Genomic DNA, 70,519 nt, shown 5'->3' on the forward strand with positions numbered 1-70,519 from the left:
ACTCAAAAGCTTAAGCTATTAGGTAAAATCCCAGGATATGATTTATATTATTCTCTAACACCTTACCTATATGTGATCTTTCCCCTGCTCTAAGTCAGTTCACTCATTATGTCAAAGAAAACCATGGCGAGTTGGCGACTGTTGAAGACCACGGACGTCGCTGATGTATGATATATGTTTCGATATTTCGCGGGCTGCTATTCTAGTGGATCGCAGTGTCCTTTCAAACGGAGAACGGAAATTTAACTCCTACGTAAGGCCGGAGTTCATTCAAAATAATTAATCTGAAATTGAGTTAATTTGAAACGAAACAAGTAGTACACTGAATTCGTTTCAAGTTACCTGCTATTCCATCAACGGTTCTTGCATTCACACATATTTTCGTTCAAATTGAAGTGCATGAACTTGGAACACACGCTGATCATTCGGGGCCGGGGGAGATCAACTTATCTGAAATTAAGTTTTCTTTTCAATGATCGAGATGCCCAGTGATAGTTACCGAAGCTGGAAGCTCTCCTCTTGTTCACACGATGCATCGAATCAACAAATTTAACTTGATCGAAGCTCAAAAGCCCATGCATTAAAGTTGCTTAAGATCAAAAGAATGGTGTTAGTGTATTGACTTGACTTCCTTCGGAGGCCTTCCATGGCTGTTCTTGTCATCCTGTCAAGGTTCACTGCTACTCTCACACTTCTTGCCTTGGGTCATGGTACTTAGACACCATCGTTTACGTCTCCAATCAAGAAGTAATATATTTTAATGTTTAAGTACCAACAAGAACCTTTCGTATAGTTTGTTCTTGAACTGTCATACACGTGGCAGATGTCAAGGTACCTTGCAACAATGACTTCCTCTGGGTCCTAGTACTTAGACACATTGATGAACTGAGAAACAACGGACCAATCAAGTCAAATAATTAACCAAGCCACGTACCTACGTGCTTAAAAACCAATGTGATATAAATTATGCATTTAGTATCCTGTCTCTTTGATAAACTATAAGGTTTGGTAATTAAATACTGCCTCACGCCGACAAATCAGAAACTGGCGGTTTAAGCAGATTCTCTTGTAAACCGACCTTCAAAACATATAATCTCGATTAGCTAATATTAATATAACTAGTGGCCGTAATTAAAATTGATTGCTAGCAAGACAGTTCAGGATTCGCTAACAGTTAAAGGATTCTAGGCCGGCCTTTCTCGGGATCAGAAGAATGACAGCCAACATACAGAGCGTAAATGCTAAACGCTGCTGTCATGATTTTGTCCTTCAATCTCTTATGAAATCTTTATTTACAGTACTTGCAAACTGACGGAGCAGTGTTCCAGGATTAATTAATAGTAATGGATCGATTTGGGCTATCTATTCTAGAGTTAATATAAAGGGCAGCGAAAACAAAAATGCCTAGTTGTTATTTACATAAATATTCCTCGAATTATCTGAAATAAGTCTCACCGATTATGCCGAGAAAGGAGAGATTTAGGAGAGTTATCCATGATAAAATAGTGTTATTGTATATGTTTTTACCACAAAAATGGATGTTTTCAATATGGTATATTGTGTAGTGTACTGCATTAGTAAACACATATTTAGAAGAAATGTTCATGGAAATAGAGGGCATAAAAATTATATTGAAACTCTTCAAGAAACTATTATAAAAAGTATAATGCAATAATAAGATTAATCAAATTACGAGTCCATCTAAGAGTTCTTTATTTTTCTTTTTTCTTTTTATACTGAATTATCTGCTTAAAATGAAGAGTCTATAATTCTTGTCGAGCGACATCAAAACACAAGTTCCAAAACTAACCAAGATCAAGAGGCGTTGGGAACTAGAATACATTATTTGTTTATAGTTAACAACTGAGGAGTGAAATGGGCAAGCAACACTCATCTTTGCGTGGTCTCCTAACATTGAAACACGATAGCCTTAAACGTAAGGAAAATCAAGAAGTGCTGTGAATTAGAAAATGTAACAGGCACACTTGTGTCAAAAAATCAAGGTTTTTGCTGCCCAGTGATTAGAGAGGCAAAAGTAGCTGATCAATCACTAATTATCCTTGACCTGGTCTTGCATGCCTGCCACGTCGGATTGCAAACATTTTCATGCATGCCACGCAGGAAACAATTTCGTTTCCATCATTTTTGTCCTGACATGTAACGCAGAACTCGCTTTAAAGAGTTTGCACAGCAGACAACAAATGCGTACGTGTGATTTAGCTTGCGTTAATTACCATTTAGATGCATGTGGGGCATGCATATCTTGTACGTGAGGGCATTGTGTGAATCAAGGTAGACTCGAGTTGATATACTGCTGAGATATGAAGGAAAATCTCACAGGATTCTGAATCATAACAGCACAATCTAAACATCAGATTTACTCCAAAAAGCATCGTAACCCAATCCCAGCTCTATAGAAAGAAGATCAATTTTTTAATTCAAATTTTGTATTCAACATCTAGTTTTTTAAATTATTAAACTCATCTCAATATATATGGATGATATTTTTTAAGATTATTCATAAAAGGAATTTAGTCTTGATTGATGTACATATTTTAAAATATTTTTTTTTCATTTAACAGAAAACTGATGCTTAAAATTAATTAATATGTATGGAAATGATGTTCAGTTGTAGACATAAAATTACTTTGGCAAGCTAGCTATTGAAAAACTAAGATGATTAGTGATGATATCAAATAAATTACTGAAGTGAAATATTTGTAATAATAAATATTGGTGGATTAATTATGATATCTCTATTAGTTTTGAACGCCACACCACTTGTGTGCGTGTGTATTTTTCTTTGTTTCATTTGAGAGTCTTGAATTTGAGATCCCTAATAATTTTCATGTTTTAAAAGAGTTTTTTAATATTAAAATTTTGAAAATATTTTTTGGTTATAAAGCAGATCGAAGTAATCAGATGGATATTAAAACGTGCAATTGAGACAATTAATAGTATAGGTAAGATTTTTTTGAAGGGTCAATAAAAGTGCGCATATCATTAAAAAATTACATTTAAAATACAATTAAAATATATAAGCAAAATAAGATATATAAATAATAATTACTTTGGTCATTAATTAAATTCGTTTGAGGCAAAAGAATAGAATTGATGATTTTGTTTGTTATTTGTATTTGATGAAAAGAAAAATCATCATATTTTTTGCTAATGATTTGGAAACATTTGATAGTTTTTCTTAGCGGAGACAAAATGTTTTAGGAAATATATTGAGTCAATAACTAGAAGTTAAATAGTTTATGAGGAAAGATAATTAAAATATACAAAGAATAAATGCTGTGATTATATATCTTTTGAAACAAAATTATGCAAATGACCCTTTCAATTCAAGTTTCTCATTATTTTCACGATATTCAAATTAGTAAAATCAATCCTAAGATCTTATAATAAAATCAAAATTAAGCTATTAATTATCTATTTATTTTTTTCCTAATTCAGCAGTATCAAATGATACCCCCAGATTAGCTATGACAAGTCGCCAATGAATTGAGCTGCAACTCGTTAATTATTATTTGCCCATATTTTTTATTTTTTTTTAAAAAAATTCAGCCCACGTTTAGATAAATAATTCAGGTAAAAACCCTTGATTAATATCCATTATACTCTACAATGGCGAGGCCACCTAAGCCAGGCAGGTTCATGAACCGAACACCCTAAGACTTTCCTATATAAACATCGCCCACTTCCCTCTCCAGTCCCCACTCCTCCCTGGCAAACAAACACAAGTAGAGTAGATCATACAAACAGCAATAGCTAGCTAGCAAGTAGCTCTCCTCCAAAACACCAAACAAAATGCCTTCTGCTACTTCTGTAACAATTGTCTCACAATGCAACGTCTTCCCAGACCAAAAATCCACTCTAGAAGATCTCAAGCTCTCAGTCTCTGACCTCCCTATGCTTTCTTGCCAATACATCCAGAAGGGTGGCCTTTTCACTCGCCCTCCAACACTCTCCGTCGATTCCTTAATCTCCCACCTCAAGCAATCTCTTTCTCAAACTCTCTCTTACTTCCCTCCACTTGCAGGTCGCTTCAACACTGACTCCAATGGCTACATCTACATCACCTGCAACGACGCAGGCGTAGATTTCATCCATGCCACTGCAACCAGTATTTCCATCCAAGATATTCTCTGTCCACTTCACGTACCTGATTGCGTCAGAGGCTTCTTTGCTTTTGAGAGCACTGTTAGCTACCAGGGCCATTATAAACCAATCCTGGCCGTTCAGGTCACAGAATTAGCTGATGGGGTTTTTATTGGTTGTTCAATGAACCATTCTGTTACTGACGGTACTTCGTTTTGGACCTTCTTCAATACCTTTTCTGAAGTTTCGAGAGGAATCAAGAAAATATCAAGACAGCCTGATTTCTCAAGAAACTCAATCTTGATTTCTGAAGCTGCACTTAAAGTTCCTCAAGGTGGCCCTCAAGTCACTTTTAATGAAAACGAGCCACTGTGTGAAAGAATTTTCAGTTTTAGCAGAGAAGCCATTTTGAAGCTGAAATCCAAAGTCAACAACAAGAAATGGACTCAAAAATCAGATAATACTAATGTTGACGCTGTTGAAATAATGGGAAAACAAAGCAATGATACACTGCTTCAGATTCACAACAAAGGCAAGATGACTGGAATCCTTGAAAGCTGGTTCAAGAACGCGGTTTCGAAACCGCAAGAAATGGAGTCAAACCTTTCAATGGTGGAGATTTCGTCGTTTCAATCATTGTGTGCTCTTCTGTGGCGTGCGGTGACACGTGCAAGGAAGTTGAACCCGTCAAAAACGACCACGTTTAGGATGGCGGTTAATTGCCGTCACCGTTTGAACCCGAAACTCGATCCGCTATATTTTGGGAACGCAATTCAAAGCGTCCCCACATACGCGTCAGCTGGGGACGTGCTGTCTAGGGATCTACGCTGGTGTGCGGAGCAGCTGAATAAAATTGTTGCTGCCCATAACGACGGAATGGTACGTCGTTTTGTCGAGGATTGGGAAAGTAATCCAAGGTGTTTCCCGTTAGGGAACTTGGATGGGGCGTCAATGACAATGGGTAGTTCACCAAGATTCCCAATGTACGATAATGATTTTGGGTGGGGTCGACCCTTGGCAGTTAGGAGTGGTAAGGCCAACAAGTTTGATGGTAAGATCTCTGCTTTTCCTGGCAGGGAAGGTAATGGTACTGTGGATCTTGAGGTTGTGTTGGCTCCTGAAGCAATGGCTGGGATTGAGTCTGATCACGAGTTCATGCAGTTTGTATCTCCCTAGCTGTTCTTCATCGGTGGTGATTATCTGATTGTCTTGTGTGGGCCATTGTAATGTCGGTGGGGACACGTGCTTTGAGAGGCTCCTGCCTCGTGGGACTGGGACTAGGAAGGATGTCTCTCTTTTGTAACTTCGTGACAGTTTCTTTTCTGGTTAAGAGCGTGTATGATATTTGAATGTTTTTTTAAGGTAATTTCTATTTTGAAATGTTTAAAAATAATGATTTTTATTTTAAATTTCAGTATATAAAAATAATTTAAAAATAGTAAAAATTAATTTTAAATAAAAAAAAATTCAAAATTTTACCCAACTATATTTAACAAAAACAAACACGTGCTTAATTATATGGTTTGTTTTGCTGAACTTTCAAGAGATGAGCAGCTTTGTTGATGCGCGCGCGCATATGCCTGGGTATGGTTTTGTCCTGACGATTATCCAGAACAGATAATTCTCATCGGCTTCTTATAAGTGTTATAGTAAATTAAAAGGTTATTATAAGGGTATTTATAAAAAAAAATATTTTTTAAATTAGTTTTTATTAATTTTATTAACAACTATATAGTTTTATTAAAATATTTTGAGTCTATATAAACTTGTTATTACATAAAAAAAAATATTAAGAAAAAATATGTTTTTTTCCCCTTATCCTTTTAGAGATTTCTAGGACTTTGTTATTATTCTAGAGATAATGTCTTTATATAAAATAAATAAAAACTTTCAAAACAATATTTTAATGACTCTAAACTAATTAATTTTACTGGTAAAAGTCGGCCATCCTTCGTGTAAACTTTTACTGGTGAGAAGAAGTTAATTATAAGATCATTGCATCCCACGTAAAGTCGCCATAGATGCTAAATTGTCGACATATTTCGCTGAAGCTAAAGTTTATCATATTGAGTATCACTTTCTCTTGAGCATCAAATTGGGTGAAAAAGAAATCCCGAGCTACAAAGTATAATTTGAAAGCAAATGTTAAGTATCTTCATTTTCCATGTGAAGGGAGCAAGCTACCATGCCAAGATCAATCTGGCGCCATGTCCCTGACATTTTGTGGCCAGCAGAACACCCGGGCTTTCAGGGCCAATAATGCTAGCATACTAGAATGCTCGCAAACCATCATTCCTACTCGTTTTGATGATTCTCGTTCCCACAAGATCCATTAACCACGAGTTCAAGCTCTCTTAAGTTTTTTGCACCAACGTATCCCCACAAACCGCGTTAGAGATAGATACAGGAATTTCCATGGCATTTTCTGTTTAAGCTAGCCCTTTACTAGCCTGTGTTATTGAAGGAGCAAAGTTCACCAGATGCTTTTGGGGGGCGAACTATGGCTATCACAAAGGTGCAACATCTGATAATCCGGAAAAAATCCTTAGGATCTCGTCTGGTCTAGTGATTTTGTTTGGACAATGTCACGTTCTTTTCCTATAAATTTCTTCTTGATAAAGCGGATGTGACATTCGATTATTATATTCCCATAATCGTGCACAAAAACGGTGCTATGCAAATAAAAGAAACTACTTTCATGGTTTCCGAAGCATCCTTTTAGAACAGGGTACAGAACTCGGATAATGCTTGGGGTTTCAATGGTTTTGGGAGCTTTTCCATGTTTTTCCCTCACTTGGATAGTAAACCTCCCTTGTCCTTCAAAATTGCTAGCTCAGTAACCACTAATTAAACATCACATGTTATGAATTTTAAAGTTGGCATTTGGATGGCATAATGCCGACCTCTCTTGCAACGTAAATCAGAGTACAAGATCACCTAGGACCATGGCTAAAGAATCCAATGCCAAAGAATGATCGGTTCATCATCAAGTTAGGATCTTGCAGATACTGTTGAGGACATCAAAATGAATTTTTATATTGTGTATTTCAATCACAAGAAACACGACTTTGAGCAATTTCTTCCGGTATAACCCCTATCAACTCCACCCTCTAGCATCAAAAAACACAAGATTATCCAAGGCCGAGAGAATCCAGAGAGAAATTCAGTAACTGCAATTTATCTCCAGGTAACTGGCAACTATCCAGGCCAATGAAATTCCCATGTCTAGCTTCCAGCAACAGGAGGTAAAGCAACAGGCTTCGAGTCTTCTGCTTTCTCATGTTCTTTGTTGAGCATCTGAACAAACCAGCACAGAGTAAGAAAAATACTATAGATGGCTGATTGAAAACATACAACACCCACGTCAATCAGTAACACATCAACAAGCTCAGTAAAACAGGCTGATGGAAATTGGTGGAGCTACGTATCAAGGGCAGAACTAAAGAAAATAAGTGCACAAAAAGGGCCAAACATCGAAGACTCTAAAAGGTAAAAAACATACATGAATAGACTGAAGTAAACTTGGTTTGGTTTACCTTAAATGAAAAGAGAAACAATGTTGGAATCAATTGGAAATAATGATTATGGTGTTTCTGTTCGAAAGGAAGCATTTCCAAAACTGAGAACAGATACCTTGAGACAGTGAAGGGATTCATGCCCCAAACATTAACTTCAAAAGTTTCACAGGTTCAAAATGAGATTTAAGTTGAAGGAGTGGAAGAGGTGAGAAATGCATGATTTTAGGATACTAAATAAGACTCTCCAGGATGTCCAAGTCATTAAGAACAAATTTTAGATGTCTTCATTGATCAATTGTACAGCTCCCAGGAATACTATCTGGATCTGCTAGCACTGATGTGGGAACATCTTGACAAGCATCATTTCCACAAAAAAAATCATCTGTGTTATCATAAATTACAAGTCCAGACAGCAATATTTGGCTCCCATCTGTCAATTGGACCAACATTTAGATGTTTTGCATGCTCAATGGCACTAAAATGATCAGCTTGTGTTAAGATTCAGAAAGGAAAAAACAACATGATCTAACCTTGTTGTTGATCAAGTTGTGGAGAGCAATTACACTTCGGATGAGGGAAGAAAGATAGATAACCAACATCATATCATTTGTTTTCACTGCACATAGTGGAAATTTGATAAAGCAGCAAACAAAAAACTATAAACAAGACAGAATTTTGCAATTTTTATTTCTTTACCTGCAAAAGCCTTGATCAAGTCTGCCACGTTCAGGTTTGGAAGCAGGTTGAACACGTCCTAGGCAATGTAAAAGGGGAATTGAAATAAATATGCATTGCAGGAAGATTGGCAAACTGAGACAATGCCCAGATATCAAAAAAACAGGGAGGGGGATGTGTGATAGATATACGTTAAACAGTCTAGAGCTTGTGAGGGTTTTGCTTTGAGCATATGGGAGGATCAGGGGATAATAGGTTCCATGGACAAACAATTTTGATGAAAAACCATTGACCATACCCCTTGTCCATAATTGTACTCAGTATAGCATTAAGCATAAACTGTGACCCATGCAGGTCCTTGAAAGACTATTAAGAGAAAACCACTCCATTCACAGCACCATTAGTATATTGGCAATGGTTTGAAATTCAAAGATAAGGAAAATAGGAAAATCAATTTAAACCTTTCTACAGTAGCATCACAGAATCAGGCAGTGGAAGCAGACGATCAACTTCATATTAAAAAGTTAACACCAAAGAATTCCTAAGAAGTTCACATTACTCTGCTTCTAATAGGCACATAGTTTTCTAAAAGAATGATACGTTCCTTTAGATGATTCCATTATGAACGGCTCAAGAGGAAAGAAATGTTTATCCAAATTCCACCAAAAACAAAGTGGATAGCTGAGGCAGACAGACAAAATAAACATAAGCACAGGTATCTTGGAAAACAAATGCACTATTGTGAAAAATTTCATTTCTATGATTTGCATCAGCCAAGGAAGAGATCCCATCCAGAATAATCAAAGTCAAAACCAGTGAAATTTCAAAGAGTTGATGATAGTTCATGTCAACTACAATTGAAATTAAGTTCAAGTTCTTCACAGAAATTAAAATAATGAATTTGGTTGCAGATTCAATTGTTATCTTCATGCAAACATGACTCAATTAACAGAAACACATAAGCAAGAGGAGCTTTTCTTCAATGGTACAGAATTTGGGAGATGCAAACTGAACCTGTAGATGGTACAGAATTTCATGGTTTAATGGGAGCTTTTCTTCAATGACAAGGTCAAGATAACCACGTATCTCTTTTAGCCGAGCATCCAACCCTTTCAGAGCTGCGAGTTTCCCAGTAACCTGCAAGGAAAACAAAAACACTTGAGTCTCTTCTAAAGAGAATCAAAGTTAGAAGATAACAGGATAAATCAAGCGCCCAAGACCTCTGTTGCAAGAGTACTAATCGTTGTGTCCTTCACATCCCTCAATAAATGTTCTACACCTGTTAAAGTGGACACAGAAGATTCAAAGTTCAAAACCAGATTCAAATGATAGTGTTATTCCACCAGAAGTGTCCACTTTTATGCATACAATCAAAGGCTAGACTCAACTTCATTCTTTTCAGATAAATATTAGATTATAACCATGTTGGGAGAGGAAACAAAGCAAAATCATAAAAGAGCAGCTCAACCCCGTTGAATGTCAGCTGAGGAAACTCCCCTAAAAGCACCCAATGCATGAATTGAATTTATTTTTAAAACAAAGAAAACTGGCTGTCAGCGGCGTACCAATTTCCTCAACTTCATGGGCAGCAATTTCTGATTGCACATGCACAAACACCTTCTGGCTCTTCTGGGTAGCATTCTGTAACAAACACACTGTCATTATATGCTCCTAACATATGTGAACACAGCATTACATGTATATAAACAACTTAATCAGAACATCTAACCGATTAAATCTTCAGGGTGTTATTTAAGTTGTGTACTTACCTCTTTTACCTCTTCAACAGCATAGTATGCTTTTGTGGGTATTCCCAGCTCTTCCGGTTGGACATCAATTATTACCAAGACAGGGTTTGGAACATAACTGCAATGCCAGATCAAACTTGATGAATAGAGGAGAAAAGAGAAAAATATTTCATGAGTACCAATTCAATTTTCCAGGAGGCAGATAATACAAGCCAGACCAGTCAATTTTGATCAGCAATCAGTACACAAACTTTAAAAGTTGGGCACAAGTTAATAATGATCGGTTCTCAGCACAACAGAACTTCAAAATCACAGTTGGTATTCTTACTCGTTAAATAACCCGTGAATCTCCAGGTCATTTTCCCTCAGTTTTGGCCCAGTGCTGTACCACCCCACAACATGCTCCTTGGCTGAAAAAGGTAATTTGTCAATTTCATAAAACCAAAAGCTCCATAGAGAGAAATGCAAACTAAGGAACCGTGTTCCCATGAATTACCATTTATTCTTTTGAACATGGAAAACATTGACTCGTGGTAATTGTGGTCAAGAAACCAGATTCTTGGGTCCTTGTCATCTTCTTCAAATGGCACTGAAAAATTACGATTCAAGCATCGCACAATTAACTTAGCCAAACATAGAATCCATTGTAGAACCTTAACAACCTTTAAAACAAGGGAGCCAAAAATAGCTACAAAAAATAAAAATGAGAAAATAGCTCTTGAAACTTGTGTTCAAATCCAATTTGGCACATGGCTAGTTCGACAAGAATGACGATCATAGCTAGAACTGGGACACTGCTGAAATCCACGTTTTAATACAATAAGTAAGAGAAAAATAAATCACACCACTCTCGATTCCAAATTCGTACCGAGACCCTCCACACTGACTAAACACTATGCAGAAATATCTACATTCTTAGCTAGTAAAAACCTATAAGTTATAAATAAGAGTCCTTTAAATAATAATAATAATAACCTGAATTATTATATGAATAAAAAAATGTTCACTGAAAAAGCAGAATCAACAAAACCCATTTCTATTTTTATACTCTGGCAGTAAATAGAGCTTCCTCTAACCCTAAATTCCTTACGTATAAGTAAAATTCAAAATAGCGCAACACTAGGAGAAAAAACAAACAGCAACTTCGAGACTGAATTTGAAACAGATCTAAACGAGAAGCAAAAAGTTAAAGATAAATTCAACCTGCATAGCTGTTAGTGGCATCAACGGTGCCCTTAAAACTGGAGCCAAGCAAGACCCCAACGACACGTTTGCGGGTATCCTTAGCTACTCTGTTGTAGTTATCGACGATGCTGAGTAGAACTAGAGGGTGCACTACCACTTTCTCGATTGGTCTCGCCGATATTTGTTGCGTTTTTATCACATCCATTCTTGCCTCCAAATCACACGACTCAACTCAGACTCAGACACCACTCTTCTATTCCCGAATTTCAATTTCGAAGTTCTTGCTTGTTGGCTAGGAAAGCTTTGTTTTATTTTTATTTTATATATATTGCAATTGAAGTTGATTTGTTTTATTATTATTATTCTCTTTTCTTTTTAATTCCGTGAGCTTCCTTTTCAGTTCAGCGGGTCGGGGTTACTTGGCGGAATAGGGACAGTCCAATTTAGCGAATTGTTAAGTAATTGGGTTGTATCAAAAAGGCCCCTATGAAAACTTGGGCCTACACTGGGCTTTACGCCTTCATGGATCTTGGACATTTGGTTCTCGGCTCTACTATATAGTACTTTCTAATTCCTATACCACTCTTTCATTGTACCGTAAGAAAAGGCCCAAGTCCTTTTGAGAAGAAATTGTTGGAATTTTTGTTTTTTTTACTCCAATACCAAAAAAACCCTGGTGAAGGCACACTCCACTTGGAATTGATAATGTTAGTTAATTTTTATTTTTCATCGATGGAGCTTCATAGGCCAAAATTTTATGAACTCCATAGCTTTTGTAGGAGTGGTATTTTTATAGTGACGGCTGCATGGTCTGACCTGTTTAGGGCTTAGGTTGCAAGTTTTCTTGGTCGATCCGTGAATAAACTTGAATTAATCTATATCCATCCTAAAATAATATATTTAAAAATAAAAAATCCTTGAAGTTTACTTAGCCCAGTCATCCAAATTTAATTGAATCAATATCTAAAACAGTTGAAAAACAACCACTAGGATCTGGATCAGCAATTCACCGGCCGAGTTTAATAACTAGTGGCGATTTCTATTTGTTGCCTTTTGGTGAATATAGAGCATTTCTCCGGCTTCCGTACGTGACCGGAAGGTTCCCAAGGACGAAACTATTGGGAAGTTTGGCGAGATGATGGTTGAAAGTTGCCAAAAGAACTTGCTTTTACAGTCCCTGTCCCGTCTGAGAAAGCTTTTGAGTGTAGTCTAATGCTACGGATGGATGATTTTTAAGCAGCGGAGAAGAGGAATGATACATTTGCAGCAGTGTCCCGCGTATAGACTGGACTTCTCAGCTGCTTCCCGAACTCTTATTTCAACTTCAGTGTCCTCTAATCACGACTTCTTCTATGATTCCTGATCTGGGTTTACATTGTACATTTCAAAAGATGTAGATTGAATACTGACAGCTAACGGAATCCGATCAGAATAGTTAGACCTCAGGAGAAGGGGAACTGGGGTACATACTATGGATGAGGCTATAATGGATGCGGAGTTTGAACAGGGAGTTCGGCCCGATTACTCTGAAGAAGATTGAGTAGAACCAAGGCACTGGATCTTTCAAAAGACTAGTCTTTCAACATGTTGATGCTTCTCGTCCCCCCGAGAGCCATTGACCACGAGTTCAAGCTCTCTTGAGGTTCTTGCAACAACATGTCCCACAAACCACGACAAAGAGGTATAGGAGTTTGAAGTTTCCATGGTATTCTCTGTTCAAGCTAGCTCATTATGCGCCTGCTTCACTTGCAGGAGCTAAGTTCACCAGATGCTTTTAGACGGCAAACCGGGGGTTATCACGAAGATGCAGCATCTGATGATCCGGAAATATCCTTAGGATCTTCACAGATTACTTTAGTAATTTTGTTTGGATATTGTCATGCTCCTAGAATTTTCTTGTTGATAAAGCAGATGCGTCATTAGATTATTATATTCTTCATAATCATGCACAAATTTGGTGTCGAATCATTCGCATATAAATGAAAAGACATTGCATAGTTTTTGGAGCATCCTTTTCAATTCATGTACCCTAAAAAGATAGGGTACCAAACTCAGTGCAGGTGTTTAATTGGTTCTGAGCGCATTTCCATATTGTTTTCCCATCACTTGGATGGTCAACCTCCATGGTCCTCCAAAATGAACACTAATTAAACATCACATATTGTCAATTTTAAAGTTGACATTTGGATGACATAATGCCACCCCCTTCTTGCAATGCAAATCAGATTACAAAACCATCTAGGAACATGGCTAAAGAATTTAATGCCAACGAATGAGCATCTGTAAATCATCAAGTTAGAATTTTGCAAATACTGTTGAGGACATCAAAATGAATTTTAATACTGTATTTCAATCACAAGAAAACAACTTCGAGCGATGTTTTCCAGTAGAGTAACTAGAGAGAAATACAAGAAAACAACCCCTAGCGACTCCCCCTTTCTTGCACCACAAAATACAAGATTATCTGAGGCTTAGAGCAACTAGAGAGAAATTAAGTAAATGCAATTAATCTCTAGAGAACAGGCAACTACAGAAAATCCAGGCTGTGGAAATTACCATATCTAGCTTCCAGCAACAGAAGGTACAACGATAGGCTTCGAGTCTTCTGCTTTCTCATGTTCTTTGTTGAGCATCTGCAATTTGACCAACAAGGAGAGCGAGATGAATACTATGGATGACTAATTGATCAGTAAAAAACATCACCAATTTAGGAAACAGGCTAAGTGAAATTGCTAAAGAGCTACATGTGTAGGGTAATAGCACAGGAAGGTAGTACCACAGGCTCTAAAAAACATACATGAATAGGCTGAAGTAAACTTGGATTGGTTTGCCTTAAATGAAAAGAAAATCAATGGAGGAAGCAAATGGTAATGATGATTATGGTGGTTTTGTTGCAAGGGATGCATTTTTAAAAATTGAGAACGGATACCATGAGAAAGTGAAGGGATTTATACCCCACACATTATAACATCAAAAGTTTCTAAGGTTAAAAATCAGATTTAAGTTGAAGGAGTGGAAGATGTGAGGTGTGCATGATATTCAGTCACTAAATAAAACTGCCCAAGATGTCCAAGTCATAAGAGAAAAGGTTGAAGATGTCTTCATTGAATGCTATCAGGATCTGCTAGCAAAGATGTGGGAACATCTTGACAAGCATCATTTCCACAAAAAACATCATTGTGTTATCATAAATTGCAAGTCCAGTCAGCTATATTTGGCTAAAATCTGGATTGGACCAACATTTAGATGTTTTACAAGCTTAATGGCACTAAAATGAGCAACCTGAGTGAAGAGTCAGAAAGGGTAAGAGAGAAAAACGTAATCTCACCTTGTTGCTGATTAAGTTGTGGAGAGCGATCACACTTCGGATGAGTGAAGAGAGATAGATAACCAACATCATATCATTTGTTTTCACTGTGCATAGTGGAAATATAATAAAGCAGTGAACAAAAAAATATAAAATAGACACAGAATTTTGCATTTTTTTATTCCTTACCTGCAAAAGCCTTGATCAAGTCTGCCACGTTAAGGTTTGGAAGCAGGTTGAACACATCCTAGAAAATGTAAAAGGGGAATTGAAATGAATACACATTTGAAGGAAGATTGGCAAACTGAAAAAGTGCCCAACAATCAGAAAAACAGGGAGAGGGGTATGTGTGATAGTTATTAGTTAAACACTCTAGAGCTTGTGAAGACTTTGCTTTGAACATATGGGAGGACCAGGGAATTTTAGGTTTAGCGGACAACTAATTTTGTTGAAAAACCATTGACCATACTCCACGTCCACAATTTTACTTGGTCTAGCAGTAAGCATGAAAGGTGACCCGTGCAGGTCTTTGCAAGACCATGCCAAAAAAAATCACTCAATTCACAGAACCATTCAGCACTTCAGCGATGGTTTTAAATTCAAATTTAAGTTAAGTTAAATTTGTCTACAGTAGCATCAACAATCAAGCTGTGAAAACAGAAGGCCAGAGTAGAATAAACAAGTTAATGCCACCGCCTGCTAAGTCAACATCAATCAGCTTTCTAAGAGGAACAAAGTTTCCTATCCGTGCAACATTTTCCTTCAGATGATTCCATTTTGAATGGTTCAAGGGGACAGTGATGGTGTCCACATTTGACTAAAAACAATAACAGAAACACTAAAGCAAGTGGCCAGAAAAAGAAAATCTGAGAGATGCATACTGAACCTGTAGATGGTACAGAATCTCATGGTTTAATGGGAGCTTTCCTTCGATGACAAGGTCAAGATAACCACGTATTTCTTTTAGTCGAGCATCCAACCCTTTCAAAGCTGCGAGTTTCCCAGTAACCTACAAAGACAGGGGAAAAAAGGGGAAAAAAAACTGAGTCCCTTCTACAGCAAAACAAAGAAAGTAACAGAATAAATCAAGCTTCGTCAAGAAACAAGACCTCAGTTGCAAGAGTACTGATAGTTGTGTCCTTCACATCCCTTAATAAGTGTTCTACACCTGTTAAAATTAAAAAAGAAAATTCAAAGTTCAAAACCAGATACAACTGTTTGCATTATACTGCCACAAGTGTACTTTTGTGCATACAATAGAAGGCAAGAATCAACTCATTCTTGTCAGATAAAAGTTAGATTATAATCATGTTGGGAGAAAGAAAAAAAGCAAAATCATAAAAAAGCAGCTCAATCCCATCGAATATCAGCTAAGGAAACTTGAAACTCCCCTAAAAGCATCCACAAGATGAATCAAATTTACTTTTAAAACAAAGAAATCTGACTGTCGGTGGCATACCAATTTCCTCAACATCATGGGCAGCAATTTCTGATGGCACATGAACAAACACCTTCTGACTTTTCTGGGTAGCATTCTGAAGGCAACAAACAACCATTATAAGTTCCTAACAGATGGGAATCCAGCATTACACATATATGATCGACTTAATCAAAACATCTAGCCAATTAATCATTACATTGTTATTTAAGTTATGTACTCACCTCTTTTACCTCTTCAACAGCATAGTATGCTTTTGTGGGTATTCCCAACTCTTCTGGTTGGACATCAATTATGACCAAGACAGGATTTGGAACATAACTGCAATGCCAGATTAAACTCAATGAATAGAGGAGAAAGGAGAAAATTGTTTCTCAAATACCGTATCAATTTGACAGGAGGAAGACACTAAGAGTCAGACCAAGCCATTTCCATCAGGGATGAGTGCACAGATTTTGAAACTCATGCGCAGCTAGTTAATCATGATTGATTCTCAGCACACAGGTTGAAAAGATAAATAACCTTCAAAGTCATGGTTGGTATTCTTACTCGTTAAATAATCCGTGAATCTTCAGGTCATTTTCCCTCAGTTTTGGCCCAGTGCTGTACCACCCCACGACATGCTCCTTGGCTGAAAAAGGTAATTTGTCGATTTCATAAAACCAAAAGCACCCCAGAGAGAAATGCAAAGCAAGGAACAATTTTCCCAGGCATTACCGTTTATTCTTTTGAACATGGAAAACATTGATTCGTGGTAATTGTGGTCAAGAAACCAGATGCTTGGGTCTTTGTCATCTTCTTCAAATGGCACTGAGAAAATACAATTCAAATACACTACCAGCTTAATCAAACACAGCTTGCAATCTAGAATCTTAACACCCATTAAAACAAGGGAGACAAAAATAGCTATCAAAAAGAAAAATGAGACTACAGCAATAGCTTGACAATAACTTCTCACAGGAAACTCTTGAAACTTGGTATTAAGAGTCTAATTGGCACATGCTAGTTCGACAAGCATGACAATCATTGTTAGAGTAGTGACACTACAGAAGTTCACAGGTCCATGCATTAAACAAGAAAGCATTACACCTCTTATAATTATCCTCCACGCAGACTAAACAGTGCGCTGAACATCTACATTCTTAGCTAGTAAAAAACTATATGTTATAACTAACTGAACTAAAAAAAAGAAATTTGAAAAACCGATTTCAACTTCAACAATTTGTCACACAGTATACACTAAATGAAAGCTATTATTATTATTATTATTATTATTATTATTATATAAAAGCAGAATCAACAATACCCATTTCTATTTTAATAATTTGGAATCAAATAAAGCTTCCTCTAACTCTAAATTCCTTTTACTCGCATACAAGTATAATCCAAAATAGCAAATAACAAAAGAAAACGAAAAAAAAAAACAAATTAAAACTAAAACTTACAGACTGAATTTAAAATAAAAACTAAAGAGGACAAAACAAAACAGATCTAAGGGAGAAGCGAAAATTGAAGAGAAATTGCACCTGCATAACTGTTAGTTACATCAACGGTGCCCTTGAAACTGGAGCCAAGCAAGACCCCAACGACACGTTTGCGGGTGTCCTTAGCTACTCTGTTGTAGTTATCAACGATGCTGAGCAGTACTAGAGGGTGCACTATCACTTTCTCGATTGGTTTGGCCGATATCTGTTGCGTTTTTATCACATCCATTCTTAGTTTCTTACCTAGAAACTGAACGACTCGACGCCGACTCGACGATGCTTGTTCGCTGGGAAATCGTTTATTTTCGCAAGTGATGTGAAGTTGATTTTGTTTTTTATTTTCTTCTCTTTGGTGCGGTGGGGAAGTGAGGTTATTTTTCAGTTCTAAGGTCGGGCTTAGGCGTTGGATGCGCTCTCTATATCAACGAAATATTAAACAGAGTCGGGTTAATAAAAAGGCCCATGTTCGTTCCTAAGACATGTTGGACCCCATGTTCGTTCCTAAGACATGTTGGACCTCAAATGGGCTTTCGGCCTTCTTGGATCTAGTCTGGATGCATAGATCTTGGACATTTTTGCTTCACGGCATCGACTTCATATACCCGCTCTTTCGTAGTACCAAGGGATTAGGGAAGGGAAGACGTTTAGAGGCTCATTCATAAAAATTACCTTCAAGTCTGAAGAAAAAATATATTATATAATAAAAAAAATGAAATTATGTTGAAAATAATTATTATTGATTGTGTATCCTTGTTGTATGAGGATTCAATATCTTTAAAGTATTATTTACTCCATTAAAAAGTATTTATCCTTAAATCTAAAGTAAATACACTTTTAGCACCAATACAAAGATACTGAAATTCAATTTAATAACAAGACAATAAAATATATTTATAGAAAATCTCAAATAACTTGGTTAAATTATTTTAAGAATAAAGTTGGGAGAAAACTTGAAATGCAAATTAATTAAACAAATAAAATAAACTAAATTGATATTAGTATTCTTCTACGTTTAACAGGTTTCGAACCTCTATATTTCGTGATCAGAAAAAACTGAAGGCATGACAAGGCAAATATATGTCAAATGTATTGAATTTTATTGCGACTTTGCCAAGACCAGAGACGGAAGGGGGGGAGGAAAAAAAATATTTACAACCTTCTCTCTTTGGCCAGAGGCCGAAGCATGTTTGTACGACTTTTTCATCCTTTTGGCCAAAGACATATGAAAGAAAAAAACTAACAGAACCAGACTTTTCAGACACTATTTTTGAATTAGCTGAGCAATGCTTCAAGAGTTCAAGGAATGCAACAACTTTCTTTGGAAAAGACAACGATATTATTAACAAAAACTCCTATTCCTCTTGTTAGGCATGTCATTATTTCTTCTCAATCTATTAATCAAACTGTCTTGTTTATGAGTTAAATAGTTTTCAACGTATCGCTTGCATGTAAGAAAGAAATTCTTAACTCACTGTGTGGCAAGAGTGGGGTGAAAAAACTTGATGAACAATATTGATCATATATAGGCACAATGATAACAAGAGAAAGAAATGAAATGGAACGAGACCTGTAGCTTGGTTCCACCATGCATATATATAAATATAAACAATTAATAATCATATTTGCGTTTTAAATGCTGCTCCATCCAGACCGTATCATGTTCTTTCTTGACCAAGGACTGTGAAGAGATCGGTTGCGTGAATTTCAAATTAAGTTAGCAAGCCCTAGGCATGAACCAATTATACCAGTCTTTTATGCACTTCGAGGAAGCATTTCTCGTGACGGGAAGCCTAATTCCGATTTCCAAGCATAAATAAAAGTAAATTACTCCAACAGAGTAAACACAGAGAAAGGGAAAAAAAAATTGTTACTAGGAGCATTCAGATGAGAATGTTGAAGCATTTATAATATTTAAAGAGCAACTATCAAAAAGACAGCATCAACTTCAAGTACTTGCTGCCCCATTTTCTTACCAACCATGCTGAACCTAATATACTTCGAATCATTAGTACAAAGACTAAATTCCTCGAGCTTTTTATGGATTCGAAGCTTGTTTTACAGAAAGCTTAACCGCAGATCTAGTTGTGGACGATCCATTTCTGTACCAAATTTATAAGAAAACGCAGCCGCAGCTTCATTGCATTCATTTGCCAGCAACCTGAACTTCTCTGACTCCACTTCATCAAAGGATTTTAAAGGGAAAAGTTGAAGAGTCTCAATCGCTTGTTCTCGTTCGTTCACCTGACTTATTTCAGTAAAATCTGCAAAAGAAAATTACAAGAAAAGATTTAATGCAACTTTCTTCATGTTTATTTTTAAGAAGAGTAGAGGTTTATGCAAAGCTAATTTACATCGCGCAGAAGAAAATTCGTCTTCTCGAAGAATCATGACATCCTTCTCATCGACAGAAACTCTGCGCCTCTTCTGTCTTTCCCTAGCTTTATGATTTTGAAACCAGTAGAAAACGTTCTTGCTCTCGATCTTGCCATAAAAACTAAGCCGAGTGGAGATGTTTTGGATCTCATCAGTACTTGGGGTTCGAACACCAGACCTGAACAAGTCAGTTAGAAGTTTAACTTGTTCGATAGTAGGATTCCAACGCCCGCATTTAGTTCCTGAGGCATAGTTATTGCCACTGCTCCCACCACGTCCTGCTTTTGTGGTACAAGAGCCTGACATTCTCTCTTCCATTGTCTCTGTTAGCTTCAGATGCGTACTTTCGACTTTGATACAAGTCTGAGAGAGAACTTTCTTTTTTAGCTTCTGAACTCAAAAGACAAGACCCCGTGTGCATCTATAATAGACTACACAATAACACACGCTTTAATTTTTTTATTTTCTTTTTGTATCTATCCTCTGTTTTATTGAATTGGTGATCAAAGGATAGCAGAATCAGAACTTTTATTTATTAATTTCAGTCTGCTTTGATTTTAGGGATTGTTTGAGACTGAATATCTGTAAGGATTTGATCGTGCCAGGATTTTTGTGCACATATATATAGAGAGAGAGGGTGAAAGAGAGAGACATGCGCAAAAGCTGCCACTGTTCAACGTATTGGTCGGCGAGCAGACAATAAGTAAGTTTGATCACTACTTGTCACTAAATTATAATAATATTGTAGTATTAATGACGGTGAATCTTAGTTCTATGCCTTTTTTTATTTGATGGGTTGATCTTCGTAGACAGACAAATAGACAGGGTATTGTTTGTGTTTTTCAGTAAAGGGTGCACCCGATGCTGTTGCATATGGCTGATAATGTAGCTAGGGTTTAGTTCTGTGTGACGTTGTGTTCTTCATGTTCCTAGTAAACAACCTAGCCCCGTACGTCAGGACATGAGAGCTATCCAATTAAACTTTATCTTAAAGTAATCCGTGTTTGTTAAACAACACTAATTGAATTTCTATTTCTTTGAGTTGATGTGCATTGGTAGATTATGCTGCTGATATTGTTATATATGGCTAAATAAATTTTTAATAAATAGCCTTCTGATCAAGCTTAATTAATTAGTAGGCTTGTTGATCTAGTCGGTCCAAATTATCAGCCAGGACAAGGGTATCCAAGTTTTGTTTTAAAACTATAAAATGTATGCTAAACAACACTAGGATTTTTCAAAAACCTCAGAATGACTTGGTAGAGAGAAGATTTATGTACAAGTGAAAGTCAAAGTATTCACATTGTCTGATTTTGGTTGGACTATTGTGATCGCGTCTACTGACATAGATACTTAGTTAGGTTGCAATAAACTATTAATTACAGCTAGAACAGTCAAGCAATGTCGGGTTAAACCTGCTTTTAAGGATGTGGGAATACTAACTAAAGGACAACAAAGCCTCCGAATTGAGATTTGGGAGAGACAACTCGTGAGCAACCAAAAGGAGGAAGCCACTTGTATTTTCTAATGTCAAGTGGCTTCTGTCTTAGGCAGCTACATGCCCTTTTTCTAGATGTTTGCTGTGCCCACAACTTCTTAATTAGTTCAAAATTAGGGAACTTAAAAGGGCAGTCACTAACTCTGTTAGAAGTAAAGTAAGTGAACCCTTTGTACTTAAGAGCTTGTCATTCAACTAATAATTCAAAATCTTAAGGTTAATAATAATATTGACTATCGGAAAGGATGAAATTAATCTCGAGGTTACTACCATTTCAACACCAATTTTATTTTTTTTATCCTTTGTGGTAGTTGAAGATAGAAATTTGAAATGACTACGGGGAGTTGAACTCACTTTGTCCGAGAATGTGTATACTCTTAATGATGGTGTGCTGCTTTTAAAAAGCAATTTCCCACTTGTGGCTAGGCATCAAGAATTTCAAACCTGCAGATTAAATAACTATTGCGAATTTAAGCGTAGAGCATAAAATCTGAATTATATGCTTTATTACATCATGTGTATTAACAGTCTAAGAAAATATAGTGCGGAAAATAGATGTGACGAATTTCACTAAATTTCCTCTCATACAACAAAATACAATCCGAACTTATATTTCTTGCAATTTGACTTGAGTTTCTCGCTGTTTGTTGGCCAGTCTTTCCACTTACTTGTTCTTTTCTGTAATCTGGTCTCCCAGTACTGGTCCAAAATTTAGGTTCACTTCCACTTTTGTTTCACACACTTCCTACAATTCCCAAGGAAGTTCTGTTCACGACAAGCATGAATCAATTTGTATCTTAGTAATTTGGCACTACAGGCTGCGGTGTTCTAGCTCCTATATATGTACTTACTTAATGACTTGAATAATCTGTACTGTCGTGTACACACTTGTTAATAATCATTCCCAAAATCTCATATAATCCCTGATTTTTCTTTTCTTTTCCTTTGCTTATTCACCAAGAGTCTTATCGAGCATTGTGGTTCTACAAAATGCAAATGCAATCTCATCAATACACCTTCACCCTCTACTGAGAGAAAAATAAACTTTTAAGTGCAATCACACAAAGATAGATCAAATAATCAAACAAGGTAGTACGAAATGCCCATGTAATTAAAAGTCTTAGTACCGGCTAGAACTGTTATTAAATCTTTTTCAACCCATGGTTAGTTAATACACAAACCTCGTTTACAAAACCCAAAAATGCATCTTTAGGAAGTGCCCATACACTCGTTAGCAATATGAAACTCATATCGGAATGATGCAAACATGCACAAACAGTTATAGGAAGGATTTAAGAGGGAAATCGGAAAAAGTGACTGTTTGATTTGGCTGTATTTTGTACGTGTTCGGTGTTTCCGTCGATAAGGTTAGAGAGAAGCACTTTATTTTGATGAGAGTGGGAGAGGTAGGGGATTTGCTCCGACAAATAACAGCAGAAATGATTAGTGCTAAACGAGGACTAGAGGCTATGAAGAAATATAGGGCATGCGTGAAATCCAGGCCAGCCCCAACATTTCCGTCTCTTTTCTCCTGCACTGCACACCACATTTATCATTATTGCAAATTACTCCATAGTGGAAGATAACCGAACATGGCCGCCGACAAAATGGGCGGGAAAAAAGAACTAGTCATAGGAAGACAGCATGATCAGTGCAAATCATGTGTGAGAGGTGCGACGTTCGAGGTCACTCTTCGGCATGAATTGGCCAGTGATAAGGCGGAATACATGCAAAGGGATATCCATCAATCCTTTAGATATATATATCAACACGAGAGAGAGAACGTGCTTAACGAGTTTTTTTTTTTTTTAAAAAAAAATTTTATTAAATTAATATTTTTTTAATAATTTTAATGTGGTAATATTAAAAATAAATAATTAATTAAAAAACATTTTTAAACCAAAAACTATTTTACAAACGATCATATATCCCGTGCCTATTCTTTACCTGACCCCATAGACGTCGAGAATTTTTAGATTCAACAAGAAAACATTGCAAGAGGAATATGAGAGATCCGAATATGAATTTAATTTCAACATGAGACCATCTTCGAAGAGGTTAACAATCATGAGTAAAATAATCACACCCCAAGCCAACATATGCTAACATATTCATCGAGAATTTTTGTACGCACGATCAAATGCAGTGCCACTATAACCTGTTTATCAAAAGGAAGTTGTTAACCCAGTTTCTATGGCTTCCAGCATCACCATATTGCAGATTTAGGATGCCGACACCACTGGTTCGAGAAACCCCACCGGGGAGTAAGGATAACGAAGAAAACAAAAGTGTAGCAGCATTTGGGAGGAAACCAGATTTTACCTCGAGCTTACAAAAGTGATTGACGCTTTCTGTAGAGTAATCGAACCATTATAAAAAGGCAATTTAATTCTTAGATCGAAATTGCGGACAGCCTACCCAACAAAAATCAAAGCACTCTTCTCAGATAAAATGGCTGATTAAACTCAAACTTGACAATACATTACTATAGGTTAACACCTATGAAAATTAAAATTGTTTTGGGCCTGAATTCACCCAGTGGACAGAAACCAGAGGATCTGAGCAGCTGTATTCAATTTCTCTGCTAAGCTGAGCTGAGTAAATGGTCCTGTAAGAACACAGAGAAAGCAACCAAATAAGAGTTAGATAAGTAGACACAAGTGAACAAAGCAGAAAACTACTCGCAATGCAGCAGTAACATGCCAACAAATTGTAAATGACAAAAATCAAATGATAAGAGAACTAAGTTTTGAAAACAATGAAAGAAAGCCTGAATTCTTATCATAAGGTATTTATGAATGGTGACATTGGTGCAATCATTTGGAAACTTTATTCCTAGCTACAATCATACGGAAATAACTCAGTCTTGCCTGCACATTGTCATTTACAAGCTTATCAAACACGGGTGGTGACAGTTTGGGAAGGGAGGTGAAAGTATCTGATATAAACCACCCGGTGTTATTATCCGCTGCAGCACGCCCCTCCTAAGAAGAGAATCAATTATTATCTTAAGCAACAGGGAGGTTAGAACAAATGAAGGAGTGCCATCTTACTCACCACCACATTATCAACATAATTGTACATGCCATCAATTAGAGCTAGTAGCCGTTGCATAGAGACATCCATTCCTTCCAAATCACTTGGAATTTTGTCAACCATTGCATTGGACCATTTAATAAAATACGTGAGGTTATCGCAGTTGCTGTATTTGTTTTTTTATCTTGGCTATATATATATATATATATATATATATGCACACAAAAGTAGTGTTGTTTGATGCAAAATTCCCAATGCTAAATTCTTAGCAATCATTTTCCTGTATATTATTTTGTTGATAAAGAAAGCAAAACAACAAAGTAAATGTCAGCGAGAGTATCAAGCTGTAGGGTCATGGGGGAAAAAAGAGCTGGAATTGATCTGAGTTTGTTTTATTAACAGTAGGATTCAAACCTCTTTTATTTTATTTTTTTAAAAAAAAGGTTCTTTTAATCTATAAATACCATCATAAAACAGATCATAATTAAAAAAGAATTAGGCCCAAATTATAATACATACGGTTATAAAAAGCTTGAACTTATTAGGCCCAAACTCTATAGTTGCCCCTACACCATGCAAGCCTGCAAGGGAGGGAAAAGGTTTCAAGTTCGAAGGCAACAATTTCAAGTTTCAACCATGTGAAAGAACAACGGGGTGAAATTACGTTTTTAAAATTTAAAAATATAAAAAATTTAAACAAAAAAAATATTTTTTTATAAAATGATAGTACCACATTTCCAAACAACAACTAAATAGAAGAAACCATGCAAAACAGATACCCTAAAAAACCATCCAGGTGAAGCAGCGAGTTCAATTTTCATGATGCTGGAGATGTAGATGCCAAGCGTGATTAATTGCAAACTATATTCAAAGTGGGATTAATTACTCTATATTAAAAGATATCACTATTTTACTGTGCAAATTCATTTTACTCTTCTTTGCTAATGATAATTAGAAGAATAAAAGTGCTCAACGTGTTATAAATTGTGAATGTTTTTACAGTGCATTACAATAGTTCAGTGACTCTTTTATTTATATCTAAGTTGACTCGAGCATTGCTCAAAAGGCAACGCCTAGTGGCAAGCTAATTGAAATCACGTCCAGATCCCACCCCCGCTCTTTTTTCTTCTGTGTTCTTGACAATTAATGTTTCGAGTTGAATTATTGGCTTTAACTAAAAAGCAAAAACCCTCTAGTTCCAAAAGGAATGTCAAACCCATTTGCGAAATTAATAAGTTTATTAATTTCCTGTTTAAATCACTTTTGAATATAACAAAACTTCCCCTGATTTCATTAGCATCGAAGTGGGCGAGAGCACCTTTTATATAAAGAAGATGGAGATGTTAAATGGAAGTTCACCGATGGTCACACATATCTCACTCGAATGAACCCGTAAATGCCATAGCCAACACAACTTGCTAGAGCCAGACAAGGATGATTCCGTGACCGACTGGACGTGATGGAAGTGGTCCCAAGAAGATGAGTGTGTGAGTGGCGTTAAGGTAGCTTTTTGAGTCAGGATTTTAGGTAGTGTTTATTTGTATGAAAATATGGTGTTTTTTTTTTAAATAATTTTTTTAATGTTTTTTAATTATTCAGATATCTATTAAAAATAAATTTAAAAAATAAAATATTATATTTATTTTAATTTATTTTAAATTTAAAAATACTTTGAAAAACAATAACTATTATAATGTCAAATATTATATTAAAAAATAGGTTTAAAAAAGTTATGTTTTTTTTATTTGTATAATGTGCAAAACAAATAGATTCAAAAAACTATAAATTATATGTTTTAACTAGTAAATCATATAATTTTTTTGAATTAAAACATATTTTTGATAACATTGATCTTCTTCATACATAATAAAATTTTTGCTATTCTTTGTCTAGTTATATGAGATGTTGGCTAATTTTTTTATTTAAAATTATTTTAATATATAAATATTTAAAATAAATTTTAAGAGATAAAAAATATTTTAACATATTTTTAAAAATAAAAAAAATATTTTAAAAAACAATTTTAAGTTCGGTCGGTAACATGAAAATGACATCCCACAATTCATATCCATACAAGTATTGAATATTACTGAACCCGCCCACCTCACTTAGGATGGGCCCCATCAGCAAAACCCCTCAAACTAAAAACAATAAAGGAGAGGAGCCCTTGAAGAAAAACATTACTATTATTACATCACATGCGCAATTGGGATGAAAAGGCCCTTGAAGAAATACACGTCACTGTTGTAGCACGCGCTTACTTAGAGGTACAAATGCACAAAAGGCCAACAGGGAGAAAATGGAACAAACTGGGCTTGATTTTCATCTTAATACATCATCCAATGGCCAAAAGTAAAGCATCACAATCATCACTTCTTGAAAGGAATGGCTCTGATCACAACCTGGTGGTAAAGAGCTGCAAGTGCTGCTCCAATGAAGGGGCCAACCCAGAAAATCCACTGCATCCAACCAAAGAATATGAGATGTATGTCAAAAATGGGTACAAATTAATTTCTTGACCACGCTAAAAACGGAAACCTAACTGGCTGGGTAAGTAATTAAAGACTTACGTGATCATCCCAGGCGCTGTCCTTGTTGAAGATGATTGCAGCACCTAGGCTCCGAGCTGGGTTGATCCCAGTTCCTGTAATTGGGATTGTGGCCAAGTGCACCAAGAACACAGCGAACCCAATTGGCAGAGGTGCCAAAATCTGACCATACATATTTCCACCATCAGTAAATTCCATGAAAATGAACAAATAATTGATGTAATTAATCAACTACTTGGGAGTTTTAAGTTTGCTGGGAAGAGAGATCTAGGGCTTACCGGGACATGGGAGTCTCTGGCACTACGCTTGGCATCAGTTGCAGAGAAGACAGTGTAGACAAGAATAAAAGTGCCAACAATCTCAGCACCAAGGCCATCACCTTTGGTGTAACCATGAGCGACCATATTGGCACCGCCGTTAAGCAACTCGTAGTTTGTTTTCCCGTAAAATCCTTTCACCACACCAGCACCGCATATGGCACCAAGGCACTGCATCACCATGTAGAACACGGCCCTCGTCAAGGACAGTTTCCTAGCCAGGAATAGCCCAAAAGTCACAGCAGGATTTATATGACCACCTGCAAGTACCAAAATCACACCACAAATTAATTATAAAAAGGGGTCTATTTTCTTTACTAGAACCATAAATATCCAAACTAAAAATTAATGTCATTGTTTTTTTTTTAATTTTTAAGACCTGAAATTCCAGCTGTACAGTAAACAAGAGCGAAAATCATTCCGCCGAAGGCCCAAGCGATCCCTTGAATCCCAACCGTTGTACACTTAGTCTTGTCCTTAACCACGCCCATCACAGTCAAAACGGTGATGTACAAAAACAAGAAAGTGGCCATGAACTCTGCAATCCCGGCCCTGTAAAACGACCATGAAGTCAGTTCGCCTGGCTCGAACAATGGTGCCGGGGGTGGCTCCTTGTAGTCCTTGTCATCTAGGCTCTGAGCTGCCGTGCCAATTGGCTGCCTCTCATTGAACCTGTTAGCTCCCAATCTAACGTCTTCTTCTTTGCCCTCCATCTCTCTGCTGTTTTTTGTAGCTCAAACAATGCAAACGCAGTATTAAGTATTAACAATTAAGGAACACTCTCTTCGGTTGCTATCTAGTGACCGTTGGATCTCTGTTGAGAGTGAAGAGTGATTCGGAGTGGGGGGTTTTATAGGAGAGAGAGAGGGGGAGAGAGAGAGATAGTAGTCAGTGTATTTAATTGAAATTTATTTTATTTTTTCTGGTAAGTAAATTTAATAATTTATCTCTTGACCGACCAATCATTTTCTGAAGCTATCATTGATTTCTTATTTTGTTTCGTTTTTAATGAATGAATTCTCTTTTATTTTTTTCATCGAAAACGACTTGTTAAGAACATGAAACGACAGTGCATAGTGAATTTCATGGTTGGCACAAGGGTGGCCGCACACTTGCACCATGATGATGTTGATGAAACCACCGTCCTTCTTTCAATAATGGAGAGTGTCAAGGTGAAGTTTGGCTTTGAAACGGAAACATGGATATCCCATGTGGTTGGTAACAAGCAGACTTCAAATTTGAATATAACTATCAAATTATTTGCATTATTGTTTTACTCTCGCTAGTTAGCATCTTAAGTGGTGTAGTAAATCCCTTATCATCTGTTAGTACTTAGTAATGATAATTGATAACTTTGTGAGATCCTAATGACCAGGTGCGCAAACGCTACAAATTTACAATGGCGTGGATTATATGTTCGTGAGTATAGTATTATTTATTTTTTAATGTGGTTTTTTAGAAATATATTAAAAAAATATTTTTATTATTTTTTAAAAAATATTTTTATCATTATCATATCAAAATAATTAATAATATAAAAAAAATATTTTTTTTATATATAAAACTCCATTTAAAATACAATTTCAAACAGCGTATAATTATTAATTAATCGCGTATGAAAATGATCGAGATTTGTTGATGTTCAGTTTCATTTCACTAGATAAATATTAAAAATGAATGGGTCGGCTCCTAATGATGGCAACATCAATACATACTCTATTCTTTATGTTCTTCATGACGTGAGAAAAATAGTTCGTATTTGCTTGCATCATGAATCAATATTTTATTAATGTACTTTTATAAAAAAAATTCAAATCAAGAAAAACTTAAACATGAATATAAAATTTTTCAAATACAAATACAATACATAAAAAAAGGTGTTGAGTCTCGCGATAGTTAAAATCAATCACAATTGAGCTTTGAGCCTTTGAGATAGCATCAAGCCTCATGTGATGAGTCTGATGATAATTAAACTCGTCCATGATTAGAATTCATTGTGCACCAAGTCCTTGGTGCTGGGTCTAGCACCCACCACGTCAAGGCTTGACAACACTTAAAGCCTTGATTGTTGAGTTATGCAATTCAAAATATCATCATTAGCTATTCAATATGGAATGAATTATTAATTTTGAGTGAATGATTATCTCTTTCGGAGAAACTAACAAGCTGGCAATGTGGTTTAATTGATAATGGCGGATTCGTGGAACATGATTGTCCTAATCCCGATAAATAATTACGAAGGTGGTTTGTAGCATTCAAGCTACATATTAGGATAATATTAAGAACTCTGCTTCTTCTTCTTCTTTTCGTGATCGAATTTTCGCCTCTAATTTTTTAGTACCTCTTTATGTCGTGTGCAAGTGTGCGAATCATTAATTTGTGAGACAGCCTCATCTGCTTGATCTGGCAAAGACGTTTAGGTAAGATGCAGCACACTGATTGATTAGATTAGACGGAGTGACACCTATCATAATAGAGCTGGAACAGAAAACTGAGCTCCTGCCTGGAATTTGCTATTGCGATAAGAAAACCCTTGAAGCTTATAACAGCATGGCGACTGCCGTCTCGTTTCTTGTCCTTTTCCCTCATGGTCTGATTTGCCAAAAAGATGAAGAAACATGGAGCCTGGAGAAAGCTTGGCCAGTTTTCATTCTGTAACTCTGTTTTTTGGTCAAATCAGGGGATTCTGGAGGTAACTCATCGCAATCGATGGAATTAATTGTTTATTAATGAATGTTGGACTAAGTTCTTTACTTTAGCTTAAGCTCACAAAAGACCAATCATTCATGTATATAAGCTGTAGCCATCATCCAAATTGAAAAACCGAAGAATTCACAAATTACGTCTGCATTTTAGCATTGCTGCCTTGTTTCTGTTCTTTAGGCAGACCGCCTGCTTTTGATAACAGTGCTTGTTTAAAAAACAACTGTTATCCAGGGGTTGGGTAGTAGCATGATAAGAACATTGAGATAGTGATTTTATGTGAAATTGTTAAAATATAGGATAATGATGTGTTTGACAACCGCCAATTTAATTAAGGCCATTTATATACCTTTTGTTTTTTTTATTTTAACAAGATTTTTATGGCCCAAGATCGTGGCCGACGACGTGAGCAAATTTTGTGCATGCTGGGAGGGTGGACGGACTGGATGTCTTGCTCATAATTCATAATTTAGATGTTTTCCACAGCATTACAGAATCGTAATATAAATGAGATTTTCAAGCAAAAATCACCATAGAAATCGTTATAAGACCCCATGTGTATTTATGAAATTACAAACGGAAATACGTACAAGTAGATTTCCCTTCCCGTGAACAGTGTAAAGCCATGGCGCATGTTTTGTTTAACAAATTCTTGTATTGAAGTCCGAGAGCAAGTGGGGGACATGATAACTTTCCTTGACTGTAATCAAGTCGTGGGTTAGAAGCAAAGCAAAGGGATGATGGCTTTCTCATGGAAAGGACAAAAATCAAGCATTCCTTCGTGTTCCATACCCAGGACCAAAATGTACTATAATCTACTAATCCTTTACAATCAATGGATTACGTTATCTTTTTTTTGGCACGACTCCGACACCTTCATTTTCCTCATTAGTTTCATTAGTTCCACGAGGAAAATGATAAATAATAAAGTTAAAAACAACAAGAAGAAAAAAACTTCAACAGCATTGTGAACTATATAGTAATTTTAATATGAACTATATGGTAATTTTAATAACTTTAGTATATTTTAATTTTTTTTAGTATCTAGCATTATGAACTATATTTCTTCTAGCCATATAGCTTATAAACTTATTTAAGAGTATGATAAATATTATTTTTTAAAGTGTTTTTTATTTAAAAAGTATATGAAAATAATTATTTATTTTATTTTTAATATTTATTTTTATATCAGTATATGACAATGATAAAAAAATAATTTAAAATAAAAAATTTATTTGCAGATTTTTTTCCTTTTTTTTTCTAGGATAATAGGGATTTTTAAGTTTCGCAGCCTACTTGGAAAATTCAGCCGAAAACGTAGACTTCCAAACCCAATCACTGAAAATACACGCCGGACCGACTTTCGCCGTCCCTGTTACACAATTCCTACCATGATGTTCATGATTTGATGTTTTGATGTCTCGGTGCAATGAATTTTAGGGGTGCAGCTAGCCTCGCTTTGGAATGTGCTGTTTGGCTACTAGCTATCCAGTAGATAGTCCATGTCTAGGACCCTTTCAGCCTCTGCTAAGATGCTACCAAGCACTTTGAATTGGGTTCTTACGTGATTCCTTTCAGTTGAATAAATGGAACGAACGACAACGAAAGCTGCCTTGATCGTGCAATGTGTAATTTCATAGATTAGATTTTGGACCTAGTCCACGTCCAAAAACAATATTCACAAACAAGAAAGTAAAATTAGGCTTCATCATGGTTGGGTAAAAGAATATGAAAGAAAATGATTACAAATAAGAGAATAAAAAAGAAAAAAGAAAAAAAACTAGAACCACAAACTTATTATTTAAAGCCTGGTTTTCTTCAAGAACTTCCCTCATACATGACAACCTTGTATTTCTGATGACGTGTACTGATCTGGGCTACACCAGGAGGAATGTCATCAGAAGGAAATAGGAGAAGGAATACCAATGCCTATTTTTCTGTTGAGCAATGAAGAAATATATGATCATATTAGTCTACCATTGCATGGAGAGACAAGTCGTTCATGATCCACAGGGGGGATCAGCCACAGCCCAATATTTCCATCTTGATGGATCTGTAATGAAATGGGAACAAAATAACAAGGTCCAAAATTAAACAAGGTACGGATTGAATGAGTGCTAGCCCACGGGCCACAGTAGCGGAACAGAATGAGGGAGGGGTGCAAACCGAGTCCTGAAATACAGAGTGAAAATACTGTGCAGCACGAAACTCACATTTCAGCAACTCAAGGAGCCCTCAACATACGCTGCAGCTTACATCAGGAAATTGTCTGCCTGATTCAAGTACCAATAGCTTCTACGTTCCTGGGACAAAAAAAGAATAGGTCATGGAAGTGTACAAAATTCAAAAAAATCTAAAAACCGCTCTCATCCAGAACATTTGAACAATGAGTGCAGAGGAAGAGAGGCATAAAAAAGAATAGGTAAGATTGGTGACATATCACTTCGTTGTTTAAGAACTATTTAAACCTACAAACTTAAACTATTAAATAAAACTTTAAAATATAATTTATATTATTCTCTTATAATCTTTAAAGTTAGGTAAGGGTAGATGATCTCGCTTTTTTATTTTAATACAAGATAAAATGTTCACTTTCTAGCATTCATATTTGATGATTAAATTTCAAGGTGTAGAAAATATATCAGGACAGTTAGGGTAGGGTTGAATTTTGGTTTGGGTGTGGTAGCATGAGGAGAAGTAACGAGCCCACTTGTTAACAATGTTACATGGGCTTGACAATGTTGATGACAATTAAAAAAAAGAAAAAAGAATAGGAATAACTTATAGTCACCACTCTTGACCTTCGAGCTCCATAATCTCCAATGGCTCATTATATATTACGGCATAGCTTAGAGAAGAGGAGAGATAGTCAAGCGACATTTATGTCTGACGACTGACATCAGTCATTGGGAATTGTATTTAATCATAAATGTTTTCTGCTCGCATATCCATTCCAGGGATTTAACATTATAGTATTTTAAAAAAGAGAGCCCCGGGCCGAGTGATTAGGAAAAAATCTAAACCCAGGGCCCACATATAGAAACAGAGCAACAAATCCATCTAGACAGCCATGAAATTCAAAGATGGCGACCAGACCCAGATCCCATCACACCTATCTCGTAATCTATTTTGTAAGGGAAAACCCCAAAGAGAAATTCTCTCTCAACCACTAGAAATCATGCGTTGCCATCCGAAACAAAAAAAAAAAAGAAAAAGAAAAAGAAAAAAGAATCTATTTTATACCGTAGAATCATAACATTCTCTTTTGAATATATTAAAAATAACATTTCTTTTCAGTTTTTTTCACTAAATATATATTTTTTTATCCCCACTCCCCTAGTATAAGATTTTTAAAATAAATACAATTTAAAGTGTTATTGTGACTACAATACATGGATTGCTTATATGTTAATCTATCCAATGATATGTAAAATAAATTTTAAACTTTTTAAATATTTTAAATGATATGTAAAAAAAAATCAAGAAACCTATCTGATATTATATTAATATATATCAAAATCTTTCAGGCTGTTCAAGAATTTATGGTAGTATAAGAGTTTATTTATGTATTATTTGATTTCTTATTGTTTTTTAATTAAGTCACATTTATTAATAAAATAAAATATATTATATTATATAATTTTAAGAAAAATCATTACCTTTTGATATTAGTTTTGGAATTTTTTTTTTAAAATTCAATTTTTATCAATAAAAAATAAAATTTGATATTAAAATAAAAATATATAGAAGTTATAAAAAATTTAGGTTACACACGCACACACAATATCTATAAATATTTTTATTTAAATACACATAATTATAAGAATTATAATAATATAATTAAATTATTAAATAACTGATTTACATAAATGATCCAATTAATAACCGCCACAACGAATTACTTTAGAAGATCGACGATAAATGTCCATCACCTCCCTCCCCTCCCTTAATTTTCACGCTTCACTCATTCAAATCCGCCGGCGTAGAAAGACGTTGCTTTAGCTGAGTCGACTTGCATTGGATTGTCGGTGAGTTATTCACCGAGTTATTTTTTTCAAAGTGGAGAAAACAAAGAAAAAAGAGGCGTTAACGCTGGCGGTAATGAGAGGAACCTTGTTGGCTAACCGTCGCGGAATACAGAGATTCCGGCAACTCGCGACCACAGCCGTTAAATCGTCGAAGATCAAGCTCCTTCTCTTTTGTTGCATCGCGTTTACGCTAGTCGTGGTTGCTACCCGCGCATCCGATTTTATGGGATGGACCAATCACAGCGATTCTCTTGACCAGTTCCTTCCTCCAGGGTGCGTACAACTTATTGCTAGTAGCAGTAACAGTTAAATACCCATGCTTTCTATTTTTAATAAGTTAATTAAATATTGTTTAACCTTGAATCTTAATTCAAGGTTTATTCAGATTTGGTAAAGAAATGATTTTAGTAATTTTCACTTATTGTTAATTAAGAATGTGTCAGAAAGATTGATTTGGTTACTCGGATTGACAAGAAAGTTTCTTGGTTTGGCTTAAACGAGGTAATATCAGCAATAAAGCTTTTAATTTTACTTGTATGTGTACTGAATTGGGAAAGCTCATCCCTTTGGAGTACAAGTAAAGAAATCAAAGAATTAAATTTATATTCTTTGCTATGAATCAGATTAAAGTGTTAAACAATGAGAAATGACAGTTTAGATGTAAGAAATCGGACCTGTTTTTGTTCCACATAAACAGCAGATTTGGGAAAGTGGCATCCTTGATGTTTCGATGCTTGGCTTTTGAAAAGTAAAGAGGAATTGTATGTGATGGAACTGAGTGGTTATGGAAAAATCAACTTTAGGGGTTCAAAGTTCGAACCTGGACCTGCTGAGTTTGATTTGGTCATTGCTTCAATAGAATACTGATTTCCCGTATCATTATAATATTTTTTCCATTTTTAAGCATGGTTGTTTGGTGTTTATGTTGAAGTTTAAGTAAGTTTGCATTCCCTGAGATGATTTATGCATTATTAGATATATCCCTTCATGAATTTAAGTATATTTTTTTTGTTGTGGAAATGCATAATAATGTCTCGAGTGAAAACATCTATCTGTAGATTTTTTTTCTTTATTTTCTAGTCAGAGGTTAGAATATGCTTGGAACTGCCTTATTGATATCTTTAATACTCCGTGATTAAAATGGAAGAAAGAAAGAAAAGATAATTTTGATACTCTGCATCATGGCAGAGCTTGTCAGCTCATCATTTTGTTTTTGATTATACATCTTGTATACAGGAAAGGATATGCTATTGTAATGAACACTTGGAAGAGATATGATCTGTTGAAGCAATCCATTTCTCATTATGCATCATGTTCAGGGCTCGAATCTATACATATTGTGTGGAGTGAGCCCAATCCTCCTTCAGATTCTCTTTCTACATTTTTAAACCATGTCATAGAGTCAAAAACTAGAGGGCTGAAGAAAGTTGAATTGAGTTTTGATATCAATAAGGAAGACAGTCTGAACAATAGATTCAAAGAAATACCAGGATTGAAGACAGATGCTGTTTTTTCAATCGATGATGATGTTGTATTTCCTTGCTCCTCAGTGGAGTTTGCTTTCAAGGTTTGGCAAAGTGCCCCAAATGCAATAGTGGGCTTTGTTCCTCGTGCCCATTGGGTTGATAAAACGGTATGCGTCTTCTTGAATATCTTGCCATTACATATTCTCTTTTTTCCATCACTTTAAACTTTGCTGTCAATTTATTATGACAACTATGTTTGGTATTGATATTTTCAAGCTTCATATATATCTTGGGCTCATCATTATAAGGGGGATTATGTCTGTGTCAGAACTACATGCTTTAACTCAAGTGTGATTTTTGTGTGTGTAATGCCTTAAATGGCTTATCTTCTGGCCAAATCCATTTTCTTATCGATGTTGTCAAGTCTGCACATAGACCTTTGTAAATTGATCTATTACAATGTTCTTTTATGGTCTTCTTCATAGACAGACATAATAGTATTAGGTGATGTGAGGTTCATATATCGATATGAAGGCTAGCTTGAGGAAGCATGACTGGTTCATAACTCAGTAGTCTTTGGTTTGTTGTGAAGGCTATATAACCAAAAATTACCAAAAAAAAGTAATTAATGGAGGGAAGCAAAGCTGGACAGAAAGGCTTATTTTTAACCAAAAAATAGTTCACGGTACTCAAATAAAAAAAAATAAAGTTCTGGGGCTACGTTCTGTTTGACCTAAAGTTCAGGGTAGTTTTGGGTCTTTTAATCTATTGGAAACTGTATGTTTTTGCTCAACATTATATCTCTAACCAATAGTTCAAGAGATTCATGAACTCTACCTACAAATAGTTGGTGCTTGAAGTGCCAATATGCAAATGGTAATTGGGCACAGTTTCTTCCATTTTTTAACTACATATATTCTCTTAGCATTTTTCTGTAACAATTAGGCATGATTGAGGATATAGGACTTTTCCTAAACCATTTCTTTTGCTCAATCTATGTGCAGCTAGGGAAAACGGATTACTATACATATGGTGGATGGTGGTCTGTTTGGTGGACAGGCACTTACAGTATGGTACTATCAAAGGCAGCCTTTTTCCACAAGAAGTACCTTAGGATGTACACCAATGAGATGCCAAAGTCAATCAAAGAATTTGTGACTAAGAATAGGTTCTTCCTCTGCTTAGTTTTTTACTCGGACACTATTTCTGTTATATTGTTCAATGCCTAACTTTTCTTCTTAATCTTGGAATGGATTGATCAGAAATTGTGAAGATATTGCGATGTCTTTTCTTGTTGCTAATGCAACTGGTGCTCCCCCTATATGGGTGAAAGGTAAAAGATCTATCTTATTGTAGCTTTCATCTGTTTATCCCCTCTAGCTCTTTGATTGCTAGTATTGCTAGTAATTTGTTATTTTAAGAGGGGTGTTATGTCTCTAGAATGCTAACATTATGTGGTTTGTTATAAAATTCTGTGCAATGATACTGAAACAGCCATATCTTGAACCACTTTTAGTGGTTAAATTTGAAAAATTCTACTTCACTGCCAGAAAAGTGATGATAGAAAATTGATTCTTTCGTGGCCATTTGAAACTTGTGTTTTGTTATTTAAGATCTTGCAAGGCTAAATTCACAGATATCCCTGGTCAGCTTGCCTTGCTCTCACATCTGGTAGTCCATTTTCTCATTTATTTGTCTTTGTATTATCTTGTCTGTAATTGTTGTTGTTCCATAGAAATATTAGATATCTCAAATTTTCTTTGCTGAGTCAAGGATGTGAAAGATGACTCGCCTACATATTAACTTGTCATTTATATATATATATATATATATATATATAAACAATAATCCTCGATCATTATTTGCTAAAACCATGTGCATCAGGCCAGGGTTGTGAATATATCTACACTCATGTTCGCAGTTCATAAACCACCTCTAAAATTAAGTAAAGATGATAAATTAAATACCGCTGCCCTGTCTCTCAGCACATTAGAGTGTCTTATGCTAGACTAGTGTGCCTGTGAGCAGACTGGAGATTTTGTACCATTGTGCACCAACTCAAGGAAGAACAGGGCCTGATCTCTTATCATACTGTGTCATGTACAGTGAATTTGATAACACACAGAGTTGTTATATAACTCTGTTTGCAAACATGTAGTACCTAGTCAGATTTTACTGTTCTAAAGGGCTGATCAAGGAGAATGATGCAAACTGTGCATGGCATTTCCAGTTTTGATCCCCAAAATAGACATTAATTGGTCTCTCTGTTGAGCCTTGGATTCCAGGCTGATGGATGCAAGTACGTGACTATTAGAAAATCATTATCTGCTGATCAGACATGATTTTTTAATATGTTACCACGTATGAGGCATGCCTGCTATGCTCATCATACTTCTGATGGATTTCAATTCTGAATTGCAACTTTTCGATGAAAATACTGAAATTTGTTGTCGTCTTGCATGGTCGAGTAATGTAGCTTTAGGTCTGGTGCCACTATCCAGTACTATCCTACTGGATTGGAACCATTTTTGCAGATCCAATGGAAACTTTAGGAGAAGCATGATTCTAGGGAAAGTTTATTTCCACTCTGAACACCGTTGTTTACTGCCCAAACCCTGCTTCTCTGTTTTGATAACTATTTGTTAACGGGCAGCTCATCTCGGTGAATGCTGGAACTTTGCACCAGTTATGATCTGGATGTTTGTTCACAACGAACATTCATAGAATTGTGATTTAAAATTGACCTCAATATTTACAAACCTTTTCTATTATTAGAATAGGCAAACGGGGAAAAGGAATTTCCCCTGCTTGTTATATCTTTAATAATGCTTCTGCCATAAATGAGAACTGTATGTTATTTTCTATCGTTTGTTTTGTGACTTTTAAATATTCTTCTTGGCTGTTGAAATTTTAGGTAAAATATTTGAGATTGGTTCGACTGGAATTAGTAGCTTGGGTGGACACGGTGAAAGAAGAACGAGATGCGTCAATAGATTTGCTGCTGAGTTTGGGCGAATGCCCCTGGTACCCACTACTGCTAAGGCTATTGACAGCCGTAATACCTGGTTTTGGTGAATGCTTGCGTTTCATTTCTAAACGTTTCTTTGGCATTCCTTCCAGTGATTCCAATTCTTTTTATCTCGACTTGTACAATATACTCTATATTCTACCTTAGCGGTCTCTCTCTCTCTCTCTCAGATAAAAGCCTAATCAGCGTGACGGCCACCATAACGTTTATTTGTATTCTTACCATGTAATGTAACCACTACGAACTTGCCATGCAGAAACTTACCCTTTTGTCTTCTGATGCTGTAATGATGGTTTCTGGAATTTGGTTTTGAATTGGCCGCCATTTCTGTAAGTTTGGCTTTTGTCGACTAAGTCGTACATAAGATTTTGACGGTGTTCTGTTACTCAAACCCGTCAATGAGAAACAGAATTAAATGATGGCATTTTTTTCACATTCTATCGAAAGACATGTTTAAACATCCTTTGACTTAAACAAGGCAGGGATGCTTTTTTGACATCCACAAAAATTGGAATAACCAAGTTGAAGAAACTAAGAATTCCGTATCAAGGTCGACAGAATTGTACTGCTTCATGAGCTGACATTTTCCAGGTATATTGGCTGTCTGCGATGCATGTGGAGAGACCCATTAACGGACGAAGGATTATGCATCCACGCAGTTTGAAACCGAATGGCCTCTCCAAACATGCCAGGACATAATGTCATTGTTAGTGGCTGCAGGGGACATGCCCTTACTATAAACTAAGGTAATCCATGTTTAGTTGCCGCGGGAAAATAATATGGATGCAGCGTAAAATGAATTACACTACATGCTTCCTAAGAATCTCGCCCCAATTTTGGACGAGGACTTCTCCTGACCCTAATTCTCTATCTGAATTTACACCAATCTATTAACAGTAACGCCTTCGTCGTACAGACATACACTGGAGAACATAACATAACGTTAAGCCTTTATCGGTATGGGTTGTTGCTTTATCGTTAAGCCTTTATCGTCCTCATTCAAAGCTAATGTTATTGTTCATCTTATTTATTTATTTATCTGTACCCTATGTTCTGCTTATTTAGTCTCTACTCGAATTCATATTACTCGTAGCAAGTTTGCACATCTTCCCTGGGTTCTGTTGCCGGAGACTTGTGAATCCGGTATGATGCCCCCTCCAGGTTTCATGCCACACACCAAGTGCGCCTATTTTACAACACCATCACCATTTTTTCTTAATTCAATTGGAGTGAACTCATGGTTCTTAGCACAACGAGCTTCGCAGGATTTCAGTGACTAGCTAGCTGTTTAGATTTAATTGACTAGCTAAACAGAGCGTGCGTGCTGGTATATATCTGACTTTGATGACCATGCAGCTCATCAGGGGGTGGCAATATTAAACTGGAAATGAAGTGCACCGTTTAGTAGTCAACTTGACATTTTTAATCGAGCCGGTCGCTTTCTTGCTTTCTCGTCATCCTATGAACTCAGGCAGATGCAGAGTTAATATCCTCTTAGGGGGTGTTTTTGCTGTCTATTCTCGCTCTCCCAACGAGCACTCTACTTGGTTGAATTCATATGGATATGTTGCTTTATCCATAGGCAGAGCGACTCTTAGTACCGCGTAACAAAAGTTCAACGATAATAGCTTCAATTCAACTTGGAGGATTCTGGGTTTAGATTCGGTCGAGAAGGGCAACTTTCAACATTTGCATTTTTTTATTGCAGATTGGTTAAAATAAGTACGTCGCCGGGATGAGGCCAGTCTAGTCTCGTTCTAAACCTATTACAGTAAACTGAGAATTGTTTACATATTTGGGATCGCCACGCAGCCAATCAAATGATGAGAGAACGGGATATCAATCTTTGCTAACCTAGAATACGGACTAAAAGGATTTATATTGTGGTGCAGAAACAAAACCTGCTTAGCTAGCTAATTATAACATTAAGATTCAAATCAAATGCCGGCGTTAACAACGACAACGAAAACAATAGACAATGAGACTAATAATATAATTAAATCACTGAAAAATTAATTATATAAATAACCAAACAATTATCTCTTCACGTGGGCATACGATTTGTTACTTTATATTTTTGGGTCTTAATAACGAGAGCATCCTCAATTTAGCTTTCCTCCTACACTTGGGTCTTAAAAACAAGTGCATCCTCAATTGGGTCTTGACGTGTCTTTTTGGTTGTGAGGTTTTGACGTGTATTATAAATTCTAATATAGACTTAAAAAACATTAAAAATTATAATTTTCTTAACTAAGATTTAAGGAGAGAATTTTTAGTAGAACCATTCAAAACTATATATATATATATATATTAATTAATTAAGATTCAATTCTCTAATTAGAAACCGCACACCACGTAAATAAATAACCTAAGAGAGAAAACTACAATGGGATCGCCGTAACATTTTCTCGTAGGTTGCATTTCAGTCTTCTGTAATTAAAATTTCATTTTAATCCTTATATTCCTACCTAATCAATCATGGCATGCCGTGTGTCCATCGTCTTCCCAAATACCAATACCATATCAAATTCAGCCAGCCCTGTTTGAGTTTATTTTTTTCTCCTTATGTGTAGTGTTGTGATACTTTTTTATTGCTCTATTGTGTTGTAAAACAAAATAATTAAATCATCTGATAATAAATTATGATGTTGTGTGTGAATTTGTTGTTGTTATTTGAATTAAAATGGCCATAAACTATATAAATTTATTACGAGATTTTTAGAAGCTATATTTATTAACACTGATATTTTATTTGATTTGTGATATTAAAATAATATAATTTTTATATTGTATTTATTATTTAAAAACGAACTTAATTATATATTTTATATCATGAACAGTACACTTAAGTACAAGAGCTGCCGAGATACATTCAATACCCTTCAACGTGCTGGAAGCATAAATTATCTATCTCGATTCTCGACAGTCAATTTACATCCATATCTGTAGTCAAGTCGGAGACAAGTTGGCATAGAAAAAGCATACGGGTGATAAGCAGAAAGGAATGGCCATTGCGAGCGAGTCCATGTGACATGTATACGTGTTTTCAATGAGAGCATGGGTTGTCTGCATCGCCTTTTCTTCATTCCAAATTCAAGGTTCGGAAACAAATTATCTTGTAATTGCTGTTAATACCTGTTCAACTTGGACTCGGTATAATAAAATATTTCCCACTCGGTGGATAACATGGATAGATTGACCGGATAGATAACAGCAAAATTTCCTCCGATTTTTCCAGGTTCGCGTGATTCAGTGAAGGATTTGGTCACGGCGAGGCGTTTAATTCCCGCGCTAGTCGTTGCCTCGGGAGCTTGAAAATTGAAATGGTCCAAATAAAAAGAACACGAGGCAGATTTTTCTTCCCTTCAAGTCATTGCTGTTAGATATGGACCTAATTTGACCAATGGCCAATGGGGTGTGAGGATGATAACATTACTTGTCACGAGGCTTGACGTGTCAGTCTAGATCATAGGAAATTAAAGTTTGTTATCTATATTATTATCTTGGATTTGAAATTGATGAAGATTGATTTGAAAAGGTTCATCATAAATGCATTAAATTGAGTGTAATGTTTGCCTAATTGTTTATCCAAAAAGATTTTGTTTTCACCAGCCGTTGTACTGGTACAATAGAGTTAGGATTTTTAAGTTGATTTTTAACTCAAGAAAAGAAGCACTTGGTGTTGTAAATGCCTTTTTAGGTATTGTATCTTTTTTTTATTTGAAAACTGAAAAAATAATGTTTGTGCTTAATAAAGCGGGGAACATCTTTGTTTGAATATCTTCTATTTATATTGATTGAGATTCTTTACAAAACATTGAAAACTATATTGGGAAAATAACATCAGAATGACTATGGATTCCTTATTAATTAATTTTTTTCTTTTTAATATAGAATACCTATTTCAATAACTTTTCAATTTTGTTTGATACTCCAATTTGTTTTTATTTTTCACTTTTGCATATTCAATATCTATGATATTATTAAGTTGAAAGTGATCAAAAAACATGCAGGATGATCATTTGTTATCAATAAAATGATCTTTTTAAAAAAAATAATTAAGTTATTAGATAAAATCTTAATATATAATTTATATTATTTTCTATATATTATTTTCAAATAAAAATCTTTTGAGTTTGAAATTTATATTTGAATTTAAATGATATCATACTTAAGGTTTGACATATTACCACGTCTAATTATATTTGAATCTAGTTAGTACAAAACCCAATATATCCAAGGCTTGGTACATTACTAGCCCCTGTGTAGCAGAGCTTGGTATATTAATAAACCCTCACTTGAAACATATTCATTTCTTTCAACATGTCCAGGATAATAAGAGTTTTTCGAGCCTTGTAAAATAGGTTTATCAAAAGTACATTAAAATTGCCTTGAATTCTTCCATTTTACTTGTTATTCGTTTTTACTGTTTTTTTTTAACCCTTTTAGATAATTATTCTGTTTTTTCCTTAACAGGAAACGTAACTTCAGCATCATGCTGTTTGAAAAATGGTTCGTGCTTTAGCATCGATCCAAACCTATTTTAAGATTGAGTTGACAGGCTCGTGAGCCAATTCAACTAACGGTAGACCAATACCCGTGGCGAAGCTAGAGTCCATCTCTAAAACGTGTGTTTCTCACGTCATCCTCCTTCACTATGCAAGCAAGAGATGATTTCGACCCCAAAATATATCTGTCATTGATTTAAAGCTAAGATAGTCAAGATTATTTAATTTAATTTTAAATAGATCACTCGCAATATAGAAAAGAGAATACAATAACAGAACTTGTAAGATATTAACAGGGGTAAATGCAAATTGCCGTGAATTCTTCCATTTTACTTGTTATTTGATACAAGATTAAACAACTGGCTTTCTCAAAATTATGACGGATTCAAGATGCGTTTTATAGGTTAACGAAAGACAGGATATAATTCATGATCATTTGTAGAAAACTAGCAAGATCCACAACTTTACTATGATGTTATGATGTTTTTAATCTGTGGAAATATAGATCAGTAGAAGGTATACAGTTTTACAAGAATAATAATATCAAAATGACAAAATCTTACGATATCCAATACATTGATGGTAGAAACAATTAAAAAAAACATATATCCAATGAATAACTGTATAATCTATGCGAAAAAAAAACCTATAGTTTAGATGCCACCGAGTCCCCCACCGATTTCCACCCCCCTGATTTCTTCACTGCTTCCTCCGACTCCGTCTCTCCACCCCATTAGGTTGTTCATGACTCCTAGACTCTCCCAGAAAAGTCTTAGCAGCATCCAAACTAGGAAAATAAGTAGGTTCAAGGAACAACTGAGTCAACGAGTCACAACTCTCTGAACTCGCCAAAACGCCATTCCCTTTGGCCTCCAAACTCCCTATAGCAACAACCAGCACCTGTTGATACGCATAAAAGAACCTCTTTAGAGCACCCTCAATTGCCTGCAAAGCCTGAAGCAAATAAACCTTCTGAAACTCCCTTTTTTCACTGTACAACCTCATGGCTGCTTCTTGTATCCTGGGCCCACCTTTTGGGTCTACTTCAACACCTAAAACTTCCGGCACCTTATGCTTCAGTTCCTTGCACGATCTCGTTATCTCCACCAACTCCCTCGATCTAAAACAATACGGAGACTTTTCGTCTAATGATCGCATCTGTAACTGATTTTTAAGTCTCAAAAAATCATCTGGATCCATTAGTAGATGCAAGTCTTCAATTTCTGCTAGAAGTTTCCAGATTCTCTCGATTAAATAGCAGTCATTTGATGCTTTTGAAAATTCTTTGCTTCCAATTCTTTCTGTTACGCGCTGGATAATTTGTTTTGCCACATGTATCCATGACTCTAGTATTTGATGCGTGGTGTACACCGATTGGTTTTCCTGATTCTTTATGTGGTCGTACGGACTCTTTTTGAGGGCGTGGATTTCGTTCGGCCGGCAAACAGTGTCGTATTCCAGGGTTGGTTTTCCGTTCAGGTTTGGCTCGCCGAGTCCTAGTGTGTACGGGCACCGTCTCATCTCGCACTCGATGGAGTACAGGATTTTCTGTGCTACGTCTTCAGATGTCTGCCACGTGGCGAGCCTAGGGAGCAGGCTTGCCTCGCTGGTTTTATTGACCACCGTGGTTTCGCCCGGAACCTTCCATACCTCCGCGTAACTCCCATCTCTAACCAGAACACCTTCCGTTGAGCTCAAGTCCGCGATTGGAGCCGTGCCACGCGTTGTGCTATCTTCTGCCTCATCTTCAATGATAGACGCGATTAACTCGATCTGAGAGGTGGTGAGTGACTCGATCCTCCGTGTCCATTCTCTCCGGTTAGCGTACGGTCTTTTGTCGGATAAAACCGTCGAAACGAACCGGAAAGTGATTTCTAGAGCTTGTAAAGCTGGTTTTAGTATAGACTCTGTTTTCCAATCCGAGAACTCTTTTCGGTTCCATAGCTTTCGTAGCTCTGGGAGGCGGAGATAGTATTCGTAAGCTGAACAAACCGAGTCGGAAGCGGGAATCGGGTAGGTATTTGAGATGCCACGAAACTGTATAGCCGGGATGGAGACATGTAGCTTGCTAGAGAGTCTGGGGGGTTTGTTCGGGGGATCGGAGGATACCATTTTTGCTTTCCAATCTAAATCTATCATTCTTTCTTGGGAGAAGGAAGTGGAAAATGGAAATCAAACGGAATACGTTGTGTTTTTATTTTTTTCTTTCGAGTTTTGTTTGAGGGGTGAGGGAGGGATTGATGAGGTTATATATAGGGAGGGGTGGGGATTTTGCCTGTTGAGGGGTAAAGGCGTGTGGGGGTGAGAGAGATGTCGGGAATTAGATTTCATTAAATAATTGATAGGGAGATGAAAAAAAGGGGAGTTGAAGAAATTTGAAAGACAAAGGACATGAAACTTATCCATTCGGACCTAGCATCAAAGGTGTATTCGGTGTGTTCTGGCATACAGAAGGAAACTGCGTGTCGTTGGATTATTCTAGAAGTAAAAGGGGTAGGAGGTGGGGGGTGGAACGGTTCCAATGTTGGACCTTCGTCTTTGCTCGTTCAATTAATGCGACTCTTATTTTTCTGCTGGCGTCGATTCCCAATGACGCGCTGTAGTTGATCGTAGGACTTGACTAATGGTGCTTTAAGGGCGACCGCTAAATGGATAAATGTTCGTTTAGCACAATTATCCGACACTCTTAAATGCATTCTCTTCACACATGTCTAAAGGGAAGGGTACGAGTTTTGAAGGATGCAGTAATTGTTTTTCTAGGGACGTGTTTGGTTTTAAATTAAAAGGGGATAGGGTGTTGATGCTAGTAGTGTTTTTAATATTATTACGTCGGGTGGATTTTTAATTTTTTTTGAAAAATGAAAAACAAATTCATCATTGGAAGACCCGGAGAGAAATCTAGAATTTACATTAGTTGTTTTACTTCGAATTTATCATCTAGTTGTTTTTAGTATTGAACGCATTTAACTATGGTCTAAAAAAATCTATAGCTATCACGTTTCATAATGAATGTCAATGAACTGTCAACTTAGTATTTTAGTATCATTTGTTTTCTCAAATAATTAAATCTCTATTTTATAATTCAATAAAAAATTTATATTGACTGAGATGATTTATGATAATTTCTTTCTAATTAATATATAAATTTCTACTTCTCATGCTACAGCTATTATTTTTATTGATTTTAATTTTCACATGTCGGGATTATTGTTCAACTTCAAATAATAATCATTTCTAGGATTTATACAAGTATTGTTTAATTATTAATTATTTTTTAGAGTGTGTTTGAGATTAATGTAAAAGTTATTTTTAAAATTATTTTTATTTAAAATATATCAAAATAAATTTTTATATGTTTTAAAATTTATTTTTACATCAATATATTAAAAATATAAAAAATCATAAAAAATAATAATTTAAAACTAAAAAAAAAAATTCAAAAAAAAAAAATGTAGATTTAAAAACACAAACAAACACTGCCTCGATCAATAATCACAGTAGTGTCATTGTCGGCTTCCTAGGAGTCAGTGGACTCTAATTTTCCCGTGTTTTCAGGGGAAATACCTGCACATCTGGCCCTTCAATTGATATCCTTCAGCCATAGTTTTGAAACCCGACCCGGTCATTGACCCGGTCGACCCTCTGGGTCACGGGTCAGGTGGGTTGACCCGGGTCAACTCAAAAAAACCTATATAAAAAAAAATACATAACTAATTACAATACAACACTTACTTAAATCAAATTTAAATTATAAACCAACAACATAAATTTAATTCAATATCCAAAATACAAACCAAATATAATTTTTTTTGCAACGAGTATAACATATCCATCATCAGTGGTCATGAGGATGGACATCAGGCAAAATGATAATGCCAATCTAGTTTATGTTGTTTTATGTAGCATATGGAGAATGAATCCCATCAGTACAAGACTGGCATTGCTAGTTTAGGTGCCAGGAACCAGGAAAAAACACAAAAGCTTTAGAGAAGTCTTAGTGTGGATCTCTTGCTGAATCTTTAAATTACCCCCACAGCAAACATAATGTGATGAATCAAGATACCAAAAAAATAACAAGACCTGACTCTCCTAAAAAAAACCTAGATATTACAGCTAAAATCCAGCACCTTAATTAGAAGAAAATTAGCTCGCCCACCACCAGGTCAATGAATTCTAAACATGTGTATGGGATACTCAGCTGATTGATGGCCCCAATTAACCATGCAATGCCAAAGAGGCAACCAGATTGCAAAAGATAGCATTACCAGTCTTCATCACAAAACCAAAATCCATTGAATAGTTAAACACTGCCTGACAGAGGTGCAGGAAGAATGGGAAGATCTTTGAAAAAATTCATTCTAGGAAATTTTGAAATTTTATTTGTCTTACGTAGTAAACTCGTTTACCTTAAAATCCTGAAAGTTTCTTCAGAAAATTAATTTTACCAAACAAAGTAACTGCTTCAGACATAATAAATAAGTAATTAGCATCTCTACGATAGAAATTTGTATTTTTTTGTCCCCAAATTCTTTAGACAGACCAAGCTGGAAAGAGAAAAAAATCTGAGGAAACCCGTCCTATTGGCACACTAGTCATGCAGCATAAACAGGCCTTGATGTTGCTGATCAACAAATCGTATTTGATTGACATGAAATAATAAATGGATTCTTAAAAACTCAAGCAATGGAGTAGAGTCAGTAATTAACAAAAACCAGAGTAATTAACAAAAACCAGAGTAATGAACTTGAAGTTAGAGCAAAAAAAGAGATGAAGAGTATGGTTCAGATAAAGGGTACCTTGTTTGCCGGTCATTGTCAGTGGTGTCTGCGCCTCGTTCACTGCCAGCAAGATCAATAAATGAAATTTCCCCAACTATTTTCCACTTTTAGACTCATTCACATCATTGTTCCTCCTGGAGTCCTTTACTTCGCTGTGCTTCTTAACAGCAAGTTGTAAAATAGCATGTGATCGACTACGTCCCCAGAATCAGTAACAGCATTCATCATGCAAACAACAAAGTTCTTATTTTTTTTGGCAGAAGTTGAAATCGGGCTAGAGAAACTGAGTTGATTGGCAAAAGAGAAGACAAAAATCAAGCTAGAGAAACATACCTGAGGTGACTGGGCTACGAATGAAGCAACGAACAATGAATTGATGGCAGCGATTGGGCTCGATGGCTCGACGTCCCCTGCCCCCTCAGCTCCTCAGCTGGGTTTCAAAGAGGAATTAGGTTACTGAATTAATGATTTTGGTGCATTCTTCATCAGTCTTTCTTTAGTCTTCAGCCGTTCTGCGTTTTGTGACTTTTGTCACTTTAGAAAGCTGAAAACAACGTCGTTTTCATTGACAGGAAAGAAAAAAAAAAGTGACCGGGTCTCACCCAGGTTTGGCCGGGTCGACCGGGTCCCGGGTCGACCCACCGGGTCAACCGGGTTTGGCCGGGCCAAATCCCAAGCGGGTTTTGGCCTTCACCCGGACCGGTTCCATGCCCGGGTCAGCCGGGTCCCGGGTCGACCCGCCGGGCCGGTCCGGGTTTTAAAACTATGCCTTCAGCCTCTCGTCACGGGGAAGGCATGGCAAATGGTCTAAAGATTACACCAAGACTAGGAAATTTCAAAGTTATTGCGGCTCCTCGATCGAAATAAAGCCAATTTGTCTTCCAGATCTTACGGCTCTAGACATAAACACGACAATCTTCTTTTTGGTCCTTTGTTATCATTTCAGACATTAATAATACTGAGCAATTTTTTTTGTTTTGGGAGAGACCTGTTTGTCAATTGATGTTAAATAAAGCCATGTATTAGAATTAAAAAAAAAATTTGGTGTTTAATGAGTAAATAATTTTATCTTATTAGTTACTTTTTAAAACCACTTAAAAAGAAGATAAACATGAAAAGAAATAAAAAATAAAACATATGATCCACTAAAAATATTTATACTTGTAATTTCTCTTTTCTAGTTGTATTTTTTTTTCTTTAAAACAAGTTCATAGAGTAGCTAATAAAATATAATTAGTTACTCAAGTAAAATTTAAAATGTCTTATTTTTCTCTTGTAATATTTATTATTTTATACTTATTTGATGCCTAAATATACTTATTATTTTAATATTTCAATTTAGAATATAAATAGAGGCGTTAAGAGTAAAACGAAGTTAATTAAGCTATTTTGAGTAGTTTTGACACATGACTTCATGATATGGACATAACTCTCTCATTTAAGCTCAAATTAAGATTATTTAAAATAACATGGAACCCTAGGAAATATCTCTACTGTAATAGTCTCAACTTGTAGACTCAATATATATATATATATATATATATATATACTGAGTATTCATAAAAAATTAAGACTGTTACATCTATAATTTTCATGTTTTGAGTTTTAAGATATAATGATTTTCATCGAAATTGAAATCTGGCATAAAGTTCTCATTGCATCTATATTGTCAACGTGCTAAAACATCCTTTAACATGTAAATATATTAGGATGTGATTTACTTTTGGAAGCTTTCAAATTTGGTGTATGAATTTTAGTTGAATATATCACTTTTCTTGTTATGCTGGGAATTTATTTTATTTTTTAATAATTTTATTAACTATTTAGATTTGATGGTTGTTATTAGATGTTAATATTAAAAGTATTTTTAAGAGACTGCATAGGCTTTCAAAAAAAAAAAAAGCAAACATATCAAAGAAGGGGTGAGATTATATCAAACTTCTTGCTTCTTTCTCCCCTCTTATTTATTCTATATTTTATTTCTCATATACAGTTTTCGTGATGGTACTATATATATAACTAAATTTTTATTTGGTTAAAGGAAATAGAAGCATCAAAATCAATAAAAAAAAGATGAGTTCTACTTTGTTTTCACTGTTCAATTTATATTTTACGTATTGAATATTAATCAATGTTTATTTTCTTAATTGTTTTGTTTAATTATTAGAAGGCCTACGAGTTTATTATTTGTTGCAATTTACTGCGGGGTTCTAACCCTTAATTGTTTTGATCTCTTTATTATATGAAGCAACGAAGATTAATCATTTGTTGTGTTGAAAATTATTAGATATTAGAAAGAATATTCAAAAACATTAAATGCAATTATTTGTGCTTGTGATGTTTAGGTTTATCAATCTCTTTGATTCTTAACATTGTTACTATATTAAATTTCTAGTGTTTGTCTCGAGTTGTCTAGTAGTTAGAGTTTATTACATTGATTGTTTTTTAATTAATTGCAATTAAGAAAAGATAGAAAAATAGTTCGAATAGTGAATATTAGAAGTGTGAATTGATATATATCTGCATTGATGATCATTTGTAAAAAATTTGATAATGAATATTAATTTAAATCAAGGTTTGTTTGTTTTTTTAATTGATTTTGATATTTTAATTTAAGTTGTTTTTTAATTGTGTAATATTTTTAAATATTTTTATATCTGCATCGTATCTATATATTTTTGATTGTGATGAGAATGATACCTACTAGTACATCTATATATATTTTAAAAAATCTAGATTTTATTTTTGATTACCTGCATCACCATATCATTCTCTATATTATCATCTAGCTTAGAATTCAATCTTTACCATCCATGTATCCTTATCCAAATCATGACGCAATCATGCGAGACCCATGTTGCCCAAGCGGAAGATAAAGTAAATATGCCGTCCTCAGGCGTTGTCTATGCATTTCTGTATAAAAGGGCAATCAAAGGAATCCCATTCAGCTAAATCTCGATATCCAGCGAAGGAAAAATAGAAAAAGAAAGAAAGCTTAAAAGTAAAATTAGGATTTTAAAAAATATCAATAAATATAAATATTCACACACATGTACTTATAGTGAAATATTTTAGGGAGAATTGAGAAAAATATCATATTGATCCCATAAAAATTGATAAGAATTATCTCTTTCATTAACAAAATATCAACTCTTAAGATTTTATCTCTCCTTTCTATTTCTTTCTATCTTTGTTGTATATTGTAAATGTTTAATAGTTACAGTATTAGCGCTGTGAAATTTTTATAATATAAAATATACTGGGATGTTACTGAAAATAAGATTAAATTGTATGGATAATTGATAGTACATGCAGTTGCTTTTGTCAACTATTTTTGGGATATGTATGGACATTTTAAAGATATTTTGTAGAACCTTCAAAATCTATCAAAGATGGGGAAATCCGCTATCCATGGTTTATTGTTTGTTCAGATGATACGCACTAATTTGATTAGTGTTTGACAGGTATCTTGTTTTAGGTCGCCGTGCACTTCTGGCCTTGGAAAGTCTAAAGAAATAGCGCCCTTTTTTATTTAATTTTAATTGGTTTTTGATCTCTCCTCGGAACATGAATAATTAGATCCGGTCACCGTGTTTACCGCCTTCAAAAAAAGCTGCCGCATGGAGCCAGATCAGTACACATGTCGAACGCTCATTGCTAGTCTAAAACAGACTCGGCGTGGTGGCTTCCAACTCGGCACCGCTTTTTGATTGCCACCTAGCCACGCGGGGGAGCACAAGAATGTGATGGCATGGCAATCACGTGCGCCACCCACCGTTATCTACTGCCCACCTGTCGGATTTATGTGGACAAATCAGGTCACATTAGCGGTGCCGAAAAGGCAGTTGGATTGCCGACACGTGGCTTTTGCAGTTGGAGCTGTGAAGGATTTGATTGGCTTCCACGTCTAGCAAGAGAAGTATGATGTTTATGGGCTTCGGAATCTGCAATTTCGGAGAGAAGGAAATTTGGTGAACAAAGAGAGAATATTTATTTAATAATTTTTGAAAAAATGGGTGCACTTGTTTATTCATTGTTTATCTGATTAAGAGCATGGTGTCTTTGACTCTGATGGGAGTCAATGGCGAGCTAGCACCCAGGTTTCCTAGCAAGGAAGCATGTTTTGGGCCCTATAATGGGGCATTAGCGTCGTAGCTCGATTTATCATTTATCTAGTTGCTTCTCCACTCCACTTTTATTTTTTATTTTTTATTTTTTACTCAACTTTTCACCGTTCCTTTTTCTCTTATCCAAATGCTGCTTAGAGGATGTTGCAGGTGCGGCAGAAGATGAGTGACCAGTTTCGTCCACAATACGGAGATTTCGAGCATCAAAGAATAATTTCATATCACTTACAAAGCAGCCGCACGTTCAGATGCAAGTGAGATATTTATTAGATATTGGGGTGGTTATTTATTAAAATATTTTTTATTTTAAAATATTATTATTTTTTATTTTTTAAAATTTATTTTTGATAATAATATATCATAATGATTTATATATATATATATATATAATTAGAAGTAAATAAAAAATAAAAGAAATTATTTTTTTAATAATACTTTTAAAATGCAAAATTGAACGGAATCTGAATCTACATGGTTAATTTGGTTTTTAGCCCTTTTGCTTGGATCAAGCAGTTACTCCAATCCATCAAAAACGAAAAAGAAGAAGAATACTTGAATACGCTAGTCGCAATTAAGTGAATGAAAAATGGAAAAACAGTGTGTGTGTGGCTAGGCAATCCCACCACAGTTCAGCTCACAATTATCTAAACTTATTTAACAGTTATCCCTCGAGCACCCTAATCTGGTTTCATAATTAATTGATTTGCATTTGATGTGGCGATCTCAATTTTGTCCAGTCCCCGGCATATATAAAAAAGGAATGAAACATCAAACATTTTATTTTTATTTTTTGTCATGATCGATTCGAGTCACTTGACTGTTTTGATTAGCTCGAAGATGTGGTGATCTGAATCGAGCCTCGTTTGGATTAAATACAGAATAAATGAAAAACATCTAACATTCATGCCAGGAGGAAACACTATCTCTGTTATATATTCCAGGCCTCCACCCACGTGATGAGTTGTAAAACTGTTGAGAATTGCTGGAATAAATACTAAATAAAAGAAGAATCTCAGGTATGCTTTCCCCTGCTTCTCAAGCTCTTCTTGTGTGGATTCTATACTTGTCTGACCATAATTTGAAATTATCCACAGTATTTTCGATGACCTTTCCAGCTTCATGACTCCTCGAACCATCCTGATCTAATCAATCCATCTTATAAGATTCCTCACAGCCAAATTAAAGAGAAAGATTTCTAAAACAAGACAGGAGAGATAGCATTGTCGGTCTTTGCAAATTAATTACTTTTTATTATTATTATTATTATTACTAAATTAATCATCGTACACAGCCAAAGTGTCTTGGAAAAACAAATAAAATAAAAAAGGAAACCCTGCCTCCCTGTTGATCTTACATGATCTGGTGGCCGTGCTGTGGATAGACACTACATTCGATTTGATGCGACCATTTGCCTCCTTGCTGCAATTCGAAAGTCATAAATTACTTTCAAGAGCATATAAGCTCCCATGGGAAACAAGATCTCGATATAGGATGGAGTCATGTCGAGACTGCCACGCGTATCACCGTGATTACAGGATCATGGATATCGATTGTGAACTTTATTTTCTTAATTAATTTGCAAGGTCACTTATATAAAATTATTTGTTATCATTTTTCTCTCCTTCAATACTTGAAGCCTTAATTCCTATCTGTAAGGATTTTTTTGCACTGATAATATGTTGTTTCATATTTTGAACTTAAAATTTTCATCATATGAACGATGAGATTAATTGAAATGATAGCGATATCGAATATCATGCTATTCAAGCTATTCATTGAGTGCCTGTTTCATATATGATATAAAAAGCTTTTAAAAATATTTTTAAATTGAAAATACATCAAAAAAATATTTTTTTTATTTTTAAAATAAACATATCAAAACCATTAAAAAAATACTATAAAATATCAATTTAATATTTTTTAAATAAAAAATAATTTGAAAAACAACACCAACACTGAACCAAATGGGAACTAAGATGAATATTGCACTGATAAGGTTGACGAAAAACCCCATTGAGATCAAGGTGTTTTTTCTAAGGGTAATGGATAAATTAGAAGGTTGAGAAGATTGAACCTAGTTACCATGAAAACAAGTCTCTCGTTAAGATCAGACGCCCCTCCAATGTTTAAAGTTAGCTCAAGCATGAGAGGAATGAAGCTTTAGAGGTTGTATTCCGTGTGTTTGCATGATTAAGTTTAAAGACGAGGATGACGCGTCTCTCTCTCATAGAAGATCCCTTATTACGGGGTTCGATGATATTTATATAGCCATGTAAATGTGTTAATGTAAGGGTATAGTGATTAATGTACTCGTCATATACAGTTTTGAAATACTTAATTAGAGACAAGGACTAAGAGTGACAACAGGTCGGTGCAAAAGCTGTCTTAGTTGTCTTAGTTTTGAGTTTTAATTATGAGTTGCGTATTATTGATGACAGTAATAAGACCAATCCTTGGGAGGACACATTGCCAAGATATTGTGATTTTATTTACTGCATATGCTATTTGTCTCCGTAGTTGGTGGCAATAGACAATGTTTGATGATCAAAGGATAGTGTGCGCGGGATAGTAGCTGGATTAGGCTGTAGCAATTGAATATAGGTGCATTCGGGTGTAAGAGTTGGATTCAAAAGGTATAAGCCATGTCCCGAGAGGGGAAAGAAAGCAAGGTTAGTCTTGGGGGACGCACAACAAGTTTACCGAGGAAGGACTGTTCAAGAAAATAAATGAACGGTTTATTAAGAATGAATACTAGGTTAGTTCAGGAGTATGCATGTCTAATCCACTAAGAAGAGAATTAAGATTAGTTCGAGAGGACACATGACAGGTTCGAGAGTATCGATGATTTATGAATTTATTGAATCCTGTAAACATCCCGGGTCTAATTTAATTTAATAGATTATATAAAGACACTCGAATTTCATTTCTCTTGAACAGTTGATGACCCCTACATATGGAATGCAAGCATGGATTGAGTTGCCGGTGGGGATCCACTATTAAGCATTAAACATTTTTTTAACGAACACCGCGTTGACAAATAACCGAGGTATGCCTTGCTGTAGATACTTTTTGGTGCAGTCAACCAAAGTCTGCAATCTCCATCAGTCAAGAAAAAAGACTTGTTGTCCGAATCAATCGTAGCAGCCCAATAGGCCAAGATACTGATCTCGAAGTTAGGTAAGAATGCAGCCCGAATCCACTCCAAATGTTGAAGTTTTGACATCAAAATTTGAAAGAGATGGAGAATCCCCTCAGAGTCAGAGCAGGAAGGCCCCTCCTCTGACCACTAAAATTTATTGGTAAACCCCCTAGAAAATAGAGGATGTAGGTTACAAAATTTCAATAATCTTTTTCAAAGTTTTTGTTTTAGAAATGTATTAAGTTAATATATTTTTAAAATTTTATTTTTTATTCAGTACTTTAAAATAATCTAAAATTACATACAAAAAAATTTAAGCAAAAAAATTTAATTATTTTTAAAAGTATAACTATTTCACAAAAACAAAAACAAACAATCTTGAACCCTGATGGAACCCATGTGAAATGATGTAGACCAACAAGATACAATCATTTACACCATAGCTATACTCCTTTAAACAATGAAATCCATGGAAATCGATTTGGTTAGGTTTGCAATTTGGTTTTTAGCCGTTAGAATTGCCATGGTCCAACTCCAACATGACGATAAATGGACTGATTGACAGACACTGACATTTCTTAAACAACCATTAGAGAAATAATATAGAAATCCTTTCCAGGTCAATTTAAAGGTCTGGGATCGTCACTATCTCTGAAGCATTTTCGCTAGCTTTCCTTGTAGACAGAAAAAAGGTAGGAGCACCGCTACTTATTATGGAATAAATCAATAAGCTGTCAATTGCTTCTTCGTCGGTAGGTCTAAAAATATAGCCAGGAAGGAAAGAAACACAGCAATTGAGGATTTGATCTGATGGGATTGATAATCGCAAGTAGTTGTTGAACATGCTCCTGCGTGAAAAATTATGCTTGTAAACATGAAATAATACTGTAATAGTCGTGGTATTGGTAAGAATGTCCTTGTCTTTGGACGCCGTGATTAAACTAAAAGTTAGGCTTGCGAAGAAGCTTCCATGCCTCCAATAACCCTCCCTTTAAGGGCACTAATTATAACCAAGTGATCGTTTTGCCATCATCAATATCTTGAATGAGATTTTTTGTCGAGCAATACCAAACAAGATATTAGTAACAGGTCTGCTATGAAACATGGCCTAAAAAAACAAAACTGTAAGAAATTAAGCAAGTCAGGTGTTGAAAATGAAAACTAGTGGAGGCATTGCCGGGTCATGAAATAGGCTGAAGGCCCAATAATAATGTGGAAGCATGGCTGGAGAACACCGCACCTTAAAATCAATAATAGTTTGATTGGGAAGTACTAGATATTAGATAACAATGATGATGAAGCGCGTCGGTAGGTAAAACTCATTTTAATACCATCTTAAATTTCGTGTGAGGAAAAGTGAACAGATAATAAGAAAAGGTAAAGAATGAGACTGTTTATTTTTAAAAAATAATTTTTTTTTTCAGAAAAAAACTTTTTTTTTATTCATCATTCTTAAATAAACACTAAATATTGACTAATTAACTCTTGAATTGAATTAATTTGAAAAAAAAACTAGTTTAATTTGACATGGAGTGAAAAAACTACACTATTAAGTTATTATAACACTAATACCATCGGATATTATTGTTATCTCATAACTACTATTTTCATCTCATTATTATTGTTGTCATTTTCACTTCAACTTAATCAGCCACTATCTTATTAGTAATATTATTATCTCTTAGTAAAAAATTTTTCTACCACACAATCATGGTTCATGGTTATGATCACTATATTATACATTGACCATAATCTTATTATTAGTATAATCTTTATTATATTACCATCTTATTATAAATTTATAGCATTGCTGCTATTGTTATTATGATAATCATTATCACATCATCATCATCAACTATACTGCTTTATTATTAAAGTGATTATTATTTCATTATTGATATCGTCATTATTATTATCACAATAATTAATATCTTATCACAAATACTAAAACCATAATTATCATTAAAAATATGATTTTTATTATCATAAATATTGCAAATTTTACTCATTTTATTACTATCATACAAGAATCATAAATAAAAAGTTATTTATTTTACAGATGATAATGTTTTTTGCAAAGATTATAATGTTTTTTTTGTAAAATAAATATAGTTTTTAAATTGAGATCCTTTTCATGTTTTTCTATCGGACAAGTTTATTACATCTAAATTATTAAATTTAAATTTAATAGAATTTATCTAGTGCATAATACAAATATAATGTTTAAAATCCTTGTTAATTATCATGTTATTTCTTTCGAATCCACCTAGATCATTGAATTCAAAATAAATTAGGTGGAGAATATGACCCCACCTACTTTCTAGACACAAAAAGCACAATATCTAAAATTGAATTGTTATTATTTAGAGACTAGAAAATTCCCATGAGAACAGGGAAATAGATCAATTATATTTATTACAAATTGATTGATCGATACCTTGAATTTCTCCAACAAATCCCAAGAGTTTATCTTCCTGAATTTCTGATTGATACACGTGACTACAATTGTTACGAAGAAAATGACAAATGAAATATTTACCCAACCATTTATTTTCAATAATAATTTATAAGAGGTTAAAACTTTTTTCACGGGTCATATTTCCAAGAATTTTCTTCGCTTCTAACCAAACCATGATTACGGAAGCAGCTTCCATTGCAGCAAATTAAAAAATCTCTCATTTTTGTTCAAAAAATATTGGAACATTGCAATTTGCAGGTGAAGCGGCGGTTAAAGGAGGAGCACCAAGTCTCAATCAAGTACGGAAGCTACAGCACCTGATACCTGACGAGGAGTGGTTTTTCGGGTTTGCGTTTCTGTAAAAAACAATGGAACAGTATCTTTGCGTTTTTACCTAATTACCACCTTCAAAAACCGGTCTCGAACTCGAAACTTAGTGAATGGCACTTGGATGGTGAAAAAAGTCCACACTTGACTCGAGAAAATGGGAACCAGATGATGGTTCAGTTGATCCGGCTAAAGCTTTGTTGTCTTCGATTTGATTTTTATTTTTTGAAAGAGAAGATCTCATTAACACGAACATATTACAAAGCCATAAGAGGAAGCACAAGACTGCCTCCGTACAAATGAAAGCACAATGGCTCAAACTCAAGATGAAATAGAAATAACTCGTGGAAACGTGCACTTAAATCTCTTTCTACTTCTGCTCTCGAAGAAGATAAAGAAACTTGCTCTTCAGGTAACAATCAAAGACAGGATTCACACCTCTCATGGGGGAACAATCAAGGGCAAAGGCTCCGGACTTATTCATGGCGGAGCATACCTAAAGATGGCCACTATCATAAAGAAGTTTAAGAAACTTGATCGGAGAAAGAGCTAACACGGTTTACAGATCATCTATGGTAAAGCAAACCTGATGATAGCCTTAGACAATACTTGTCCAGGCTTGAACAAGAAGAACATGGCCACACGAGAAGGACCTTTACCGAGGGGATCTGCAAAGCCCGTGAATCTGATAAAAATAATCAGTGAAGACGAAAACATTTATTTCGATTTGTCCCCTTTTTTCATGGCAAGAGATTCCAGTCGAGAACAATTTTGGCCTTCATTAACGTTTTCATTAAATCTTTTTCCGCCAGTCCAATCTCAACACAGGATCGAAGAATTCATGGAAATCTTTAAGCGCAAAACATTTGCTGTGAAGCATAGCAATAATTTAAAAGATCGAATTTATTAGAAAACAGGTTTATTTTAAGGCAAGTGAAGAAATTCTATTACACCTTGCCATGTTTCTATCCACGAGTAGGGAACATGTTTTCCTTACGTCGACCAGCTAAGCATGAGGGTAGCTTTCACTTATTTGCAAATCAACTGCTTCAAAGTGCAGTCAGGGTAAAAATACACAATTCAAAAGATTTAAATAAGAATCACAGGAAAACAACATCCTACCATGCTTTCATGACTTGCTCAGTAATTTAATAACAAATTGTCAGAAAAAAACTAGGAAGACAGAACAGGAAAAAATAAACAAAATTCAAAAGATTTAAATAAGAATAGCAGGAAAACAACAACCTACCATGCTTTCATGACTTGCTAAATGGCTCAAAAACAAATTGTCAGAAAAAAACTAGTAAGACAGAAAAGGAATATAGGAAAAACTAAGTGATTAGCCACAGCATGGTAAATTCCTAGATAAAAACCAAAATAAAACTTAGTCAAAAAGGCTGAAACCCATGTCATCATCGGACTCTTCTGCTGGCTCTTCCTTCTTCTCCTCTTCCTTGGCAGCAGCTGGGGCACCACCAGAAGCGGCGGCGGCAGCGACAGGAACTGCTGCAACAGCAAACTTGCTAGGATCCTGCAATCAAACAAGAACGTTAGAACAGTCTACAGCAACAGGTAGCATAACTACAATTTAAGTCTGAACATGGAATATAGTCCAGTTAATGAATAAACAAATAACAAACCTTCAGGAACTCTTTCACTTCCTCTGCTTGAGGATAAGAATATTCAGTTGCAACTGCAACAGAGAGAATATTCTTGTAGGCATTGATGAACATGTGTGGTGCAGCAGCAAGGGTTGGGTAGGAGATGGACAGTGACAAGGAGGTGATCATAGTGATACCAGTAGCAAACTTCTCAACAAGGTCATCCTCTGTCAGGTCAAGCACCGAGGGGCTGAAGACAGAGCCATTGTCATAAACAGACAAGACAATCAGACCATAAGAAAATGGCCTAATGCCAAGCTTTGCCAGTAGAGCAGCCTCAGAAGAGCCAACCTTGTCACCCTTCTTGATCAGCTCGACTGGGGTGATAATTTCAACTGTACCCTTGTTAATCTTGGTTGGAATATTGAGCACCTGTAGAAAAGAGTAAAGCAGCTATAAGAGTTAAGAGAAAAACAACAAGCACCAGAAAGCTACAGAACTGCGTTACAAAAAAAATCCCAAAATCTATAAGCACAAACATTATCATCATGAGATATAGGTGACAGACCTGGAAGAAAGAGGTCTGGGATGGATCAAGCCCTGTGTTGCCAGGAGGTACAACAACATCAATTGGGGCAACCAGACCAACACGAGCAGGAGCTCCAACCTGTTTTAACAAATCAAAGAAATGCATTTGAAAAATTAGTGACAAACAATTTATAAAAAATATCTTCAATCACCAGACAAAAAAAAATGACTCTGTTTTCTAGTAGTATAAATAGAATTCATGAGCAAATTTTGTTTGGCGTCTCTATTAGCAACAAGCATGCATTCGTTATAATTTCAATCAAAGCTAGGAAATCCCAATTATAAATTTGCTCACCACCATTTAATAATATCACTTGGGATAATTCAACATACATGATATTAAAGTTTTTTTGTTTCCAGAGACATTGCCAAAATTCTTTAAATTGCCATTAATCTTCATTTTGTGTAAATCTCACAAACCAGAAATGGCAACTGGTAATGTGTTGGTATTCACAGACATGTAACGACAAAGTACAGATGATTAATAGTTCTAAACAACAAAAACCAGCATAACTATGCATTTTTTTTGTTACGGAGACTAGTGAGATTAAAAAACGGAGGGAATTCAAGCATACAGTATAACACCACAATGTAGATTAACAATAATGTGAAACAATAAAAAGGAATTGGAATTAGCTTACAGCACCTTATACTTCGCAACCTCCTCGCTCACTTCCTTGAGATCACCTTTAGTGAAAATCAACCCGACATTACCCTATTCAAACAAAACAGTAAATTTAGCATTAGTCAAAACAAAAATGAGCAACTTAAGCACAATAAAAAAATAAATAAAAGGAACCAGATAATCTATATTGTTGTATACCTGAAGGAGAGGGATAAGGTTAAGGAAAGTTTTGTTTCCAGTTTTTTCAGAATGGATCCGAACAGACCTCTTCATCATGGTATTCTTTCCCATGAGCACCACAGAGTCACCTCTAAGACCCCTCCTGATATTTTGCAGCTGGTTAGACCCAACATTATCAGCTGCTGCAATCAAGATCTGGCTGTACTCGTCCAGCAATTGGCACAGCTTAGCGTCATAAGCGATTTTCTTATCAGCCTTTGATAGTTTGTTCACCATTTTTTACTAGTTTAGTTTCTAAAACTAAAAGGAAGGTAAGGATTAAAGCAAAACTGAGGGCCAAGACACAAAGATAGTGTTCTGTCAAGGCGGACAGCAAAAGTGCGGCTGTCTCTTTAACCTCGGAGGTAGACGGTTGGGAGTGTAGAGAGAGAGAAGGAAAAACCCTAACACAGTTGTGAGGTTTGTGCGAGATGGTATTTTGTTTTTATGCTGGGTTTCATAGGGAGACCTAGATCGGACGGTTGGTGTATGCTTTCTAGATTGGAATCTAATGGCTGTGACTTTTTCTCACTCTTTGGGCTTGCTTGGTTCCGTGGGCTCTGTATTCTAGTTACAGCCCGTTTGCTATTGCGATCCAACCTGCTTTGTAAAAAAAAAATTATTTTTTTTTGTTAAAATTAAGTGCGGTTTATACTTTCTGAATTGTTTTGATGTGCTGATATCAAAAATAATTTTTAAAAAATGAAAAAAAATTATTAGCATGCTTTTCGGCATGAAAAGTTATTTGAAAAACAACCGCTTACTGGACAAGCCTTCTAGTGAGAGTTATTGGCATTACCGGCTTTTCCAATTTTTTTTTTTGTTAAATTGAGTGCTCGTTTTGATGTGCTGATGTTATTGTCATGCTTTTCGGCACGGAAAGTGAAAAGCAAACGCACCCTTTTAGATCGGACGGTTGATAGCTGGTGTTTTTTCGCATTTGTTGGGCTTTCTTGGTGCCTCGATATTTGTTATTTTGAGTTCTTTTTATTTTATGATTTTGTACGCCGTGTTTAGCAGAGTTGTCTTTATTGTTTCGGAAGTTATTGCTAATTGATGTTACGTTTCATTTCAGAATTGTTATTATGATATGTAAAATAAATTTTATATTGTTTAAAGATATTTGATTTTGACAAATTCATTATTCTAAGCTGGCTCTGTTTTAGGTTGGGATTTTTATTGAAAAATTATTCATTTGTAGGGATAACGACTCCTTTAATGTTTAAGTTAATAAATATAGACTAAATGTGTATTTATACAGTCAATTCATGAGGTTTAAACTTTATCTGGGGAGATAAAAACACGTGTCAGTGATAGAGAAATTGGTGTGGAATATTAATTGTTGAGTTGGTATCAATCAGCAGCTAGTACAATGGTGATCTGGCTAGCTGTTACAAGCCCGTGCTGTCAAAATGTACAAACGTGTGCGAGCTGTGTGCACGTGTGGTAAGCGGGGGTAATTGTTTAAATAAACTTATATCTTGTAAAAAAAAAAAATAATAATAGGCTAGAGAAAAACCTGAATTTTATATCTCTGTTTTTTTACAAGCACTCTTGTATTGACTGTACTTTTAAAAATTAAGGATTGATTATGATTTTTTAGTGTCAAATCCCAATTCTCTTAACAAATAGTTAGGGTTATTTTATTTTTTTCTTTTTAGTTTCAAGAAAGTTTAAGAATTTTCCTAAGTTTTAACGGGTAGCTAATAAAAAAAAGGGTTTATATTTTTTAGTTAAGAACTAAGTAGTGCCAATTAAAATTATATAGATGATTTGTATTTTTGAGACGTAAATATATAGTGTTTAATATGAGCTTGAAATAAGTAATTTTCACTTGGATCTTAAAAAAAAAAATTAATCTTTAGCAGGCTATCGAATTTGAAAATATAATTAACCTCAAAAACACAATTTGATGATTTAAAATATATATATATGTGAGAGAGAGAGAGAGAGAGAGAGGAATGGTTATTACCTTTATAATTAAATGTAATCGAGATTGGTTTGATAGTTAAATCAAATACTCTCTAATCAATTATTTTTATTTAACAATAAATTATTATATAACTGTGTTAATTGTTTAAAAATATTATTTACAAGGAACTTAATAAGATGATGAGGTGAGTACTGGAAATATTTAAATCCAAATTATTTTTTCTAAGGCCTTACTCATTTTAAAACAGGCCGTGTGCTGCATCAAGAATTTGTCATTTAAGAATTTCCATGAAGAATTTTCTTCTCTCTGCACTTTCGTGAGATAGAAAAGAAATACAATGATTTCATTCCAAATTCTTGGATTTGCCATTTATATTTTGGCTGTAGGCTGGGCTTGAAGCTATATTTCCCGAAGCCACACGTCTACAAGAGCACACACATGATCAGTTATAAGCCTTTAAGCATTCAGTACTTGACTTTGTGATCTGGCTGCATTGCGAAACAACACTGAATTCTCTAATATGTTGTTAAATGAGAGATGATTTTCTTCTCTGTGCGCTTTCAACGAGAATAATGAGATTACAAATATAGAAACGTTGACTGGCCTTGTTAAGCACAGAAAACCTCCTTTTCTTGATTGCAAGCTAAAAGGGAAATTAATGTTGATTTTTCTATCCTCCGCTTCCTGCTTTGATTTTTCTTGATGGCTCGGCAATGGTCAGGCTTAACTGAAAGGGAAAATATTGATCACGCACCGACGAACTATAAAAACTATAAGTTGATATAAAAAGACCACATGTAGCTGAATATTTCACATGTGAAGAGAGGAAAAGATTTTCCTCTTCTGCAATCTCAACTTTCATCGTTATTAATGACAAGATATATATGACCTCCCGGGCTGTAAAGAATGTTGCCTCACGTAATTTCTGATTTTTTAAAATGGTATTTAGTCCATGATCTTGTCGTCTCAAAACATGTCTCTGACAACCAAAATTCTCAACCTCACACAACCCTTGGCTTTTCTCGGTTATTAAACACCTCCCTCGTCTTGCAGGCTCTATTCTGGGTTCTCTCATGACTCCTAACGTCAGGCAACAAAACCTGCTGAGTCATTTACTATCACGAGGTATGACAGAGACATACATATATGTGAAAAAACAGAGGGCATCAGAGAGACAACTAAAACCATGCTAACCCAGTGCATGCACACAAGATAATTAAACAGAACAGACTCTCTTTTTCAGGCATAATAAACTGTGATTTATCTTGTCTTTGTAAATAGTTGCCACTTTATACAATGCTTTGCTCTGTTCTGATAGGCATGGGTTTCATTGTTCGTCTGATGGAAGAACAGATACAAGCCGGTGAGTCGGTGACGGCATGGTTTTCATGAGGTTGGTTTCATTACCGAACATAAATGTTCTTTAACAAAGTATCGGCCTCTCTTTCTACCAAACAATGAAGGGTTAGGCCGAGAGGATTTTATGGGTCTGACTAGTAGAGAACCCACGGCCCATTTACTCGTGGTTGGATTTAGAGCACAAACAAAATTTATAGAGTCAATTTAATGTTTTTTTTTTAAAAAATAAATCTCATTTAATTTATCGAATTGACGCAAACCCAGTTCTAGTAATAAATTGGGTGTTTTTCATTACAATATAATTCAACTCCTTACCAAAATAACCATACTTTAATTCATATGGATTTTTATGCAAAGGTGTTTCCAGAATATGGCTATCGAATGGCATTAGAACTCCTTGAAGTGCAATGCTTTTTGGATTGTGCAATTAGTCACTTTGATGAGTTTTTTTATATATTTTCTTCTATCAGTTTCAAGTGAATGATGACACCCCTAGCTAGTTGCTGCCAGGGAACTGAATCCTTGTTTCGACCTATCTAATTATATATGCAACTGATGTTTTCATTTCAATTTAAGTTTTGGATGTCTAACTAGTTGCTGCCAGGGAACTGAATCCTTGTTTCGACCAATCTAATTATATATGCAACTGATATTTTCATTTCAATTTAAGTTTTGGATGTCTAATCTTATAATATTCATGAAGAAGCAACCAAACGAGTACTGTAGTGGTATTAATTGATTGATTAGTAAGATGAGAATAATGTCTAAGAGATGCTGGGAGAATCGTTCTGCCACCAAGTTAAATTTGCTGCATAATCTCCTTTCTCACCTCCTTAATTCGTAGTGGATGGCTCAATATCTAATAAAGAATAGAAGTGGAAATCAAGAGAACAAAAGGATTGTCATATTGACAAGCAATAAACAAAGAACGTTGACCAACTTTGTATGTGGGGAGTAGTAGCTAGAGGAAATCTCTTTTTTCACTTGATTCCATTTGCTAACATTCTTCACTTTTAGCTCCGTTTTTCTTTGTCTACTGGCAGATGGCAATCATGACCTGCTGACAAGCGGCGACTAAAAGGGAAATATAACACTGATCATGGGCTACAAGACAGGAAATCAAAGAACTATAGCTTGATATTAAAAGGTGATTGCTGATCTCGCATGCAAAGAGAGGAAAAGAATTTCTTCTTTTGCAATCTCAACTTGCACTATTTCTGCTAACACGATAAGGCCTCCCACTATGGCAGGAATCTTCTCTCCACACGTAATTCTATTTGGCTTAAAGTGGCTTTAGGCTTCGATCTTGTCTCGTAAAGCATTTCCTCTGTATCGAAATTCCCACCCACTTAACTCCTTATTGGCTTTTATACTTGTCAAGTAACTGATCTCTTATCTTGTTGATCTACTCTCGGGTTATCTAGCAGCCATAATTGGCATTGCAAGATTGAGAAAATCAAGTTACAATTCCATGCTTCATTTATTTTACAGGAAGTGTAAGAGAATATGGAGAGAGGCTGATCATAATGAGCTGACCTTTTGTCTTCTGCAACTTAATTAATGGTGACTTCTGTCAGAGTGGGAGCTAAAATGGCCAGCCATCGTCAATATGGTGAAAGAAATATTAAATGCTTAACCATAAGAGGTGATGGGAACTTATACAGGTTACGAAAATTAATAAACTCGGTTGTAAATACAGCAACTCACTAATGGCAGACACAAGGCTAATAATTCCAGCTCTTCATTAATCTTGCGTGATAGAATTGATCATAGATGAACCATTAAGAAGACTGATCGGTGAGTAATAAATTAAAGGGTATGCTTAAGCCTCGTCATCAAGCATCAATGGTCAATTACTTGCATTCCTTGACTTCTATCCTTATGAAGACATGTATATGAGAGACCAAGTGCAGACAAGAGATTACAAGGCAGCGTCAGAATTTTTTTGGTTCCTGCATGCAAATCGAATTTTATGAAACCTTTGACTAATCCCTTGATTGCAAAAAGATTTCATTTGACTGGCTAGTACAAAATTAAAAACACACGAATGCTAACAATAGCTTTAATTTTTGTGGACTAGTGACGTGGCATTTGCTAAACATATTCATTGTAACACTGAAGTTCTATATAATACATGTAGGTGTGCAGGCTGAAAACATCTCAAAGAGATCGAACCAAAAAACGTAAAGGCTCTGATAATCTGATCGAACGTAAGGAATACATACAAAATAAAATCGGCTTTGTTTGCTCAGCCTGGTAATGATGAAATAAATGTAGTAATTAACTACAAAGGTAACCATCGTAATGTCGCTGGCTAACTCAAATATTTTTAAATTAAAAATTATCAAACAATAATAAAATCAACAGATTAACTTCATCAACATATTACTTAAGATATGAGAGTAAATTAACCCTGCTAAAAAAACAAAAAAAATCATAAAATTCAAGGTTAAATAATCTAATATTAAATAAAACGTAAAAGAAAAAAACTCAAGTAAATTCGGGTGATAAACTCGATGTGAGATCCAGATTAAAAAATTAAATTTAGAAAAAGGATCTAGAAAAAAAGACCAAAGCTAAATCAATATAAAAATTATGAGAATCTGAGCTAACACATATTAACTTGACTAACATGCACCCAGGATAATCCCGCGTAAAAAAATTAAAAAAATCATAAAATTCAAGGGTTAATAATTTAATATCAAAGGATAAAATTAAAAAAAAATTCAATTTTATGAAAAAAAATGCATAAAAAACTCTAATCAACTAAGATTAACTTGACTGACTCGTGTCTTAGGATATGAGATAAGAATAATCCTGCAAAAAAAAGGCACAAATCACAATGCTTGAAGCCCAATAACTCAATATCAAATGATGAAACTAAAAAAAAAATTAATTTTTAAAAATAACTTAAAAAAAGATATTGAATTTAAACCAGGTTAATCTTCAAAACTAGTGGTTCGAATCATGAGACTATAAATTAAACCTGTCAAATGAAAATAGTCATGAAAAACTAATAAAGAAAATTATCAATCATAAGAAAAAAAAATCACAACAAAGAACAATCAAAACAATGATGATCAAATGTTGTACAAAAAAAAACAAGAAAATAATTAGGGATTAAATTGAAAAAAAAAATAAGGAAAGGATAAAAAAATAGCAATAAAATAAGAAGACCAAAACTGAAAATAAATTAAATGAAATGAAATATTTAAGAAAAAAATTGAGAAAAAAAATCAAGTAAAAAATAAAAAAATAGCAATTAAAAGAATGAAAATCAAATTTCATATAAAAATTAAATGAAATAAAATACTTTTGGATAAAATTAAAAAAATAATAAACTTTAAATGACATTAAAATCAAATCAAATAAAAAAAAGAAAAAGAAAAAGAAAAAAAAGAACAAATTTAAAATAAATACAAAGTGGATGTAAGATTCACCTCTGGGTTTTATTATCACTAATTGAGACTGAATATACAAATCTAGATGATATCGAGGTGCACTGTATTATGAAATTAATTAATCACGTAAATCGGTTTCGTGCATGCAGAAGAATCTCCACCGTAGACAGAAAAATACAAGCTTGACAAGCATCAACCTGCTCCATGAGCATGGAACCGCGTATGACTATGATCACTTGGCGTACATACAAGCATATACATACGCTATTAATTTGTTTGGCCCATGAATCAGTATATACACATGTTAATAAAAAAGGCATACGTATACAAATACATTTCCCTCGATTTGTACCACATTGCTACTGGTACACAGAAACAAGTAGTGATTAACGTTAGCTTTGGTCGAAAATAAAATTATGTTAACAGGACCCATACAAATCATGTATTTCTAGGGCAGTGATTGCAAGAGAGTCATGCTAGTACGTAGGAATCAATGAATGTTTGACTCCATACAAGATTTATCAAAATTCCTCAACGAATCATGTAACAGGAAGGAAAATCTTCTCCTTTTCTGTTTGCTGATATGATCAAGCATGGTCTCATGGAAACTTGAAACTGGTAAACGTATAATATATTGGCGGGGCATATTTAAATTAACTGGGAAAGACGTAGCTAGTTCAAGCTTCCATGTCCTCCACCAACAATTCTCTCCCTTGCAATTCTGGTTCAGAATAAAGTATGGGCATTTGATCTTTAGTAGACGTACCAATAAAACTGATATGTCAAATAATGATTTATGCCCCCACTAAATATTGAAACACGTACCTTTGAAAGCAATTTGCTTTGTGGTGGTTTTGTTGGAGGCAAAAAGCATGTCCTCCTGTTCAAACCTTATATTCTAGATTCTGATGGTGTAGAGATAGTGATTACTTTTAGAAATATTGTTTTTTTAAAGTATTTTTTATTTAGAAATATATTAAAATAATATTTTATATATATTTTTAAAAATTATTTTTATATCAGCACATCAAAAAATTTTAAAACACTAAAACAATTAATTTATAATTTTTTTTCTTCAAATTTTGACGTAAAGCAAGTTTAAACTCAATTCAAAACAGGGTTTTATAATGACAGAAAATACCAAGGATAAGCTACACAAAGAAAGAGCTTGTAGCTCATATTACTTATTCTGATGTACCCAGACCAAATTAAGAGAAGCTTTTAAAGATTAGGAAGGAACCAAATAAATATCCATTTCAATCAAATATTCTTAATTTATGGGTTATCAAGTTTCTTCCGGTTAATCATATAATGATGTTTTAAAAAATCCAAGTAAAGCTTTTAAATTAATTAATTAGTTAATCAATTGATCATAACATTTTTATATGTTTTCTTTAACCAAAGTGATTGATAGCTTATATTTAGTATTTGGTAAGCTAAGAGTTTGTGGTTGGTAACAATAAAAGATCTTCTTTGATGGAGATAGAAACTATTCAATACTTAAATAAATATATTTTTTAGAGAGAGAAAATATAATATTTTAAAAAAAAAACTTTTAAAATGTATATGCAGTAGAGAATGAAATGTGTTTTGAAGGTCTCATTGTGTGTTTATAGTCCATTAATTTTGTCATTATGTGAAGTGAAGGGTCTATAGTGTAATTTTACCCTTACAATATTTTAATTTATATTCTACTTAAAATAATACATATTGGATCAATATAAAATATCAAGGGATCTGTATATATCCTAGAAAAATTTTCTAATAAGTGTTGGGTTTAGTTAATGTGCTTAAGTCCATTAAAGATGAAAGTAGATCCGAGAGCACCACATAAACCCAAACATATTGGGTTTGGGTGTGACAGTTCGAGCCCATGAGGGTGCTAGATGTGCACCCTACATAGGCTCCAATTTCTTGCACAGGCCCATGCCTTCTAAAAAGTTAGGCTCGGGCTGTCACATCCGAGCTCATTTTCCTTGACCTTCTATTGCACTCCAGGCTTGGAATGCTAAACTTGAGCACATGAGGTGTTCTTATTGGTCTTTTTAATTTATTTTTAGAAGGTTTTAAATCCATTTTATTTAGTTCCATCATCATTCATTGTAAAGACCTTTTAGTCACTCACTCACCAAGCAAGACATATTCCTTTAATATCTACTCATTTTTATATAGAACAATCTCGTAATGCCCTTCAATTATTACATCTGTATTAATTTTGTTTAGAAACAAAATTTGTATCAGTTTTTCTTTGAATCATTTTTTTTTTAAATTCAAACCTTTCATCAGAATTCATTAGCCAAAAAATGAGAAGTTGCTTATGAAATAATATTGTTTTTTTATATAATTTTTTCAAAAGAACCCAAGATAAATATGGATGAAAAGACTTAATTAATAATTTTTAAAATTTTTAAAGATCAAAATTGATATAAAAAGTTACTTGGGATTCAAATCAAGTCTACCTCTATAGTTACGCGTCATTTTTTTAAGTTAGTTCCTTTTCTTTCAAGTCCTAGCTAATTGATAGTTTTCTCGATTTTCTTATTAATATTTTTACCAGCATGCCATGAGTTCTTCTTCGTAATTTCTTCTTCTTTTTTTTTCTTCGAAGAGGTTATGAATTCCTTCCATATACTAATTGTCCACGACGACCAGTGTTTAGTGTATAGCAAGATTAATGATTGATCTTTACCTAAAATCCTGCGTATAGCAGAAGGAGGTCATATTTAATTATAAAATCCCGGCAGCTCTAATCACACCATACATACCACCAAAAACACAATTATAATTACCAAGAAACTTTTCCTTTTGCCGCAGGCCATATTATAAACTCACCATTATTTAGAACTTTTGTAGGCACTGTAGGGACCTTAGCAACTTAATTACTAAAAAGATAACTTATTTTTAACTTATCTCTCTAATCATTAACTATCCCACCGTTTTCGCTTCTTTTATTTAAATTTCCCTTTTCATAGTGAATGGAACACTTTTTATTTATTTAT

At 34.9% G+C, this 70,519-nt stretch overlaps 8 protein-coding genes and 1 long non-coding RNA gene across 12 annotated transcripts; 2 read left to right on the forward strand and 7 right to left on the reverse strand.

Moving 5' to 3' along the window:
* Positions 1-3,710: 3,710 nt before the first annotated feature.
* On the forward strand, positions 3,711-5,513 carry LOC118052303 (uncharacterized acetyltransferase At3g50280). The gene has a single exon (XM_035063240.2). It carries the CDS (start codon positions 3,814-3,816, stop codon positions 5,278-5,280), a length of 1,467 nt encoding a protein of 488 aa, XP_034919131.1. The 5' UTR covers positions 3,711-3,813; the 3' UTR covers positions 5,281-5,513.
* A 1,452-nt stretch (positions 5,514-6,965) lies between these two features.
* LOC118052302 (26S proteasome non-ATPase regulatory subunit 7 homolog A) lies at positions 6,966-11,561 on the reverse strand. 2 transcript variants are annotated; one of them, XM_035063237.2, is made up of 10 exons: positions 11,249-11,559; positions 10,542-10,634; positions 10,374-10,455; positions 10,067-10,163; positions 9,863-9,938; positions 9,518-9,576; positions 9,312-9,434; positions 8,319-8,376; positions 8,153-8,238; positions 6,966-7,401 (listed from the first exon to the last, which is right to left on the reverse strand). In XM_035063237.2, exons 1-10 carry the CDS (start codon positions 11,433-11,435, stop codon positions 7,330-7,332), a joined length of 933 nt encoding a protein of 310 aa, XP_034919128.1. In that variant the 5' UTR covers positions 11,436-11,559; the 3' UTR covers positions 6,966-7,329. The 2 variants fall into 2 exon arrangements, with proteins under 2 accessions (XP_034919128.1, XP_034919130.1); XM_035063239.2 differs by lacking the exon at positions 6,966-7,401 and adding an exon at positions 7,419-8,052 and having other exon boundaries at positions 11,249-11,561.
* Positions 11,562-13,146: 1,585 nt separating this feature from the next.
* LOC118052301 (26S proteasome non-ATPase regulatory subunit 7 homolog A-like) lies at positions 13,147-17,831 on the reverse strand. 3 transcript variants are annotated; one of them, XM_035063236.2, is made up of 11 exons: positions 17,502-17,831; positions 16,693-16,785; positions 16,525-16,606; positions 16,200-16,296; positions 15,997-16,072; positions 15,647-15,705; positions 15,424-15,546; positions 14,727-14,784; positions 14,559-14,644; positions 13,787-13,863; positions 13,147-13,373 (listed from the first exon to the last, which is right to left on the reverse strand). In XM_035063236.2, the coding sequence occupies exons 1-10, from the start codon at positions 17,686-17,688 to the stop codon at positions 13,792-13,794; spliced, it is 933 nt and encodes a 310-aa protein (XP_034919127.1). In that variant the 5' UTR covers positions 17,689-17,831; the 3' UTR covers positions 13,147-13,373; positions 13,787-13,791. The 3 variants fall into 3 exon arrangements, with proteins under 3 accessions (XP_034919127.1, XP_034919126.1, XP_034919125.1); XM_035063235.2 differs by having other exon boundaries at positions 13,147-13,359; positions 17,502-17,830; XM_035063234.2 differs by lacking the exon at positions 13,147-13,373 and having other exon boundaries at positions 13,546-13,863; positions 17,502-17,830.
* Positions 17,832-19,430: 1,599 nt separating this feature from the next.
* Positions 19,431-20,150, reverse strand: LOC118052299 (WUSCHEL-related homeobox 5). Its single transcript, XM_035063233.2, has 2 exons — positions 19,811-20,150; positions 19,431-19,720 (listed from the first exon to the last, which is right to left on the reverse strand). The coding sequence occupies exons 1-2, from the start codon at positions 20,148-20,150 to the stop codon at positions 19,515-19,517; spliced, it is 546 nt and encodes a 181-aa protein (XP_034919124.1). The 3' UTR covers positions 19,431-19,514.
* Positions 20,151-26,533: 6,383 nt separating this feature from the next.
* Positions 26,534-28,091, reverse strand: LOC118052298 (aquaporin PIP1-2). The gene is made up of 4 exons (XM_035063232.2): positions 27,612-28,091; positions 27,194-27,492; positions 26,937-27,077; positions 26,534-26,825 (listed from the first exon to the last, which is right to left on the reverse strand). Exons 1-4 carry the CDS (start codon positions 27,943-27,945, stop codon positions 26,736-26,738), a joined length of 864 nt encoding a protein of 287 aa, XP_034919123.1. The 5' UTR covers positions 27,946-28,091; the 3' UTR covers positions 26,534-26,735.
* A 5,745-nt stretch (positions 28,092-33,836) lies between these two features.
* On the forward strand, positions 33,837-38,790 carry LOC118052297 (glycosylinositol phosphorylceramide mannosyl transferase 1). The gene is made up of 5 exons (XM_035063231.2): positions 33,837-34,236; positions 35,200-35,596; positions 36,434-36,597; positions 36,692-36,762; positions 38,344-38,790. Exons 1-5 carry the CDS (start codon positions 34,037-34,039, stop codon positions 38,502-38,504), a joined length of 993 nt encoding a protein of 330 aa, XP_034919122.1. The 5' UTR covers positions 33,837-34,036; the 3' UTR covers positions 38,505-38,790.
* A 4,699-nt stretch (positions 38,791-43,489) lies between these two features.
* Positions 43,490-45,276, reverse strand: LOC118052296 (nematode resistance protein-like HSPRO2). The gene has a single exon (XM_035063230.2). The coding sequence runs from the start codon at positions 45,102-45,104 to the stop codon at positions 43,665-43,667; it is 1,440 nt and encodes a 479-aa protein (XP_034919121.1). The 5' UTR covers positions 45,105-45,276; the 3' UTR covers positions 43,490-43,664.
* Positions 45,277-46,432: 1,156 nt separating this feature from the next.
* On the reverse strand, positions 46,433-48,263 carry LOC140955902 (uncharacterized). Its single transcript, XR_012170636.1, has 3 exons — positions 48,077-48,263; positions 47,762-47,937; positions 46,433-46,653 (listed from the first exon to the last, which is right to left on the reverse strand). It is a non-coding gene; the product is annotated as an uncharacterized lncRNA (long non-coding RNA).
* Positions 48,264-58,899: 10,636 nt separating this feature from the next.
* On the reverse strand, positions 58,900-61,251 carry LOC118052295 (large ribosomal subunit protein uL10). Its single transcript, XM_035063229.2, has 5 exons — positions 60,807-61,251; positions 60,630-60,698; positions 59,964-60,062; positions 59,435-59,827; positions 58,900-59,325 (listed from the first exon to the last, which is right to left on the reverse strand). Exons 1-5 carry the CDS (start codon positions 61,062-61,064, stop codon positions 59,179-59,181), a joined length of 966 nt encoding a protein of 321 aa, XP_034919120.1. The 5' UTR covers positions 61,065-61,251; the 3' UTR covers positions 58,900-59,178.
* Positions 61,252-70,519: the final 9,268 nt, after the last annotated feature.

This window comes from Populus alba, chromosome 8 (genome assembly GCF_005239225.2).
Source record: "Populus alba chromosome 8, ASM523922v2, whole genome shotgun sequence".
NCBI classification, from domain to species: Eukaryota; Viridiplantae; Streptophyta; class Magnoliopsida; order Malpighiales; family Salicaceae; genus Populus; species Populus alba.

Bases quoted from the DNA above. Each gene is read 5' to 3' on its own strand.
- LOC118052296 (XM_035063230.2), bottom strand. From the start codon at position 45,104: ATGATAGATTTAGATTGGAAAGCAAAAATGGTATCCTCCGATCCCCCG.
- LOC118052295 (XM_035063229.2), bottom strand. From the start codon at position 61,064: ATGGTGAACAAACTATCAAAGGCTGATAAGAAAATCGCTTATGACGCT. The intron at 60,699-60,806 runs GTATACAACAAT...TTGTTTGAATAG, and splicing joins ACCTTATCCCTCTCCTTCAG to GGTAATGTCGGGTTGATTTT. The intron at 60,063-60,629 runs GTGCTGTAAGCT...TTGTTAAAACAG, and splicing joins AGGAGGTTGCGAAGTATAAG to GTTGGAGCTCCTGCTCGTGT.
- LOC118052297 (XM_035063231.2), top strand. From the start codon at position 34,037: ATGAGAGGAACCTTGTTGGCTAACCGTCGCGGAATACAGAGATTCCGG. The intron at 34,237-35,199 runs GTGCGTACAACT...TCTTGTATACAG, and splicing joins GACCAGTTCCTTCCTCCAGG to GAAAGGATATGCTATTGTAA. The intron at 35,597-36,433 runs GTATGCGTCTTC...ATCTATGTGCAG, and splicing joins CCCATTGGGTTGATAAAACG to CTAGGGAAAACGGATTACTA.
- LOC118052303 (XM_035063240.2), top strand. From the start codon at position 3,814: ATGCCTTCTGCTACTTCTGTAACAATTGTCTCACAATGCAACGTCTTC.
- LOC118052299 (XM_035063233.2), bottom strand. From the start codon at position 20,150: ATGGAAGAGAGAATGTCAGGCTCTTGTACCACAAAAGCAGGACGTGGT. The intron at 19,721-19,810 runs GTAAATTAGCTT...TTTCTTTTGCAG, and splicing joins CGAATTTTCTTCTGCGCGAT to ATTTTACTGAAATAAGTCAG.
- LOC118052298 (XM_035063232.2), bottom strand. From the start codon at position 27,945: ATGGAGGGCAAAGAAGAAGACGTTAGATTGGGAGCTAACAGGTTCAAT. The intron at 27,493-27,611 runs GTCTTAAAAATT...TGGTACTTGCAG, and splicing joins CTGTACAGCTGGAATTTCAG to GTGGTCATATAAATCCTGCT. The intron at 27,078-27,193 runs GTAAGCCCTAGA...ATGTATGGTCAG, and splicing joins CCAGAGACTCCCATGTCCCG to ATTTTGGCACCTCTGCCAAT.
- LOC118052301 (XM_035063236.2), bottom strand. From the start codon at position 17,688: ATGGATGTGATAAAAACGCAACAGATATCGGCCAAACCAATCGAGAAA. The intron at 16,073-16,199 runs GTGAGTACATAA...TGTTGCCTTCAG, and splicing joins CTGTTGAAGAGGTAAAAGAG to AATGCTACCCAGAAAAGTCA. The intron at 13,864-14,558 runs GTGAGATTACGT...GTCAAATTGCAG, and splicing joins ACAACTTAATCAGCAACAAG to ATGCTCAACAAAGAACATGA.
- LOC118052302 (XM_035063237.2), bottom strand. From the start codon at position 11,435: ATGGATGTGATAAAAACGCAACAAATATCGGCGAGACCAATCGAGAAA. The intron at 10,635-11,248 runs GTTGAATTTATC...GTAATTTTTCAG, and splicing joins TGCCACTAACAGCTATGCAG to TGCCATTTGAAGAAGATGAC. The intron at 10,456-10,541 runs GTAATTCATGGG...TACCTTTTTCAG, and splicing joins CATGTTCAAAAGAATAAATG to CCAAGGAGCATGTTGTGGGG.